Raw genomic sequence first — 72,089 nt, 5'->3', positions numbered from 1 at the left:
ATACTGGAACCTCCCATACTGGAACCTCCCATACTGGAACCTCCCATACTGGAGCCTCCCATACTGGAGCCTCCCATACTGGAACCTCCCATACTGGAACCTCCCATACTCCCATACTGGAGCCCATGAACCTGACAGTTTATGAATATATTTTTCTTGTCTAAAATGTGATCCACTTCGCACTGGTTTATCCTTATATCCAGACTGTACCAGCATATCTATCAAATGTTTGTTTCGCCGATATACTGAAATTACTCAGAATTGTTGGAAAATTTCCTCATCCTCCTTTGTCTGCAGGAAATGATCCTTCACTAGTTCAAATCAAATAAAATCAAATCCAATTTTATTTGTCACATACACATGGTTAGCAGATGTTAGTGCGAGTGTAGCGGAAATGCTTGTGCTTCTAGTTCCGACAATGCAGTAATAACCAACAAGTAATCTAGCTAACAATTCCACAACTACTACCTTATAGACACAAGTGTAAAGGGATAAAGAATATGTACATAAAGATACATGAATGAGTGATGGTACAGAGCGGCATAGGCAAGATACAGTAGATGGTAACGAGTACAGTATATACATATAAGATGAGTATGTAAACAAAGTGGCATAGTTAAAGTGGCTAGTGATACATGTATTACATAAGGATGCAGTCGATGATATAGAGTACAGTATATACGTATGCATATGAGATGGATAATGTAGGGTATGTAAACATTATATTAGGTAGCATTGTTCAAAGTGGCTAGTGACATATTTTACATCATTTCCCATCAATTCCCATTATTAAAGTGGCTGGAGTTGAGTCAGTGTGTTGGCAGCAGCCACTCAATGTTAGTGGTGGCTGTTTAACAGTCTGATGGCCTTGAGATAGAAGCTGTTTTTCAGTCTCTCGGTCCCAGCTTTGATGCACCTGTACTGACCTCGCCTTCTGGATGATAGCGGGGGAAACAGGCAGTGGCTCGGGTGGTTGCTGACCTTGATGATCTTTATGGCCTTCCTGTGACATCGGGTGGTGTAGGTGTCCTGGAGGGCAGGTAGTTTGCCCCTGGTGATGCGTTATGCAGACCTCACTACCCTCTGGAGAGCCTTACGGTTGTGGGCGGAGCAGTTGCTGTACCAGGCGGTGATACAGCCCGACAGGATGCTCTCGATTGTGCATCTGTAGAAGTTTGTGAGTGCTTTTGGTGACAAGCCAAATTTCTTCAGCCTCCTGAAGTTGAAGAGGCGCTGCTGCACCTTCTTCACGATGCTGTCTGTGTGGGTGGACCTAATTAACTTTTCGTCTGTGATGTGTACCCCGAGGAACTTAAAACTTACTACCCTCTCCACTACTGTTCCATCGATGTGGATAGGGGGTGTTCCCTCTGCTGTTTCCTGAAGTTCACAATCATCTCCTTAGTTTTGTTGATGTTGAGTGTGAGGTTATTTTCCTGACACCACACTCCGAGGGCCCTCACCTCCTCCCTGTAGGCCGTCTCGTCGTTGTTGGTAATCAAGCCTACCACTGTTGTGTCGTCCGCAAACTTGATGTTTGAGTTGGAGGCGTGCGTGGCCACGCAGTCGTGGGTGAACAGGGAGTACAGGAGAGGGCTCAGAACGCACCCTTGTGGGGCCCCAGTGCTGAGGATCAGCGGGGTGGAGATGTTGTTGCCTACCCTCACCACCTGGGGGTGGCCCGTCAGGAAGTCCAGTACCCAGTTGCACAGGGCGGGTTCGAGACCCAGGGTCTCGAGCTTGATGACGAGCTTGGAGGGCACTATGGTGTTAAATGCCGAGCTGTAGTCAATGAACAGCATTCTCACATAGGTATTCCTCTTGTCCAGATGGGTTAGGGCAGTGTGCAGTGTGGTTGAGATTGCATCGTCTGTGGACCTATTTGGGCGGTATGCAAATTGGAGTGGGTCTAGGGTGTCAGGTAGGGTGGAGGTGATATGGTCCTTGACTAGTCTCTCAAAGCACTTCATGATGACGGAAGTGAGTGCTACGGGGCGGTAGTCGTTTAGCTCAGTTACCTTAGCATTCTTGGGAACAGTAACAATCGTGGCCCTCTTGAAGCATGTGGGAACAACAGACTGGGATAGGGATTGATTGAATATGTCCGTAAACACACCAGCCAGCTGGTCTGCGCATGCTCTGAGGGCGCGGCTGGGGATGCCGTCTGGGCCTGCAGCCTTGCGAGGGTTGACATGTTTAAATGTTTTCCTCATGTCGGCTGCAGTGAAGGAGAGTCCGCATGTTTTAGTTGCAGGCCGTGTCAGTGGCACTGTATTGTCCTCAAAGCGGGAAAAAAAGTTATTTAGTCTGCCTGGGAGCAAGACATCCTGGTCCGTGACGGTGCTGGTTTTCTTTTTGTAATCCGTGATTGACTGTAGACCCTGCCACATACATCTCGTGTCTGAGCCGTTGAATTGAGATTCTACTTTGTCTCTATACTGACGCTTAGCTTGTTTGATTGCCTTGCGGAGGGAATAGTTACACTGTTTGTATTCCGTCATGTTACCAGTCACCTTGCCCTGATTAAAAAGCAGTGGTTCGTGCTTTCAGTTTCACACGAATGCTGCCATCAATCCACGGTTTCTGGTTAGGGAATGTTTTACTTCAGACTTCATAGTAGTATGTGGTGACAAGAGGGAATAACACTGGTCACTCATATATATATATATATATATTTTTCACCTTTATTTAACCAGGTAGGCTAGTTGAGAACAAGTTCTCATTTACAACTGTGACCTGGCCAAGATAAAGTAAAGCAGTGTGACACAGACAACAACACAGAGTTACACATGGAATAAACAAGCGTACAGTCAATAACACAATAGAAACAAAAAGAAAGTCTATATACGGTGTGTGTAAATGGTGTGAGGAGGTAAGGCAATAAATAGGCCACAGTAGCAAAGTATTTACAATTTAGCAGATTAACACTGGAGTGATAAATGAGCAGATGATGATGTGCAAGTAGAAATACTGGTGTGCAAAGGAGCAGAAAAGTAAATAAATAAAAACAGTATAAAAACAGTATGGGAATGAGGTAGGTGAAAATGGGTGAGCTATTTACCTATAGACTATGTACAAGCGATCGGTTAGCTGCTCGGATAGCTGATGTTTAAAGTTAGTGAGGGAAATATAAGTCTCCAACTTCAGTGATTTTTGCAATTCGTTCTTCGTTGCCTTTTGAGTCGTCATGTGTTTTTTTACATCACTAAGTTTAGCGTAGAAATCAGCCTTACAGTACAGTACAGCATGCCCGTGTATCATCTCCAATAAACGACTTCAACCAGCCTTTGAATTCAGGGTTTGATTCCTTTCTGTATTTTTGAGTGTACAGTTTAGACTGAGACATGATGAGCGAGCCAGCTAGATGTTTAGCTTTATGTCACAGAGAGGCACACACAGTGAACAAGGTGAGTAAGTGACTGAGGCGAGTCAAATGCAGTGATTTATTTTTGTGCAGTGATTTATTTTAGACAAAGAACATTTTAATGTAAGCCAGGGCGGGATCAGCCAGCGACGACTTCCTGCATGCGAGATTCATTTGCAGTCTGGACGAGGAGGGGTGAACATCTCCTGCTCTGACTGCAGCTGGGAGGGACTGCTGTGCGAGGACTGGGCCGCCTGTGAATGCTTTGGGACGGTGGTGGGGCCCACGGCAGCACCCGCTGCTCGTTGAGAAGAGTAAGAACAATACATGCTTTCACGTCGAAGTCGTTAATGACACCAGAAAAAGTCGCTAGATTTGTCGGCAGTCGATTTTTTTTAAATGTGTCGCGAGAGGGGTCTAAATACTCGCTAAATATAAGTCGCTAAGTTGGCAACACTGGCTGAGACTGAGGAGATGCCATTATTTTATATTGGGAAGAGGCGTGGTCTAATAGGTGTCAAGGATTCCTATTGGTTCATGACGCATGCGTGCACTGTGCATGTGAAAGGTATGGTCGATTCGTCCAATCAGATTGCAGCATTCATAGTGGCTAGTTTGTGACATCAATGTCATCGGAATATCAGGTGATTTGGGGGATCCTGGGGTATTTTAGGACGGAGAGCCTGTTCCATTGATTACAATGGTAAAGGTCTGTAACGTTTGTTCAAAATGGGGAATTGCATTGGAGCGGTTGTCTTTACCTTTTGGGATGCTGTTTCCCTTGTGGGTTGGTGATCGGTCCAATAGGTGTTGGAGGCAAGAGTCCCAGTTCTTAGGGTTACAGGAAGCACTTGGTGGGGTTCCTGGGAGGTGGAGATAATTCTCACCATGTCCTCTAAGATGGTAGTCTTGACCTCTGGTATGCCATTGACCTGTGTGTTAGTGTTGGGGAGCGGTGTGCTCATAGTTGGTTCTCCAGTGAAGTGTTTTAGCTGTTACCCGGTTTCATGGGTGTTGGTTGCAGAGGTCGATAATGGTAGGGTTTTAACTGGCCCATCGGGCCAATTTTGTGAATTGTTTTATGGTCTCACTGCGTCTCCTAAATTGGGTGCCTTGACCACCACATTCCTATTGACTAACAAATTCTAATCAATAATGAGGAGAGACAAGGTCAACCACCAATCAGGATATTACTTTATTCATAACTTATTAATTATAAGATTACAAGATAAGAGCCGTTTGCAGACACGAGAGGCAGATGGTTGAGCTCCGATATTTATTAGACCAAAAGGCAGGTCGGGTGCAAGTGAGAGTTCATAAACCAGGTCAGAGTCCAAATAGTACCAGGGGACAGGCAGGCTCGAGGTCAGAACAGGCAGAGTAGTTAGGCAGGGGGATTCGGTCTTAGGACAGGCAAGGGTCAAAACCAGGAGGGCAAAAACAGAGACTGGGAAAAAAAAGAAGCTAGGAGAAACGTTGGTTGACTTGGCAAGAGAAGATGAACTGATACAGAGAGACAGGTAACACAGGGATAAATACACCGGGGACTAATGGGGAAAACAAGAGGAACTGGCACAGAGAGACAGGAAACACAGGGATAAATACACTGGGGACTAATGAGGAAAACAAGACGAACTGGCACAGAGAGACAGGAAACACAGGGATAAATACACTGGGGACTAATGAGGAAAACAAGACGAACTGGCACAGAGAGACAGGAAACACAGGGATAAATACACTGGGACAGAGAGACAGGAAACACAGGGATAAATACACTGGCACAGAGAGACAGGAAACACAGGGATAAATACACCGGGGACTAATGGGGAAAACAAGACGAACTGGCACAGAGAGACAGGAAACACAGGGATAAATACACTGGGGACTAATGGGGAAAACAAGACGAACTGGCACAGAGAGACAGGAAACACAGGGATAAATACACTGGGGACTAATGGGGAAAACAAGACGAACTGGCACAGAGAGACAGGAAACACAGGGATAAATACACTGGGGACTAATGAGGAAAACAAGAGGAACTGGCACAGAGAGACAGGAAACACAGGGATAAATACACTGGGGACTAATGAGGAAAACAAGAGGAACTGGCACAGAGAGACAGGAAACACAGGGATAAATACACTGGGGACTAATGAGGAAAACAAGAGGAACTGGCACAGAGAGACAGGAAACACAGGGATAAATACACCGGGGACTAATGGGGAAAACAAGACGAACTGGCACAGAGAGACAGGAAACACAGGGATAAATACACTGGGGACTAATGGGGAAAACAAGACGAACTGGCACAGAGAGACAGGAAACACAGGGATAAATATACTGGGGACAAAACAGAGGAGAGACAGGAAACAGGGATAAATACACTGGGGACTAATGGGGAAAACAAGAGGAACTGGCACAGAGAGACAGGAAACACAGGGATAAATACACTGGGGACTAATGGGGAAAACAAGACGAACTGGCACAGAGAGACAGGTAACACAGGGATAAATACACTGGGGACTAATGGGAAAACAAGAGGAACTGGCACAGAGAGACAGGTAACACAGGGATAAATACACTGGGACTAATGGGAAAACAAGGATAACTGGCACAGAGAGACAGGTAACACAGGGATAAATACACTGGGGACTAATGGGGAAAACAAGACGAACTGGCACAGAGAGACAGGTAACACAGGGATAAATACACCGGGGAACTAATGGGGAAAACAAGACAACTGGCACAGAGAGACAGGTAACACAGGGATAAATACACCGGGGACTAATGGGGAAAACAAGACGAACTGGCACAGAGAGACAGGAAACACAGGGATAAATACACTGGGGACTAATGGGGAAAACAAGACGAACTGGCACAGAGAGACAGGTAACACAGGGATAAATACACCGGGGAGAAATGGGGAAAACAAGACGAACTGGCACAGAGAGACAGGAAACACAGGGATAAATACACTGGGGACTAATGGGGAAAAACAAGACGAACTGGCACTGAGAGACAGGTAACACAGGGATAAATACACCGGGGACTAATGGGGAAAACAAGACGAACTGGCACAGAGAGACAGGAAACACAGGGATAAATACACTGGGGACTAATGGGGAAAACAAGACGAACTGGCACAGAGAGACAGGAAACACAGGGATAAATACACCGGGGACTAATGGGGAAAACAAGAGGAACTGGCACAGAGAGACAGGAAACACAGGGATAAATACACTGGGGACTAATGGGGAAAACAAGAGGAACTGGCACAGAGAGACAGGAAACACAGGGATAAATACACCGGGGACTAATGGGGAAAACAAGACGAACTGGCACAGAGAGACAGGAAACACAGGGATAAATACACCGGGGACTAATGGGGAAAACAAGAGGAACTGGCACAGAGAGACAGGAAACACAGGGATAAATACACTGGGGACTAATGGGGAAAACAAGAGGAACTGGCACAGAGAGACAGGAAACACAGGGATAAATACACCGGGGACTAATGGGGAAAACAAGACGAACTGGCACAGAGAGACAGGAAACACAGGGATAAATACACTGGGGACTAATGGGGAAAACAAGACGAACTGGCACAGAGAGACAGGAAACACAGGGATAAATACACCGGGGACTAATGGGGAAAACAAGAGGAACTGGCACAGAGAGACAGGAAACACAGGGATAAATACACCGGGGACTAATGGGGAAAACAAGAGGAACTGGCACAGAGAGACAGGAAACACAGGGATAAATACACTGGGGACTAATGGGGAAAACAAGAGGAACTGGCACAGAGAGACAGGAAACACAGGGATAAATACACTGGGGACTAATGGGGAAAACAAGAGGAACTGGCACAGAGAGACAGGAAACACAGGGATAAATACACTGGGGACTAATGGGGAAAACAAGAGGAACTGGCACAGAGAGACAGGAAACACAGGGATAAATACACTGGGGACTAATGGGGAAAACAAGACGAACTGGCACAGAGAGACAGGAAACACAGGGATAAATACACTGGGGACTAATGGGGAAAACAAGAGGAACTGGCACAGAGAGACAGGAAACACAGGGATAAATACACTGGCACAGAGAGACAGGAAACACAGGGATAAATACACTGGGGACTAATGGGGAAAACAAGACGAACTGGCACAGAGAGACAGGAAACACAGGGATAAATACACTGGGGACTAATGGGGAAAAACAAGACGAACTGGCACAGAGAGACAGGTAACACAGGGATAAATACACCGGGAACTAATGGGGAAAACAAGACGAACTGGCACTGAGAGACTGGAAACACAGGGATAAATACACCGGGGAGAAATGGGGAAAACAAGACGAACTGGCACAGAGAGACAGGAAACACAGGGATAAATACACTGGGGACTAATGGGGAAAAACAAGACGAACTGGCACTGAGAGACAGGTAACACAGGGATAAATACACTGGGGACTAATGGGGAAAACAAGAGGAACTGGCACAGAGAGACAGGAAACACAGGGATAAATACACTGGGGAGAAATGGGGAAAACAAGATAAACTGGCACAGAGAGACAGGAAACACAGGGATAAATACACTGGGGACTAATGGGGAAAACAAGAGGAACTGGCACAGAGAGACAGGAAACACAGGGATAAATACACTGGGGACTAATGGGGAAAACAAGACGAACTGGCACAGAGAGACAGGAAACACAGGGATAAATACACTGGGGACTAATGGGGAAAACAAGACGAACTGGCACAGAGAGACAGGAAACACAGGGATAAATACACTGGGGACTAATGGGGAAAACAAGAGGAACTGGCACAGAGAGACAGGAAACACAGGGATAAATACACCGGGGACTAATGGGGAAAACAAGAGGAACTGGCACAGAGAGACAGGTAACACAGGGATAAATACACTGGGGACTAATGGGGAAAACAAGAGGAACTGGCACAGAGAGACAGGAAACACAGGGATAAATACACTGGGGACTAATGGGGAAAACAAGAGGAACTGGCACAGAGAGACAGGAAACACAGGGATAAATACACTGGGGACTAATGGGGAAAACAAGAGGAACTGGCACAGAGAGACAGGAAACACAGGGATAAATACACTGGGGACTAATGGGGAAAACAAGAGGAACTGGCACAGAGAGACAGGAAACACAGGGATAAATACACTGGGGACTAATGAGGAAAACAAGAGGAACTGGCACAGAGAGACAGGAAACACAAGGATAAATACACTGGGGACTAATGGGGAAAAACAAGAGGAACTGGCACAGAGAGACAGGAAACACAGGGATAAATACACTGGCACAGAGAGACAGGAAACACAGGGATAAATACACCGGGGACTAATGGGGAAAACAAGACGAACTGGCACAGAGAGACAGGAAACACAGGGATAAATACACCGGGGACTAATGGGGAAAACAAGAGGAACTGGCACAGAGAGACAGGAAACACAGGGATAAATACACCGGGGACTAATGGGGAAAACAAGAGGAACTGGCACAGAGAGACAGGAAACACAGGGATAAATACACTGGGGACTAATGGGGAAAACAAGAGGAACTGGCACAGAGAGACAGGAAACACAGGGATAAATACACTGGGGACTAATGGGGAAAACAAGAGGCCCTGGCACAGAGAGACAGGTAACACAGGGATAAATACACTGGGGACTAATGGGGAAAACAAGACGAACTGGCACAGAGAGACAGGAAACACAGGGATAAATACACTGGGGACTAATGGGGAAAACAAGAGGAACTGGCACAGAGAGACAGGAAACACAGGGATAAATACACTGGGGACTAATGGGGAAAACAAGATGAACTGGCACAGAGAGACAGGAAACACAGGGATAAATACACCGGGGACTAATGGGGAAAACAAGAGGAACTGGCACAGAGAGACAGGAAACACAGGGATAAATACACTGGGGACTAATGGGGAAAACAAGGGAACTGGCACAGAGAGACAGGGGAAAACAAGGGAAAATGGCACAGAGGACTAATGGGGAAAACAAGGGAAAATACTGGCACAGAGAGACAGGTAACACAGGGATAAATACACCGGGGACTAATGGGGAAAACAAGATGAACTGGCACAGAGAGACAATCAAACACAGGGATAAATACACTGGGGACTAATGGGAAAACAAGACGAACTGGCACAGAGAGACAGGTAACACAGGGATAAATACACTGGGGACTAATGGGAAAACAAGAGGAACTGGCACAGAGAGACAGGAAACACAGGGATAAATACACTGGGGACTAATGGGGAAAACAAGGGGAACTGGCACAGAGAGACAGGAAACACAGGGATAAATACACTGGGACACCTGGAGGAAAACAATCAAAACACAGGAGACAGAAACACAGGGACAAATACACTGGGGACAACACAGGGATAAATACCTGGGACAGAGAGACAGGAAACACAGGGATAAATACACTGGGGACTAATGGGGGGGGTGGAGAGGAACTGGCACAGACAGGAAACAGATCAGGGTGTGACACACTGGAGGGAGACAATCACCAATACACTGGGACAATGGGGAAAACAGAGACAGGAAACACAGGGATAAAACACTGGACAGAGAGACAGGAAACACAGGTGATACAGATACACTGGGGACACCTGGATGGGGAAAACAAGACGAACTGGCACAGAGAGACTGGTAACACAGGGATAAATACACTGGGGACTAATGGGGAAAACAAGACAACTGGCACAGAGAGACAGGAAACACAGGGATAAATACACTGGCACAGAGAGACAGGAAACACAGGGATAAATACACCGGGGAGAAATGGGGAAAACAAGAGGAACTGGCACAGAGAGACAGGAAACACAGGGATAAATACACTGGGACAGAGAGACAGATAACACAGGGATAAATACACCGGGGACTAATGGGGAAAACTGGAGACACCTGGAGGGGGGTGGAGACAATCACCAAGACAGGTGAAACAGATCAGGGTGTGACACCTGGAGGGGGGTGGAGACAATCACCAAGACAGGTGAAACAGATCAGGGTGTGACACCTGGAGGGGGGTGGAGACAATCACCAAGACAGGTGAAACAGATCAGGGTGTGACACCTGGAGGGGGGTGGAGACAATCACCAAGACAGGTGAAACAGATCAGTGTGACATTAATAAGGCAACCGGTGAGCCTGGCCGAGCAGCTCTGACAAAGAAAGAATACAAATATATTTTATAGCAAAGATACACTCTCTTAGTCCACGTGACGAACAGCAGATGTGTGAAATGGGTCACAAGGTGAGACTTGAAATATGAGAAAGGAGTATCCCCCAGCCAGATAGAATTTGCTCTAAAGACTGTTCTTATTGTACATAAACCGGACTTTGGCCCCTATAAGACAGGGTTCCCCTCATCATTATCCATACCCTAAAACAACCCCTCATCATTATCCATACCCTAAAACAACCCCTCATCATTATCCATACGCTAAGACAAGGTTCCCCTCATCATTATCCATACCCTAAAACAACCCCTCATCATTATCCATACCCTAAAACAACCCCTCATCATTATCCATACGCTAAGACAAGGTTCCCCTCATCATTATCCATACCCTAAAACAACCCCTCATCATTATCCATACGCTAAGACAAGGTTCCCCTCATCATTATCCATACCCTAAAACAACCCCTCATCATTATCCATACCCTAAAACAACCCCTCATCATTATCCATACCCTAAAACAACCCCTCATCATTATCCATACCCTAAAACAACCCCTCATCATTATCCATACCCTAAGACAAGGTTACCCTCACCATTATCCATACCCTAACACAACCCCTCATCATTATCCATACGCTAAGACAAGGTTCCCCTCATCATTATCCATACCCTAAAACAACCCCTCATCATTATCCATACCCTAAAACAACCCCTCATCATTATCCATACCCTAAGACAAGGTTCCCCTCATCATTATCCATACCCTAAAACAACCCCTCATCATTATCCATACCCTAAAACAACCCCTCATCATTATCCATACCCTAAGACAACCCCCATCATTAGCCATACCCTAAGACAACCCCTCATCATTATCCATACCCTAAGACAACCCCTCATCATTATCCATACCCTAAGACAAGGTTACCCTCATCATTATCCATACCCTAAGACAACCCCTCATCATTATCCATACCCTAAGACAACCCCTCATCATTATCCATACCCTAAGACAACCCCTCATCATTATCCACACCCTAAGACAACCCCTCATCATTAAGACAAGGTGCTCATTGTGGAAGTGGGCTGTTCATGTTGTTGTGGGGGGAGGTCAGGGGGAGGTGCTAATTGTGGAAGTGGGCTGCTCATTGGACGGCTACAAGGTGCAGGCCTTTCCCGACAAGCTGTACCAGCCCCTCAGGCAGGCTTGGACAGCCTCGGGTAGTGGTTGGCCTGACTAGGGCAAAGCAATTGGCTAGGTACTGCTCTGTTTCAGCTATCGTGGGCAGCCTAGCTGCTTGGAGAAGCAGGTGCTTTCTGTACCCTTGAGTGCCTTGCAGACAGGAACCTTTTATAGCACATTTGATTGGTGGATTCAGATCAAGTATTTAAAGTGTGTGTGTGTGTGTGTGTGTGTGTGTGTGTGTGTGTGTGTGTGTGTGTGTGTGTGTGTGTGTGTGTGTGTGTGAGGTCAATGCCAGTGTATTGTCGTGGCTGAGCTGAGTTCAATGGTCCCCGTGGTGACACAATACACTGCTGATGATAATAGCCAAAAACATCTAGAACACTGGGGACAATAGAAGTCACAAGCCACAGTGGCACAGGGACAGTAGCAGGGAACAGAGGGAGAGGACTGATTTACTAGAATGACTTGTACTGTACTATGCAAACACTAGTGTAGCTTCCCAATAGTATGTCCTTTCTCCTGACGTGTGCAATTCATGGATTTGAAAGGAAATGATTGGTATGTGGAAACACCCTCTATCCCATTTCTACACCAATCCAAAGTTTTTACATTTATGGGGTGTAAAATAAACAAGTACACACTTACGGAGGAAGGAGAGATTATTGGGACGCAGCCTAGGGTTAAACTTTACTAGGCTGTCAACAAGCAGACTTGATGGACTGAACTGCACCAGGCAAGCAGACATTAGGGTACAGTAGTGCTGAGTGATTAGTGCTTTTTCAAGTCTGTTCGCTTCTCGGTCAGATTATTATTATTATATTATTATAATTATTATTATTATTCCCGTTGAATGATGTAACACAGAATAATTAACTTCTCTGGGAGAGGGTCTAGTTTCCTGAATTCCCGCCTGACTGACGTGCCCAAAGTAAACTGCCTGTTACTCAGGTTCCAGCAGCTAGGACATGCATATAATTGGTATATTTGGATAGGAAACACTTCCATGTTTCTAATTCTGTTAAAATAATGTCTGAGAATATAACAGAATTATGGCATAAATCAGAAGAAAATCCAACCGGAAATGTGTTATTTGTTTTAGCTCCCTGGCTCTTATATTAGAACCTATTGTTTCTATGTAAATCTGTCTCCCAGATTGCAATTCCTATGGCTTCCACTAGATGTCAACGGTCTTTAATCAAGGTTTCAGGCTTGTTTTTTGAAGTATTTGGAGTTTTGGTGAGACGTGCACTATCAGTCTTTCGGCGTGCACTAATTTTCCTTTTCTATTGAACATTCTACTTTCCTTATGAAATACTATATTTAATATTTATATTTATATTTAATACTATGTTTATTTACATTTTAGAGTACCTTCCACAGTTGTCACTGTTCTTGTATCATGTTGGTGTGCTGTTTGTGTTTCTTGGTTTGTTCATTTATTTATTGATTAAATGTATTCACTCCCTGAACTTCCCGACTCTCAGCGTACATCGTTGCTATATATTATATATTATAGTCAGTTCAGCCTGGTTATGATTTATCTTTGAGAGAAACTGTGCAATGTTCGCATTGAGCTCACAAAAAAAAATTGGAAATGTACGTACACTTAGGTTGGAGTCATTAAAACTTGTTCATCAACCCCTCTTGTTAACAAACTATAGTTTTTGCAAGTAGTTTAGGACATCTACTTTGTACATAACACAATAATTTTTCCAACAGTTGTACAGATAGATTATTTCACTTTTAATTCACTGTATCGCAATTCCAGTGGGTGAGAAGTTTACATACACTAAGTTAACTGTGCCTTTAAACAGCTTGGAAAATTCCAGAAAATTATGTAATGGCTTTTGAAGCTTCTGATAGGCTAATTTACATAATTTTTGTCAATTGTAGGTGTACCTGTGGATGTATTTCAAGGCCTACCTTCAAACTCAGTGCCTCTTTGCTTGACATCACAGGAAAATCAATAGAAATCAGCCAAGACCTCAGAAATGTTTTTGTAGACTTACACAAGTCTGGTTCATCATTGGGAGCAATTTCTAATCACCTGAAGGTACCACGTTCATCTGTACAAACAATAGTACGCAAGTATAAACACCATGAGACCACGCAGCCATCATACCGCTCAGGAAGGAGACGAGTTCTGTCTCCTAGAGATGAATGTACGTTGGTGTGAAAAGTGCAAATCAATCCCAGAACAACAACAAATGACCTCATGAAGATACTGGAGCAAACCACTACAAAAGTATCTATATCTACAGTAAAATGAGTCCTACACCGACATAACCTGAAAGGCCGCTCAGCAAGGAAGAAGCCCCTGCTCCAAAACCACCATAAAAAAGCCAGACTACGGTTTGCAACTGCACATGGGGACAAAGATCGTACTTTTTTGGAGAATGTCCTCTGTTCTAATGAAACTAAAATAGAGCTGTTTGGCCATAATGACCATCGTTATGTTTGGAGGAAAAAGCGGGAAGCTTGCAAGCTGAAGAACACCCTCCCAACCGTGAAGCACGGGGGTGGCAGTATCATGTTGTGGGGGTGCTTTGCTGCAGGAGGGACTGGTGCTCTTCACAAAATAGATGGCATCATGGGGCAGAAAAATGATGTGGATATATTGAAGCAACATCTCAAGACATCAGTTAGGAATTTAAAGCTTGGTCGTAAAATGGGTCTTCCAAATGGACAAATACCCCAAGCATACTTCCAAAGTTGTGGCAAAATGGCGTAACGGCAACAAAGTCAAGGTATTAGAGTCACAAATCCCTGACCTCAATCCTATAGAAAATTTGTGCGCAGAACTGAAAAAGCATGTGCGAGCAAGGAGGCCAACAAACCTGACTCAGTTACACCAGCTCTGTCAGGAGGAATGGGCCAAAATTCAACCAATTTATTGTGGGACGCTTGTGGAAGGCTACCCGAAACGTTTGACGCAAGTTAAACAATTTAAAAGGCAATGCTACCAAATGATAATTGAGTTTATGTACACTTCTGACCCACTGGGAATGTGATGAAAGAAATAAAAGCTGAAATAAATCATTCTCTCTACTATTATTCTGACATTTCACATTCTTAAAATAAAATGGTGACCCTAACTGACCTAACACAGGAATATTTACTAGGATTAAATTTCAGGAATTGTGAAACTGAGTTTAAATGTATTTGGCTATGGTGTATGTAAACTTCTGACTTCAACTATATATATGGAACTCAAATAATTGAACTGATAATTGGTGAATTATTATTTTTTTTAAATACATTTTGGGTAATCGCTCAGCGCTAGGGTACAGGAACTAAATAAAACCCATATCTCTTTAACAGGAAGAATCCTTGGCAAACATAATCAACCTCTCTTCTCGACCCATCACAACAAAAACATCCGGCATCGTCTCAGACAACCCCACAGATCAACTAAACAGATGTGTTTAATATGAGGCCTTTTAAATCATACTTACTTCATCTGTCTATACGCATTCACAACCAAGAGATTACCTAGTAAACAAACAGGGCTGCAGCGCAACATAATTGCCAGCTAGCTAGTTCGCATGACTCGTTCGTATTTCTTGGCCTCCGGAGTGGAACAGTGGTCTAAGGCACTGGATTGTAGTGCTAGAGGTGTCACTACAGCCCAGGGTTCAATCCCAGGCTGTGTCACAGCTGGCTTTGACCATGAGGCAGCACACAATTGGTCCATTGTTGTCCGGGTTAAGGGAGGGTTTGACGGGCCGGGATTTCCTTGTCCCATCGTGCTCTAGCGACTCCTTGTGGCAGGCCGGGTGCCTGCAAGCTGACTTCAGTAGGCAGCTGTACAGTTTTTCCTCCACACCAGGTTAAGTGAGCAGTGTCAAGAAGCAGTGCGGCTTGGCAGCGTTGTTTCGGAGGACTCAAGGCCTTGGCCTCTCCCAAGTCCGTATGGAAGTTGCAGCTATGGGACAAGACTGCGAATTGGATATCACGACATTGGGGAGGAAAAGGGGTAAAAAGTACCCAAAAAATAATAATACAAAAATCCTATTTCTTGAACCAAAAAGCTGAACAAATGACTTATATAGTGTGTCTCTGCCCAGAGAGGACGCACTTTGATGATGAAATTTCACTTCATTGTATTTTAAAATACATTTTAAAAGACAAATATGATTATGTTATATGTTATATGTTTCTCTAACATATCATTAACATCATATCAAAAAGTTAGATTTCGTAACCTAATACATCCTATAATAAGCATTGAGCTATGTTGACATAGCGATGCAGGTTTCTCATAAAAGCTTTTGATGATTTTACATTTTGTGGTCATCACTTTCAAAGTTGTTTCTGTGGGTGACAAAATTTTAAATTAGCATGACACGAGCTGAATTACATGCAAAAGGCTTTGAAAATAAAAAGCTTGGTATATATATATATAGTTCTCTGTTGACATTTTACCCAAAATATGCTTTGCTTGGAAACCCTAATAACACATTGACTAGTAGATATCCACTAAACAAAATCATCAGACAATGTTTATTGATGTGGCTTGTGACAGCAGCACACTTTAGATATTGTACAAATTATTTCATACTTCTGACTTATTTTTTAACTTCTTATGACTTAGATCCCGCTAACGGGATGATATGACAACAGCCAGTGAAAGTGCAGGGCGCCAAATTCAAAACAACAGAAATCTCATAATTAAAGTTCCTCAAACATAGAAGTATTTAAAACCATTTTAAAGATAAGCTTGTTGTTAATCCCACCACAGTGTCCGATTTCAAATGAAATACGATGAAATACGATGAAAACACACCAAACGATTGTTTGCTTCCTAAACATCAGGTGTAGCTTAATAGTGAAATGCTTGGTAAACAACAGGTGTAGACTGATTGTGAAATGCTTGGTAAACAACAGGTGTAGACTAACAGTGAACTCCTTCCTAAATAACAGGTGTAGACTAACAGTGAACTCCTTCCTAAATAACAGGTGTAGACTAACATTGAACTCCTTCCTAAATAACAGGTGTAGACTAACAGTGAACTCCTTCCTAAATAACAGGTGTAGCTTAATAGTGAAATAGTAAAACCCCAAACCTTCAAGCAATGCAGGTGTAGAAGCACAATGGCTAGGAAAAACTCCCTAGAAAGGCCAAAACCTAGGAAGAAACCTAGAGAGGAACCAGGCTATGAGGGGTGGCCAGTCCTCTTCTGGCTGTGCCGGGTGGAGATTATAACAGAACATGGCCAAGATGTTCAAATATTCATAGATGACAAGCAGGGTCAAATAATAATAATCACAGTAGTTGTCGAGGGTGCAACAAGTCAGCACCTCAGGAGTAAATGTCAGTTGGCTTTTCATAGCCGATCATTCAGAGTATCTCTACCGCTACTGCTGTCTCTAGAGAGTTAAAAACAGCAGGTCTGGGACAGGTAGCACATCCAGTGAAGAGGTCAGGGTTCCATACCCGAGGGAAGAACAGTTGAAACTGGAGCAGCAGCACGGCCAGGTGGACAAGGAGTCATCATGCCAGGTAGTCCTGAGGCATGGTCCTAGGGCTCAGGTCCTCCAAGATAGAGAAAGAAAGAAAGAAAGAGAGAAAGAGAGAATTAGAGAGAGCATACTTAAATTCACACAGGACACAGGATAAGACAAGAGAAATACTCCAGATATAACCGACTGGGGGCTAGGAGGCTGACACAGGACGGGTCAGGAGACACTGTGGTCCCATCTGATGATACCCCGGACAGGGCCAAACAGGCAGGACATAACACCACCCACTTTGCCAAAGCACATACCCCACACCACTAGAGGATATCTTCAACCACCAACTTACCATCCTGAGACAAGGCCGAGTATAGCCCACAAATATCTCCGCCACGCCACAACCCAAGGGGGGTCGCCAACCCAGACAGGAAGACCACGTCAGTGACTCAACCCACTCAAGTGACTCTTAGGGACGGCATGGAAGAGCACCAGTAAGCCAGTGACTCAGCCCCTGTAATAGGGTTAGAGGCAGAGAATCCCAGTGGAAAGAGGGTAACCGGCCAGGCAGAGATAGCAAGGGCGGTTCGTTGCTCCAGAGCCTTTCCGTTCACCTTCACACTCCTGGGCCAGACTACACTCAATCATATGACCCACTGAAGAGATGAGTCTTCAGTAAAGACTTAAAGGTTTAGGCCTTGACATGCTGTATATTATATAGTGTAAAGTTAGGCCTTGATATACTATATATTATATAGTGTAAAGTTAGGCCTTGAAATACTATATATTATATAGTGTAAAGTTAGGCATTGATATACTGTATATTATAGAGTGTAAAGTTAGGCCTTTTAGGCCGCCCCATCCCGCATACGGGATCGTGACTACAGCCTCAAGCTCATTACCATAACGCAACATTAGCGATTTCTGAAAATTGCAAAATAAATGAAATAAATATGCCTGTCCTCAAGCTTATCCTTTTCTTAACAATCCTGTCGTCTCAGATTTTCAAAATATGCTTTAGAACCAGAGAAAATCAATAATTTGTGTAAGAGTGGTGATAGCTAGCTTAGCATTTAGCGTTAGCATTTAGCACGCAACATTCACAAAAACCAGCAAAGGGATCAAATAAAATAATTTACCTTTGAAGAACTTCAGATGTTTCAATGAGGAGACTCTCAGTTACATAGCAGATGTCCAGTTTTTCCTGAAAGATGCTTGTGTAGGACACAACGTTCCGTTTTGTTACTATGCATTTGGCTACCGAAACTAACCGAAAATTCAGTCACCTAAACGTCGAACTTTTTCCGAATTAACTCCATAATATCGACTGAAACATGGAAAACGTTGTTTGAATCAATCCTCAAGGTGTTTTGTCATATATCTCTTCATTGAAATGCCAGTCCTAGAAGCGTGCATTCTTCTCTGATTCGGATGGAAAAATACTGGGACCTGACTTTTGCGCACCAACTTCCACGCAGACACCATGCGGGACACATGGTAATTGTAGGCTCTTATGGCCAATCTTCCAATGATATGCCTACAAATACGTCACAATGCTGCAGACACCTGGGGGAAACGATAGGAAGTGTCCGTTGATTCCTGTGCCATTCACAGCCATATAAGGAGATCTTGGAAAACGTGCCTTCAGAAATCCTGTTGATTTCCTGGTGACTCAAACATCTTGGTTTTGCCTGTAGATATTGTTCTATGGCACTCACAGTGAAAATCTTTGCAGTTCTGGAAACGTCAGAGTGTCTTCTTTCCAAAACTATCAATTCCAAGCATAGTCGAGCATCTTTTCGTGACAAAATATCGCGCTAAAAACGGGCACGTCTTTTTATCCAAAAATGAAATACTGCCCCTAGAGTTCTAACAGGTTAATATACTGTATATTATATAGCAGAGGTGGGACCAAGCCATTGTTTTACAAGTCACAATTAAGTCTCAAGTCTTAGCACTCAAGTTCCAAGTCAAGTCAGGCAAGTCCGAGTCAAGTCTCAAGTCAAGTCTCAAATCCTAAACTTTGAGTTGAGTCCTAAACAGGTCATAATGTTCTCTTCACCAAATGTAACAATTGAACATATTTTTAACAAGAGTAATAGTTAGTATATTACATTTATGCATATCACGAATGCTTTAAAAAATATATATATTTATTACTTTCCAAATAAATTGTATATTTCCATAGAAATACAGTGCCTTGCGAAAGTATTCGGCCCCCTTGAACTTTGCGACCTTTGCCACATTTCAGTCTTCAAACATAAATATATAAAACTGTATTATTTTGTGAAGAATCAACAACAACTGGGACACAATCATGAAGTGGAACGACATTTATTGGATATTTAAAACTTTTTTAACAAATCAAAAACTGAAAAATTGGGCGTGCAAAATTATTCAGCCCCCTTAAGTTAATACTTTGTAGCGCCACCTTTTGCTGCGATTACAGCTGTAAGTCACTTGGGTTATGTCTCTATCAGTTTTGCACATCGAGAGACTGACATTTTTTCCCATTCCTCCTTGCAAAACAGCTCGAGCTCAGTGAGGTTGGATGGAGAGCATTTGTGAACAGCAGTTTTCAGTTCTTTCCACAGATTCTCGATTGGATTCAGGTCTGGACTTTGACTTGGCCATTCTAACACCTGGATATGTTTATTTTTGAACCATTCCATTGTAGATTTTGCTTTATGTTTTGGATCATTGTCTTGTTGGAAGACAAATCTCCGTTCCAGTCTCAGGTCTTTTGCAGACTCCATCAGGTTTTCTTCCACAATGGTCCTGTATTTGGCTCCATCCATCTTCCCATCAATTTTAACCATCTTTCCTGTCCCTGCTGAAGAAAAGCAGGCCCAAACCAAGATGCTGCCACCACCATGTTTGACAGTGGGGATGGTGTGTTCAGGGTGATGAGCTGTGTTGCTTTTACGCCAAACATAACGTTTTGCATTGTTGCCAAAAAGTTCAATTTTGGTTTCATCTGACCAGAGCACCTTCTTCCACATGTTTGGTGTGTCTCCCAGGTGGCTTGTGGCAAACTTTAAACAACACTTTTTATGGATATCTTTAAGAAATGGCTTTCTTCTTGCCACTCTTCCATAAAGGCCAGATTTGTGCAATATATGACTGATTGTTGTCCTATGGACAGAGTCTCCCACCTCAGCTGTAGATCTCTGCAGTTCATCCAGAGTGATCATGGGCCTCTTGACTGCATCTCAGATCAGTCTTCTCCTTGTATGAGCTGAAAGTTTAGAGGGACGGCCAGGTCTTGGTAGATTTGCAGTGGTCTGATACTCCTTCCATTTCAATATTATCGCTTGCACAGTGCTCCTTGGGATGTTTAAAGCTTGGGAAATCTTTTTGTATCCAAATCCGGCTTTAAACTTCTTCACAACAGTATCTCGGACCTGCCTGGTGTGTTCCTTGTTCTTCATGATGCTCTCTGCGCTTTTAACGGACCTCTGAGACTATCACAGTGCAGGTGCATTTATACGGAGACTTGATTACACACAGGTGGATTGTATTTATCATCATTAGTCATTTAGGTCAACACACACACACACACAGACCATCACACTCACACCACAGACAGCCCATCACACTCACACCACAGACAGCCCATCACACTCACACCACAGACAGCCCATCACACTCACACCCCAAACAGCCCATCACACTCACACCACAGACAGACCATCACACTCACACCACAGACAGACAATCACACTCACACCACAGACAGACCATCACACTCACACCACAGACAGACCATCACACTCACACCACAGACAGCCCATCACACTCACACCACAGACAGACCATCACACTCACACCACAGACAGACCATCACACTCACACCACAGACAGACCATCACACTCACACCACAGACAGCCCATCACACTCACACCACAGACAGACCATCACACTCACACCACAGACGTGTGTTGTCTTGTAGCCTATTGTGAAGCTCTGCCGTGTGGTAAGGCGGGGTTAACCTCATTGTGATGTCACTGTAGAATGTTGAGATGGATGGACGGTGGCCATTGTTGTTGGTAGGTTTCTTGATGTAGAATGTTGAGATGGATGGACGGTGGCCATTGTTGTTGGTAGGTTTCTTGATGTAGAATGTTGAGATGGATGGACGGTGGCCATTGTTGTTGGTAGGTTTCTTGATGTAGAATGTTGAGATGGATGGACAGTGGCCATTGTTGTTGGGAGGTTTCTTGATGTAGAATGTTGAGATGGATGGACGGTGGCCATTGTTGTTGGGAGGTTTCTTGATGTAGAATGTTGAGATGGATGGACGGTGGCCATTGTTGTTGGGAGGTTTCTTGATGTAGAATGTTGAGATGGATGGACGGTGGCCATTGTTGTTGGGAGGTTTCTTGATGTAGAATGTTGAGATGGATGGACGGTGGCCATTGTTGGTGGGAGGTTTCTTGATGTAGAATGTTGAGATGGATGGACGGTGGCCATTGTTGTTGGGAGGTTTCTTGATGTAGAATGTTGTGTGAAGTGAGCTCCATTGTGATGCGTATGTGAAATGTTGTGTGAGATCCGTCCACGGTGATGTCATGGTAGAATAGTTGTTTGAGCTGAGTGCTGTGTGTCTCCTCTCATGTCCATCACGTGTCACTGGGCTGGTATCTAGTACGGTAGGTAGCCTTACTACTGGGCTACAGCGATAGCTGCTCTGGAAATATCATCAGGGATGTGATTTGGGAGTCAGTCATTTATTATGTCCTGTCAATATGTGCTTTTCTGTATCAACCTAATCAAAGTGTCGCAGGACAGGTGAATCAGTGAGGAATATAGCTCCTCTATTAATGTGTTTTGTTTTATTGATTGTTCTTGGTTGTTGGTGTGTTTAAACAGCTCTTCCCTTCAGACTGTTTTAGTGTCATCGTTCTGTCTCGTTCTCTTTCAGCCTACACTACCCAGAGACACCTAGAATACGGTCACCTTTCTTCTGGCTCGTTCCCTTCCAGCCTACATTACCCAGAGACACCTAGAATACAGTCACCTTTCTTCTGGCTCGTTCCCTTCCAGCCTACATTACCCAGAGACACCTAGAATACAGTCACCTTTCTTCTGGCTCGTTCCCTTCCAGCCTACACTACCCAGAGACACCTAGAATACAGTCACCTTTCTTCTGGCTCGTTCTCTTCCAGCCTACACTACCCAGAGACACCTAGAATACGGTCACCTTTCTTCTGGCTCGTTCCCTTCCAGCCTACATTACCCAGAGACACCTAGAATACGGTCACCTTTCTTCTGGCTCGTTCCCTTCCAGCCTACATTACCCAGAGACACCTAGAATACGGTCACCTTTCTTCTGGCTCGTTCCCTTCCAGCCTACATTACCCAGAGACACCTAGAATACAGTCACCTTTCTTCTGGCTCGTTCCCTTCCAGCCTACATTACCCAGAGACACCTAGAATACGGTCACCTTTCTTCTGGCCTCGTTCCCTTCCAGCCTACATTACCCAGAGACACCTAGAATACGGTCACCTTACTTCTGGCTCGTTCCCTTCCAGCCTACATTACCCAGAGACACCTAGAATACGGTCACCTTTCTTCTGGCTCGTTCCCTTCCAGCCTACATTACCCAGAGACACCTAGAATACGGTCACCTTTCTTCTGGCTCGTTCCCTTCCAGCCTACATTACCCAGAGACACCTAGAATACAGTCACCTTTCTTCTGGCTCTTTCCCTTCCAGCCTACATTACCCAGAGACACCTAGAATACGGTCACCTTTCTTCTGTCTCGTTCCCTTCCAGCCTACATTACCCAGAGACACCTAGAATACGGTCACCTTTCTTCTGGCTCTTTCCCTTCCAGCCTACATTACCCAGAGACACCTAGAATACGGTCACCTTTCTTCTGGCTCGTTCTCTTTCAGCCTACATTACCCAGAGACACCTAGAATACGGTCACCTTTCTTCTGGCTCGTTCCTTCCAGCCTACATTACCCAGAGACACCTAGAATACGGTCACCTTTCTTCTGGCTCGTTCTCTTCCAGCCTACATTACCCAGAGACACCTAGAATACGGTCACCTTTCTTCTGGTCATTACCATGAAGAAGCTGTGATTTGCTTAGCAAGAGCTTGTAGCCAATCAGACGCACCATAGAATCCTATTCTCAACCAATGATTGCTGTAATATTTGCATACAGGGGGCTCGACCAATCCCGTGGCATATACAGGAGCAAAGTTTGCGTGTCTGGCCTATAGGTCGAGATAACGGTCTACATATGATTAGCATGTGGTTATGGAAGGTGCTTCGTATTGATCCAGTATGTGGTGACAGTTCTCAGTTTGCGCCGTGGACCTGCTGGTTGAACTCTTTGATCCTCTGGAGGGAATCATATTTCTGTAGCACAACATGCCTAAAAGGAAGGTGAGTCTGGCTGTTTTTAAACCGATACTACTTGTCAATGTAGTTTATGTTGTATTCGAGAGAGGATAGCACTGCCTCCCATTGATTCTATTTAGAGACGCCGAGCCGGAACATTTGCTCGTTAGAACGGTTCAGTTGTGAACCGTTTGATCGGGAGGGGAGTCTAGAGGGGATGCGCTGGACGTGTCGGCATTCCTCCGTGTTATTCGGTGTGTTTTATGTCTAAGCCCCTGCTCTCCGTGGCCGGTGTGTTGGCCGCTGTCCCTTTCCTGCCTGTCCACCAGAAAGTCTGTCACCACTCCGTGCACTTCTCGCGCTCCGGAATGTCACCCATCCAGCCGGTAGGGATGAGTGCCACACTGTCGCAGCTTCATTTTAAAGTGACTGCGTGTTAGTGTGTCCGTTTCACCGATGGGCTTAATCTGTGTATGAAAGACAGATGTCTGCCTTTACTTATTTTGTAGTATTATAAAACAATTTTACAGCGACACCCTCTACTTCCTCCCTCCCTCTCTCTGTAGCCTTTCAGACCCATATATAACCACACTGACAGTCAAAACCTACAGAGCGAGAGGAGAACAGAGCGGGGAGGGGGAGAGGGATTGGGGCTGGTTATAGACTGTTGTTGTAGAGAGCAGCAATAGCCTATCAAAACAGCCGTTTGTTTGTGGCTGTGGTGCATTGTATTAGGGAACACACAGGGTCGGGGTATTGTTATAGAAGTGGGCTGTTTTACCTTTCCTCTGAGGACAGAGTGAGAAAGAGAGGGTTGGAGGTCATCAATACATCGTTCTGAGGCATTTGCCTGTTTTACTGAGAGGAAGACCATAGATGGGCTGCTGCCTACCTGTCTCCACACCTGCCGAGCTGCCTACCTACCTGCCGAGCTGCCTGCTGCCTACCTACCTACCTACCCACCTACCGAGCTGCCTGCCTACCTGTCTCCACACCTGCCGAGCTGCCTACCTACCTGCCGAGCTGCCTACCTACCTGCCGAGCTGCCTGCCTACCTGTCTCCACACCTGCCGAGCTGCCTGCCTACCTGCCGAGCTGCCTGCCTACCTGTCTCCACACCTGCCGACCTGCCTACCTGCCTGCCTACCTGCCGAGCTGCCCACCTGCCTGCCGAGCTGCCTGCCGAGCTGCCTGCCTACCTACCTACCTACCTACCTACCTACCTACCTACCTACCTACCCACCTGCCTACCTACCTGTCTTCCTGCCTACACACCAGCCTACCTGCCTACACACCTGCCTGCCAAGCTGTCTGTCTACCTACCTACCTGCCCAGCTGCCCACACACCTGCCTACACACCTGCCTAGCTGTTTATCTACCTGCCTAGCTGTCTTCCTGCCTACAAACCAGACTACCTGCCTACACACCTGCCTGCCTAGCTGTCTTCCTGCCTACACACCAGCCTACCTGCCTACACACCTGCCTAGCTGGCTACACACCTGCCTGCCAAGCTGTCTGTCTACCTACCTACCTACCTACCTACCTACCTGCCTAGCTGTTTACCTACCTACCTGCCTGCCTAGCTGTCTTCCTGCCTACACACCAGCCTACCTGCCTACACACCTACCTGCCTAGCTGCCTACACACCTGCCTAGCTGTCTGCTTAGCTGTCTACCTATTTACCTCAACACCTGCCTAGCGGTCTACTTGCCTACCTGCCTGCCTGCCTGCTGAGCTGCCTGCCTACACACCTGCCTGCCTGCCTACACACCTGCCTAGCTGTCTACACACCTGCCTAGCTGTTTACCTAACTACCTACCTACACACCTACCTGTCTAGCTGCCTACACACATGCCTAGCTGTCTACCTATCTACCTCCACACCTGCCTAGCTGTATCCCTGCCTACACACCGCACGAGCTGTCTACATAGCTACCTGTCTACTCGCCAAGCTGTCTACACACCAGCCTACCTGCCTACACCGCTGCCTACACACCTGCCTGCCGAGCTGCCTACCTGCCTGCCGAGCTGCCTACCTGCCTGCCGAGCTGCCTACCTACCTGCCTGCCGAGCTACCTACCTACCTATCTGCCGAGCTGCCTACCTTCCTACACACCTGCCTACCTTCCTACACACCTGCCTAGCTGGCTACACACCTGCCTACACACCCGCCTACCTGGCAACACACCCGCCTACCTGCTTACACACCAGCATACCTGCTTACACACCAGCCTACCCGTCTGCCTGCCTACCCGTCTGCCTGCCTACCCGTCTGCCTGCCTACCCGTCTGCCTGCCTACCCGTCTGCCTGCCTACCCGTCTGCCTGCCTGCCCGCCTGCCTACCCGTCTGCCTGCCTACCCGTCTGCCTGCCTACCCGTCTGCCTGTCTGCCGAGCTGCCTAGCTGTCTGCCTACCTGCCGAGCTCCCTAGCTGTCTGCCTAGCTGTCTGCCTAGCTGCTTGCCTAGCTGCTTGCCTAGCTGCTTGCCTAGCTGTCTGCCTACCTGCCGAGCTTCCTAGCTGGCTACACACCTGCCTACCTGCCTAGCTGTCTAGCTCTCCACACACTAGCCTACCTGCCTACACACTAGCCTACCTGCCTACACACCAGCCTACCAACCTAGCTGGCTATACACCTGCCTAGCTGGCTGCATAGCTGTCTACACACTAGCCTACCTGCCTACACACTAGCCTACCTGCCTACACACTAGCCTACCTGCCTACACACCAGCCTACCTGCCTACACACCAGCCTACCTGCCTACACACCAGCCTACCTGCCTACACACCAGCCTACCTACCTAGCTGGCTATACACCTGCCTAGCTGGCTGCATAGCTGTCTACACACCTGCCTAGCTGTCTACTAGAGCTGGGTGGTCTACTATATTTTAAAATATACCTGTATTCATGCACGAACCAGTTTGGGTTTTTACTTTACCTTCTAAAATGGCATTTCAATGTTTGGTTTGTTAAATGTGATACGGCATGTATAACTTCCATTTTTATAGTTTACTTTGCTACTTGAGTCATCCCTCTCCATGCTGCTTTCCACACAGCCCCGCCCCCTGTCACTCAAGAAGCTCATTTATTCACATTGAACCGTTTGGTACAGGGTCCACGGTACATTTATTCATATTGAACCGTTTGGTACAGGGTCCACGGTACATTTATTCATATTGAACCGTTTGGTACAGGGTCCACGGTACATTTATTCATATTGAACCGTTTGGTACAGGGTCCACGGTACATTTATTCACATTGAACCGTTTGGTACAGGGTCCACGGTACATTTATTCACATTGAACCGTTTGGTACAGGGTCCACGGTACATTTATTCATATTGAACCGTTTGGTACAGGGTCCACGGTACATTTATTCATATTGAACCGTTTGGTACAGGGTCCACGGTACATTTATTCATATTGAACCGTTTGGTACAGGGTCCACGGTACATTTATTCATATTGAACCGTTCGGTACAGGGTCCACGGTACATTTATTCATATTGAACCGTTCGGTACAGGGTCCACGGTACATTTATTCATATTGAACCGTTTGGTACAGGGTCCACGGTACATTTATTCATATTGAACCGTTTGGTACAGGGTCCACGGTACATTTATTCACATTGAACCGTTTGGTACAGGGTCCACGGTACATTTATTCACATTGAACCGGTTGGTACAGGGTCCACGGTACATTTATTCACATTGAACCGTTTGGTACAGGGTCCACGGTACATTTATTCACATTGAACCGTTTGGTACAGGGTCCACGGTACATTTATTCACATTGAACCGTTTGGTACAGGGTCCACGGTACATTTATTCACATTGAACCGTTTGGTACAGGGTCCACGGTACATTTATTCACATTGAACCGTTTGGTACAGGGTCCACGGTACATTTATTCACATTGAACCGTTTGGTACAGGGTCCACGGTAACAGGGTCCACGTTACATTTATTCACATTGAACCGTTTGGTACAGGGTCCACGGTACATTTATTCATATTGAACCGTTTGGTACAGGGTCCACGGTACATTTATTCACATTGAACCGTTTGGTACAGGGTCCACGGTACATTTATTCACATTGAACCGTTTGGTACAGGGTCCACGGTACATTTATTCACATTGAACCGTTTGGTACAGGGTCCACGGTGAACTGCGAACTGAACAATACATTAATCATATATTATAGCTAGGAAAATATATTTCATTGTATACATTTAAAAAAATATATATATATTATTGCATAAACCAATGGTGTATAAATGAACGTGGGATAAATATCCACGTAATGTTTTATAGTTGTCTGCAGCTCATTAGTTATGAAGGAAAAGAGCGTCGGAGCCTCAATTAACTTAAATAGCGAACTGCTAATTCCTTCATATCTGTTATTTTTATTTCTTGTAAATTGACTGAACACATGTTCTCATTTGCAGCAACAACCTCGGGAATAGTTACAGGGGAGAGGAGGGGGATGAATGAGACAATTGTAAACTGGGGATTATTAGGTGACTGTGATGGTTTGAGGGGGAAATTGGGAATTTAGCCAGGACACCAGGGTTAACACCCCTACTCTTACGATAAGTACCATGGGATCTTCAATGACCTCAGAGAGTCAGGACACCCGTTTAATGTCCCATCCGAAAGACGACACCCAACACAGGGCAATGTCCCCAATCACTGCCCTGGGGAATTGGGATATTTATTTAGACCAGTGGAAAGAGTGCCTCCTACTGGCCCTCCAACACCACTTTCATCAGCATCTGGTCTCCCATCCAGGGACTGGTGGATTAAACGGCAACCAATCAGAAACGACTTCTCTTCACGGCCTTCAGGCAACAACATGAGCGGGTGTTCTCCACTGCTAAGCCCATCTGTGCTCACTGCAGATCATCTTCTTAAAGAAAAACTTGAATCTGGTAAATCTAAGTAACCAGTCTCAAGTGGTCCTATTTTAAGGCACTGCTACGTGACTTAATGTTGATATGCTGCTGGACTGCTGCACCCCTGTTGAAGATCTGTTTTTTAAATGACTGTTTTATTTCATGTTATAAGGCTGATTTTCTTCCCGGGAAGGAGAGGAGGGCTGAAATGCAGCGTGGTTATTTATAAACATCTTTAATGCAAGATGAAAACGTGAACACTATACAAAATAAGAAAACGTGGAAAACCGAAACAGTCCTAACTGGTGCAAAACACAGAGACAGGAACAACCACCCACAAGATACCTAAAGAATATGGCTGCCTAAATATGGTTCCCAATCAGAGACATCGATAAACAGCTGCCAGGCAACCATAGACTTACCTAGAACACTCAACTGAACAACCCCATAGACTTACCTAGAACACTCAACTGAACACAACCCCATAGACTACAAAAACCCTAGATAAGACAAAAACACATGAATCCCCCATGTTACACCCTGGCCTAACCAACATAATAAATACTAAGGCCAGGGCGTGATAAAGGCACTGCTGTGTTTTTTTTTAGTCGTCCCGTTGTTTCCATCTGCTCCAGGGAATTCAAGCTTACTATTATAACACATGGAAAATCTAAATACAAATGACATATTTCTCAGGCATTTATTTTGTCGATGTATTGAAACCGAACTATTTCACCACTACTGTGATGATATTTTGGCCATATCGCCCAGCCCTACTGTCTACACGTGTGTGTGTGACAGGTTCTAAATTGCTCCTTATCAATGACAGACCATAGTAAACACAATTCCTCTCATTTATACAATACTGGCATGACCTGTGATGTCCAGGGTCACTGTAATGACCTCATTTGTGTAACTACTATTTTATTGTAAGGTTCTCATCTCCACTGAGGCTGAGAGATTGTATCTGCTGGGAGTCATGATCTCTAGTCCTCATCTCCACTGAGGCTGAGAGATTGTATCTGCTGGGAGTCATGATCTCTATGCCCTCTCTCTTCTTCACTCCCTCTCCTCTTCAGTAATAATCTTTATCTCTAACACGGAACCCAAACCAGCTGCGAGCGTGCACCATCGTGCATAAATGTATTTTGTCCCCCCACACCAAACGCGATCACAACATGCAAGTTAAAATATCAAAACAAACTCTGAACCAATGACATTAATTTGGGGACAGGTCGAAAAGCGTTAAACATTTATGTCAATTTAGCTAGCTTGCACTTTCTAGCTAATTTGTCCTATTTAGCTCGCTTGCTGTTGCTAACTAATTTGTCCTGGGATATAAACATTGAGTTGTTATTTACCTGAAATGCACAAGGTCCTCTACTCCAACAATTAATCCACACATAAAACAGTCAACTGAATTGTTTCTAGTCATCTCTCCTCCTTCTAGGTTTTTTCTTCTATTGACTTTATATTGCGATTGACAACTTTCATAAATTAGGTGCATTACCACCACTGACCTCGTTCGTCTTTCAGTCACCCACATGGGTATAACCAATGAGGAGATGGCACGTTAGGTACCTGCTTCTATAAACCAATGAGGAGATGGGAGTGGCGGGAGTGGCAGGACCTGCAACGCGATCTGCGTCACATAGAACTGACTTCTATTTTAGCCCTTGACAACACAGATGCTCGTTAGCGTGTGCGAGCAGTGTGGTGCAATAATTGAATAATATAGATTTCTAAATTTATTTTGCAACGCTCGCACACACGACGCGAGCGGTGAAGTCAGCCTGTTAGTCAAGAAGCTATCTGCTCCAGTCTAGAGGCAGGTTTCCCAGACAGGTTCATCCTTGAGAGACTTGGTACTTCCAGCTGTGAAACCGGTGTGTGTGTTCCTGGATGTCGAATGCTGACATATCTGTGATTTGACGTGGAGCCTCACCTGTTACACAGTACACTGGCTATACGGTACACTGGCTATACAGTACACTGGCTATACAGGGAAGTCAGAAACCAATGTAGTCAGTCAGTCAGTCAGTCAGGAAAGTTAAGGCTTTTTCAAACAGAAATTTGCTTCCTGTAACACTAATTCCAAAAAGTTCTGGGACACTAAAGTCCATGGAGAATAAGAGCACCTCCTCCCAGCTGCCCACTGCACTGAGGATAGGAAACACTGTAAAGTCCATGGAGAATAAGAGCACCTCCTCCCAGCTACCCACTGCACTGAGGATAGGAAACACTGTAAAGTCCATGGAGAATAAGAACACCTCCTCCCAGCTGCCCACTGCACTGAGGCTAGGAAACACTGTAAAGTCCATGGAGAATAAGAGCACCTCCTCCCAGCTGCCCACTGCACTGAGGCTAGGAAACACTGTAAAGTCCATGGAGAATAAGAGCACCTCCTCCCAGCTGCCCACTGCACTGAGGCTAGGAAACACTGTAAAGTCCATGGAGAATAAGAGCACCTCCTCCCAGCTACCCAGGATAGGAAACACTGTCACCACCGATGAATCTACGATAATCGAGAATTTCAATAAGCATGAAATTCTTCACGACTGGCCATGCTTTCCACCTGGCTACCCCTACCCCGGCCAACACCTCAGCACCCCCCCGACGCAACCGGACCTCTGGCAGTGTCTATGGGGGCGCCACAGGTTTCAAACCTCGGGCCGACTCTTCTCTGTATATATCAATGATGTCTCTCTTTCTGCTGGTGAGTCTCTGATCCACCTCTACGCAGATGACACCATTCTGTATACTTCTGGCCCCTCTTTGGACACTGTGTTAACTAACCTCCAGACGAGCTTCAATGCCATACAACACTACTTCCGTGGCTTCCAAATGCTTTTAAATGCTAGTAAAACTAAGTGCATGCTCTTCAACTGATTGCTGCCTGCACCTGCCTGCCTGACTAGCATCACTACTCTGGACGGTTTCAAATTACACTATGTGGACAACTACCAATACCTAGGTGTCTGGTTAGACTGTAAACTCTCCTTCCAGACTCACATTAAACATCTCCAATCCAAAATTAAATCTAGAATCGACTTCCTATTTCGCAACAAAGCCTCCTTCGCTCATGCTGCCAAACATACCCTCGTAAAACTGATTATCCTACCGATCCTCGACTTCGGCGATGTAATTTCCAAAATAGCCTCCAACACTCTACTCAGCAAACTGGATGCAGTCTATCACAGTGCCATCTGTTTTGTCAACAAAGCCCCATATACTACCCACCACTGACCTGTATGCTCTCGTTGGCTGGCCCTCACTATATATCCGTCACCAAAACCACTGGCTCCAGGTCATCTATAAGATAAAGCCCTGCCTTATCTCAGCTCACTGGTCACCATAGCAACACCCACCCGTAGCACCTGCTCCAGCAGGTACATTGCACTGGTCATCCCCAAAGCCAACACTTACTTTGGCCACATTTCCTTCCAGTTCTCTGCTGCCAATAACTGGAAGGAATTACAAAAATCACTGAAGCTGGAGTCTTAGCGCTCCTCACTAGCTTTTAGCATCAGCTGTCAGAGCAGCTTACCGATCACTGTACCTGTACACAGCCCATCTCTAAATAGCCCACCCAACTACCTCATCCCCATATTGTTATTTATCCTCTTGCTCTTTTGCTCCCCAGTATCTCTACTTGCACATCATCATCTGCACATCTATTCACTCCAGTGTTAATTCTAAATTGTAATTATTTTTTTTGCCTCTATGGCCTATTTATTGCCTTACCTCCCTACTCTTCTACATTTGCACACACTGTACATATATCTATTTTTATTTTCTATTGTGTTATTGACGATTTATTGTACGTTTGCTTGTGTAACTGTTTGTCTGCTTTGCTTGGTCGCAGTTGTAAATGAGAAGTGGTCTACCTGGTTAAATAAAGGTGAAAAAATAACTTTAGTTAGCTGTCGTTACGCCATGTGGATGAAGTGTGTTGAATAATTTTTAAAAATTGTACCTTTTATTTTACTAGGCAAGTCAGTTAAGAACAAATTGTTATAATCTAACTCTCCTGTCTGCATTTCTTTTAGTCTCCTGAAGGGGCCCATGCCAAGGATGCCTCCAAGGTCACCAAGCAGAAGGTCACCAAGCAGGAGGTAGGAGCTCCGTGTCGTGTTTGTGTGTTTTTAAACAACAGCAAACCACAGTCACCACACACAGTCCATTCAGCAAACACTCACTGATACATGAAGAGGTGTCTTTATACATACACACTCTATCCAATCCCACACACTACCAGCCCCTCAACACATAACTGATATGCCCCCTGTCCCTTTTCCCCCTCTCGTTCCCTGTGTGTGTGTCTCTGTCTCTCTCTCTGTGTTTCTCTGTGTCTCTGTCTCTCTCTCTGTGTTTCTCTGTCTCTCTCTGTCTCTCTCTCTGTGTTTCTCTGTCTCTCTCTCTGTGTTTCTCTGTCTCTCTCTGTGTTTCTCTGTGTCTCTCTCTGTCTCTTTCTCTGTGTTTCTCTGTGTGTCTCTCTCTGTCTCTCTGTCTCTCCTTCTGTAGCCCACCAGGCGGTCAGAGAGGTTGTCATCGGTAAGTTGAATAATTCCCTCTTCCTCCATCCCTCTCTCATTCTTCCTACCTCCCTCCTCTCCTCTCTGCTGTCTCTCAGATTGTTGCTCAACGCTAGGGCCAGGCGTAATCTGTGGGGTCACAGTTTCTCACAGCCACCAGGCGTGATGTTAGGAGCTCAACAATAATCTGTTGGATTCATTTTAATCTAACCTTTATTTTTATATATATATATATACATACATACATACATACATACATACATACATACATACATACATACATACATACATACATACATACATACACATATATATATATATACACTTACCAGAACGAGCTAGTGTTTTATTCAGTCAATGTTCCATTCAGACAGCAGCGTTCTAAAGGAGCGTTCTAATGGAGCGTTGGAAAGGAGCGTTCTAATGGAGCGTTGGAAAGGAGCGTTCTAATGGAGCGTTGGAAAGGAGCGTTGGAAAGGAGCGTTCTAATGGAGCGTTGGAAAGGAGCGTTCTAATGGAGCGTTGGAAAGGAGCGTTCTAATGGAGCGTTGGAAAGGAGCGTTCTAATGGAGCGTTGGAAAGGAGCGTTCTAATGGAGCGTTGGAAAGGAGCGTTCTAATGGAGCGTTGGAAATGAGCGTTCTATTGGAGCGTTGGAAAGGAGCGTTCTAATGGAGCGTTGGAAAGGAGCGTTCTAATGGAGCGTTGGAAAGGAGCGTTCTAATGGAGCGTTGGAAATGAGCGTTCTATTGGAGCGTTGGAAAGGAGCGTTCTAATGGAGCGTTGGAAAGGAGCGTTCTAATGGAGCGTTGGAAAGGAGCGTTCTAATGGAGCGTTGGAAAGGAGCGTTCTATTGGAGCGTTGGAAAGGAGCGTTCTAATGGAGCGTTGGAAAGGAGCGTTCTAATGGAGCGTTGGAAAGGAGCGTTCTAATGGAGCGTTGGAAAGGAGCGTTCTAATGGAGTGTTGGAAAGGAGCGTTCTATTGGAGTGTTGGAAAGGAGCGTTGGAAAGGAGCGTTGGAAAGGAGCGTTCTATTGGAGTGTTGGAAAGGAGCGTTCTATTGGAGCGTTGGAAAGGAGCGTTCTAATGGAGCGTTGGAAAGGAGCGTTCTATTGGAGCGTTGGAAAGGAGCGTTCTATTGGAGTGTTCTAATGGAGTGTTGGAAAGGAGCGTTCTAATGGAGTGTTGGAAAGGAGCGTTCTAATGGAGCGTTGGAAAGGAGCGTTCTATTGGAGCGTTGGAAAGGAGCGTTCTATTGGAGCGTTGGAAAGGAGCGTTCTAATGGAGCGTTGGAAAGGAGCGTTCTAAAGGAGCGTTCTATTGGAGCGTTCTAATGGAGCGTTGGAAAGGAGCGTTCTAAAGGAGCGTTCTATTGGAGCGTTCTAAAGGAGCGTTCTAAAGGAGCGTTCTATTGGAGCGTTCTAAAGGAGCGTTCTATTGGAGCGTTGGAAAGGAGCGTTCTAAAGGAGCGTTCTATTGGAGCGTTCTAAAGGAGCGTTCTATTGGAGCGTTCTAAAGGAGCGTTCTATTGGAGCGTTGTAAAGGAGCGTTCTAATGGAGCGTTCTAAAGGAGCGTTCTATTGGAGCGTTGGAAAGGAGCGTTCTATTGGAGCGTTGGAAAGGAGCGTTCTAATGGAGCGTTGGAAAGGAGCGTTCTAAAGGAGCGTTCTATTGGAGCGTTCTAAAGGAGCGTTCTATTGGAGCGTTCTAAAGGAGCGTTCTAAAGGAGCGTTCTATTGGAGCGTTCTAAAGGAGCGTTCTAAAGGAGCGTTCTAAAGGAGCGTTCTAAAGGAGCGTTCTATTGGAGCGTTGGAAAGGAGCGTTCTAAAGGAGCGTTCTATTGGAGCGTTCTATTGGAGCGTTGGAAAGGAGCGTTCTATTGGAGCGTTGGAAAGGAGCGTTCTATTGGAGCGTTGGAAAGGAGCGTTCTAATGGAGCGTTGGAAAGGAGCGTTCTATTGGAGCGTTGGAAAGGAGCGTTCTATTGGAGCGTTGGAAAGGAGCGTTCTAATGGAGCGTTGGAAAGGAGCGTTCTAATGGAGCGTTGGAAAGGAGCGTTCTAATGGAGTGTTGGAAAGGAGCGTTCTAATGGAGTGTTGGAAAGGAGCGTTCTAATGGAGCGTTGGAAAGGAGCGTTCTAATGGAGCGTTCTAATGGAGCGTTGGAAAGGAGCGTTCTAATGGAGCGTTCTAATGGAGCGTTGGAAAGGAGCGTTCTAATGGAGCGTTTGAAAGGAGCGTTCTAATGGAGTGTTGGAAAGGAGCGTTCTAATGGAGCGTTCTAAAGGAGCGTTCTGTTGGAGCGTTGGAAAGGAGCGTTCTGTTGGAGCGTTGGAAAGGAGCGTTCTAATGGAGCGTTGGAAAGGAGTGTTCTAATGGAGTGTTGGAAAGGAGCGTTCTATTGGAGCGTTGGAAAGGAGCGTTCTATTGGAGGGTTCTAATGGAGTGTTGGAATGGAGCGTTGGAAAGGATCGTTCTATTGGAGCGTTGGAAAGGAGCGTTCTAATGGAGTGTTGGAAAGGAGCGTTCTAATGGAGCGTTGGAAAGGAGCGTTGGAAAGGAGCGTTCTAATGGAGTGTTGGAAAGGAGCGTTCTAATGGAGCGTTGGAAAGGAGCGTTCTAATGGAGCGTTCTAATGGAGCGTTGAAAGGAGCGTTCTAATGGAGCGTTGAAAGGAGCGTTCTAATGGAGCGTTTGAAAGGAGCGTTCTAATGGAGTGTTGGAAAGGAGCGTTCTAATGGAGCGTTCTAAAGGAGCGTTCTGTTGGAGCGTTGGAAAGGAGCGTTCTGTTGGAGCGTTGGAAAGGAGCGTTCTAATGGAGCGTTGGAAAGGAGTGTTCTAATGGAGTGTTGGAAAGGAGCGTTCTATTGGAGCGTTGGAAAGGAGCGTTCTATTGGAGTGTTCTAATGGAGTGTTGGAATGGAGCGTTGGAAAGGAGCATTCTATTGGAGCGTTGGAAAGGAGCGTTCTAATGGAGAGTTGGAAAGGATTGTTCTAATGGAGCGTTGGAAAGGATTGTTCTAATGGAGCGTTGGAAAGGATTGTTCTAATGGAGCGTTGGAAAGGATTGTTCTAATGGAGCGTTGGAAAGGAGCGTTCTATTGGAGTGTTGGAAAGGAGCGTTCTATTGGAGCGTTGGAAAGGAGCGTTCTATTGGAGTGTTCTAATGGAGTGTTGGAATGGAGCGTTGGAATGGATCGTTCTAATGGAGTGTTCTAATGGAGTGTTGGAAAGGAGCGTTCTAATGGAGCGTTGGAAAGGAGCATTCTATTGGAGTGTTGGAAAGGAGCGTTCTATTGGAGTGTTGGAAAGGAGCGTTCTATTGGAGTGTTGGAAAGGAGCGTTCTAATGGAGCGTTGGAAAGGAGCGTTCTAATGGAGCGTTCTAATGGAGCGTTGGAAAGGAGCGTTCTAATGGAGCGTTCTAATGGAGCGTTGGAAAGGAGCGTTCTAATGGAGCGTTTGAAAGGAGCGTTCTAATGGAGTGTTGGAAAGGAGCGTTCTAATGGAGCGTTCTAAAGGAGCGTTCTGTTGGAGCGTTGGAAAGGAGCGTTCTGTTGGAGCGTTGGAAAGGAGCGTTCTAATGGAGCGTTGGAAAGGAGTGTTCTAATGGAGTGTTGGAAAGGAGCGTTCTATTGGAGCGTTGGAAAGGAGCGTTCTATTGGAGTGTTCTAATGGAGTGTTGGAATGGAGCGTTGGAAAGGAGCGTTCTATTGGAGCGTTGGAAAGGAGCGTTCTAATGGAGAGTTGGAAAGGATTGTTCTAATGGAGCGTTGGAAAGGATTGTTCTAATGGAGCGTTGGAAAGGATTGTTCTAATGGAGCGTTGGAAAGGATTGTTCTAATGGAGCGTTGGAAAGGAGCGTTCTATTGGAGTGTTCGAAAGGAGCGTTCTATTGGAGCGTTGGAAAGGAGCGTTCTATTGGAGCGTTGGAAAGGAGCGTTGGAAAGGAGCGTTCTATTGGAGCGTTGGAAAGGAGCGTTGGAAAGGAGCGTTCTATTGGAGCGTTGGAAAGGAGCGTTGGAAAGGAGCGTTCTATTGGAGCGTTGGAAAGAAGCGTTCTAATGGAGCGTTGGAAAGGAGCGTTCTATTGGAGTGTTGGAAAGGAGCGTTCTATTGGAGCGTTGGAAAGGAGCGTTCTATTGGAGTGTTCTAATGGAGTGTTGGAATGGAGCGTTGGAATGGATCGTTCTAATGGAGTGTTCTAATGGAGTGTTGGAAAGGAGCGTTCTAATGGAGCGTTGGAAAGGAGCATTCTATTGGAGTGTTGGAAAGGAGCGTTCTATTGGAGTGTTGGAAAGGAGCGTTCTATTGGAGTGTTGGAAAGGAGCGTTCTATTGGAGTGTTGGAAAGGAGCGTTCTATTGGAGTGTTGGAAAGGAGCGTTCTATTGGAGTGTTGGAAAGGAGCATTCTATTGGAGTGTTGGAAAGGAGCGTTCTATTGGAGTGTTGGAAAGGAGCATTCTATTGGAGTGTTGGAAAGGAGCGTTCTAATGGAGTGTTGGAAAGGAGCGTTCTAATGGAGTGTTGGAATGGAGCGTTCTAATGGAGCGTTGGAAAGGAGCGTTCTAAAGGAGCGTTCTATTGGAGTGTTCTATTGGAGTGTTCTAATGGAGTGTTGGAAAGGAGCATTCTAATGGAGTGTTGGAAAGGAGTGTTCTAATGGAGTGTTGGAATGGAGCGTTCTAATGGAGCGTTGGAAAGGAGCGTTGGAAAGGAGCGTTCTAAAGGAGCGTTCTATTGGAGCGTTGGAAAGGAGCATTCTATTGGAGTGTTCTATTGGAGTGTTCTAATGGAGTGTTGGAAAGGAGCATTCTATTGGAGCGTTGGAAAGGAGCGTTCTATTGGAGCGTTGGAAAGGAGCGTTCTATTGGAGCGTTGAAAGGAGCGTTCTATTGGAGCGTTGAAAGGAGCGTTCTATTGGAGTGTTGGAAAGGAGCGTTCTAATGGAGCGTTGGAAAGGAGCGTTCTAATGGAGCGTTGGAAAGGAGCGTTCTAATGGAGTGTTGGAAAGGAGCGTTCTAATGGAGCGTTGAAAGGAGCGTTCTAATGGAGTGTTGGAAAGGAGCGTTCTAATGCAGCGTTGGAAAGTGGCGTTCTAATGGAGTGTTGGAAAGGAGCGTTCTAATGGAGCGTTGGAAAGGAGCGTTCTAATGGAGTGTTGGAAAGGAGCGTTCTAATGGAGTGTTGGAAAGGAGCGTTCTAATGGAGTGTTGGAAAGGAGCGTTCTAATGGAGTGTTGGAAAGGAGCGTTCTAATGGAGTGTTGGAAAGGAGCGTTCTAATGGAGTGTTGGAAAGGAGAGTTCTAATGGAGTGTTGGAAAGGAGCGTTCTAATGGAGTGTTGGAAAGGAGCGTTCTAATGGAGTGTTGGAAAGGAGCGTTCTATTGGAGCGTTGGAAAGGAGCGTTCTAATGGAGTGTTGGAAAGGAGCGTTCTATTGGAGCGTTGGAAAGGAGCGTTCTAATGGAGCGTTGGAAAGGAGCTTTGGAAAGGAGCGTTGGAAAGGAGCGTTCTAATGGAGCGTTGGAAAGGAGCGTTCTATTGGAGCGTTGGAAAGGAGCGTTCTAATGGAGCGTTGGAAAGGAGCGTTGAAAGGAGCGTTCTAATGGAGCGTTCTAATGGAGCGTTGGAAAGGAGCGTTCTAATGGAGCGTTGGAAAGGAGCGTTCTAATGGAGCGTTGGAAAGGAGCGTTCTAATGGAGTGTTGGAAAGGAGCGTTCTAATGGAGCGTTGGAAAGGAGCGTTCTAATGGAGTGTTCTAATGGAGTGTTGGAATGGAGCGTTCTAATGGAGCGTTGGAAAGGAGCGTTCTAATGGAGCGTTGGAAAGGAGCGTTCTATTGGAGCGTTGGAAAGGAGCGTTCTATTGGAGTGTTGGAAAGGAGCGTTCTAATGGAATGTTGGAAAGGAGCGTTCTATTGGAGCGTTGGAAAGGAGCGTTCTAATGGAGCGTTGGAAAGGAGCGTTCTATTAGAGCGTTGGAAAGGAGCGTTCTAATGGAGCGTTGGAAATGAGCGTTCTATTGGAGCGTTGGAAAGGAGCGTTCTATTGGAGCGTTGGAAAGGAGCGTTCTAATGGAGCGTTGGAAAGGAGCGTTCTATTGGAGCGTTGGAAAGGAGCGTTCTATTGGAGCGTTGGAAAGGAGCGTTCTAATGGAGCGTTGGAAATGAGCGTTCTATTGGAGCGTTGGAAAGGAGCGTTCTAATGGAGCGTTGGAAAGGAGCGTTCTAATGGAGCGTTGGAAAGGAGCGTTCTATTGGAGCGTTGGAAAGGAGCGTTCTATTGGAGCGTTGGAAAGGAGCGTTCTAATGGAGCGTTGGAAAGGAGCGTTCTAATGGAATGTTGGAAAGGAGCGTTCTATTGGAGCGTTGGAAAGGAGCGTTCTAATGGAGCGTTGGAAAGGAGCGTTCTAATGGAGCGTTGGAAAGGAGCGTTCTAATGGAATGTTGGAAAGGAGCGTTCTATTGGAGCGTTGGAAAGGAGCGTTCTAATGGAGCGTTGGAAAGGAGCGTTCTAATGGAGCGTTGGAAAGGAGCGTTCTAATGGAGTGTTCTAATGGAGTGTTGGAATGGAGCGTTGGAAAGGATCGTTCTAATGGAGTGTTCTAATGGAGTGTTGGAAAGGAGCGTTCTAATGGAGCGTTGGAAAGGAGCGTTCTAATGGAGCGTTGGAAAGGAGCGTTCTAATGGAGTGTTGGAAAGGAGCGTTCTAATGGAGCGTTGGAAAGAAGCGTTCTAATGGAGTGTTCTAATGGAGTGTTGGAATGGAGCGTTCTAATGGAGCGTTGGAAAGGAGCGTTCTAATGGAGCGTTGGAAAGGAGCGTTCTAATGGAGTGTTCTAATGGAGTGTTGGAATGGAGCGTTGGAAAGGATCGTTCTAATGGAGTGTTCTAATGGAGTGTTGGAAAGGAGCGTTCTAATGGAGCGTTGGAAAGGAGCGTTCTATTGGAGTGTTGGAAAGGAGTGTTCTATTGGAGTGTTCTAATGGAGTGTTGGAATGGAGCGTTGGAAAGGATCGTTCTAATGGAGTGTTCTAATGGAGTGTTGGAAAGGAGCGTTCTAATGGAGCGTTGGAAAGGAGCGTTCTATTGGAGTGTTGGAAAGGAGTGTTCTAATGGAGTGTTCTAATGGAGTGTTGGAATGGAGCGTTGGAAAGGATCGTTCTAATGGAGTGTTCTAATGGAGTGTTGGAAAGGAGCGTTCTAATGGAGCGTTGAAAGGAGCGTTCTATTGGAGTGTTGGAAAGGAGTGTTCTATTGGAGTGTTCTAATGGAGTGTTGGAATGGAGCGTTCTAATGGAGTGTTGGAATGGAGCGTTCTAATGGAGTGTTCTAATGGAGTGTTGGAATGGAGCGTTGGAAAGGATCGTTCTAATGGAGTGTTCTAATGGAGTGTTGGAAAGGAGCGTTCTAATGGAGCGTTGGAAAGGAGCGTTCTATTGGAGTGTTGGAAAGGAGTGTTCTATTGGAGTGTTCTAATGGAGTGTTGGAATGGAGCGTTCTAAAGGAGCGTTGGAAAGGAGCATTCTATTGGAGTGTTGGAAAGGAGTGTTCTATTGGAGTGTTCTAATGGAGTGTTGGAAAGGAGCGTTGGAAAGGAGCGTTCTATTGGAGCGTTGGAAAGGAGTGTTCTATTGGAGTGTTCTATTGGAGTGTTCTAATGGAGTGTTGGAAAGGAGCGTTCTAATGGAGCGTTGGAAAGGAGCGTTCTAATGGAGCGTTGGAAAGGAGCGTTCTAATGGAGCGTTGGAAAGGAGCGTTCTAATGGAGTGTTCTAATGGAGTGTTGGAATGGAGCGTTGGAAAGGATCGTTCTAATGGAGTGTTCTAATGGAGTGTTGGAAAGGAGCGTTCTAATGGAGCGTTGGAAAGGAGCGTTCTAATGGAGTGTTGGAAAGGAGCGTTCTAATGGAGCGTTGGAAAGAAGCGTTCTAATGGAGTGTTCTAATGGAGTGTTGGAATGGAGCGTTCTAATGGAGCGTTGGAAAGGAGCGTTCTAATGGAGCGTTGGAAAGGAGCGTTCTAATGGAGTGTTCTAATGGAGTGTTGGAATGGAGCGTTGGAAAGGATCGTTCTAATGGAGTGTTCTAATGGAGTGTTGGAAAGGAGCGTTCTAATGGAGCGTTGGAAAGGAGCGTTCTATTGGAGTGTTGGAAAGGAGTGTTCTATTGGAGTGTTCTAATGGAGTGTTGGAATGGAGCGTTGGAAAGGATCGTTCTAATGGAGTGTTCTAATGGAGTGTTGGAAAGGAGCGTTCTAATGGAGCGTTGGAAAGGAGCGTTCTATTGGAGTGTTGGAAAGGAGTGTTCTAATGGAGTGTTCTAATGGAGTGTTGGAATGGAGCGTTGGAAAGGATCGTTCTAATGGAGTGTTCTAATGGAGTGTTGGAAAGGAGCGTTCTAATGGAGCGTTGGAAAGGAGCGTTCTATTGGAGTGTTGGAAAGGAGTGTTCTATTGGAGTGTTCTAATGGAGTGTTGGAATGGAGCGTTCTAATGGAGTGTTGGAATGGAGCGTTCTAATGGAGTGTTCTAATGGAGTGTTGGAATGGAGCGTTGGAAAGGATCGTTCTAATGGAGTGTTCTAATGGAGTGTTGGAAAGGAGCGTTCTAATGGAGCGTTGGAAAGGAGCGTTCTATTGGAGTGTTGGAAAGGAGTGTTCTATTGGAGTGTTCTAATGGAGTGTTGGAAAGGAGCGTTGGAAAGGAGCGTTCTATTGGAGCGTTGGAAAGGAGTGTTCTATTGGAGTGTTCTATTGGAGTGTTCTAATGGAGTGTTGGAAAGGAGCGTTGGAAAGGAGCGTTCTAAATTACTATTTCATTCAGACCGTGAATGTTCTGAACAGTGTTCTAAAGGTGGGGGTGGGAAAACATCCCTGTAGGTTCCGTCTGATCCTGCTCTTGTTTTTGTTCCTTTGCTCTCGTTTGCCAGACCTTATCTCTGTCTGTCATGTGATCTCACTGTCAAATATTATTCCGTGGATAATATAGTGATAATGTTATTACTGTACCTTAGTACTGATTATGTTAGATAATTAACCAACATGTTCTTGTTGCTTATATACTTTATTTAACCAGGTAGGCTTGTTGAGAACAAGTTCTCATTTGCAACTGCGACCTGGCCAAGATAAAGCATAGCAGTGTGAACAGACAACACAGAGTTACACATGGAGTAAACAATATGATAGCCTGCCCTGTTTACTGATATTAAATCAACTATTTAGTAAGTACTGTTTTTAAGTTGTACATAGCGCTTTATCTAAGGTGTTGCCCTCTACTGGTGGGTATTGTATGGCCTTACCTATAGCCTACTATACACTTACTGTTCAGGTTTACATATATTTCAATGATAAGATATTTCAATTGTATTTTCCCATTCAATTTGCTAAGATAATTCTATAGAAATGCCCCATTCTCTAAACTAAGCTAATTATATGGTGTTTCCCAACTCTATGCTAGAATAAGCTAAGCTAATTACATGGCGTTTCCCCAATCTTTGAGTGCTAAAGCTAACGTGTGTCTCTCTCTGACCTGCAGAAACCAGCTCCTCCCAAACCTGTTGAGGTCAAGCCTAAGAAGGCTATATCCAAGGTAAAGCCATCGACCCCCCCCCCCCCACCCACACACACACACACACACACACACACACACACACACACACACACACACACACACACACACACACACACACACACACACTGCAATGGAGTGTGTATCCACAAATGCATGATGTTTGTTTTAAAGTCTCATGTACCTTTAGTCCATTTGAATGTTCTCAAAGGTACTCTCAGTCCTGTGTTTTTATTGGTTGTCTTTGTCCTCTGTTGGGATTAGTCGACTCTGTTTCTGTGTTCGGATTTAGCTGGCTGTTATTGTTCTGATTGGCTGGCTGTCTCTCTTCTGTGTTCTGATTGGCTGGCTGTGTCTGTGCTGTGTTCTGATTGGCTTTCTCTGCCCAAAGGACATGAAGGAAAAGAAAGGTGGCGCTAAGGTGAAGGAGGATGGCCCCTCCCATAACGGACAGGCTATGACTGAGGAGGTACGCTAGGCCACACCTCCAGAGGATAGGAGGGGGCTGGTGGTGGGATTATAATAATCTAACATGTAGAAGGAGAGGAGGAGGAGGGGGGCTGGTGGTGGGATTATAATCATCTAACATGTAGAAGGAGGTGGTGGGAGGAGGAGGGGGCTGGTGGTGGGATTATAATCATCTAACATGTAGAAGGAGGAGGAGGAGGAGGGGGCTGGTGGTGGGATTATAATCATCTAACATGTAGAAGAAGGAGAGGAGGAGGAGGGGGCTGGTGGTGGGATTATAATCATCTAACATGTAGAAGGAGAGGAGGAGGAGGGGGCTGGTGGTGGGATTATAATCATCTAACATGTAGAAGGAGAGGAGGAGGAGGGGGCTGGTGGTGGGATTATAATCATCTAACATGTAGAAGGAGAGGAGGAGGAGGGGGCTGGTGGTGGGATTATAATCATCTAACATGTAGAAGGAGAGGAGGAGGAGGGGGCTGGTGGTGGGATAATAATCATCTAACATGTAGAAGGAGAGGATTATAATCATCTAACATGAGAAGGAGGGGGAGGAGGGGGCTGGTGGTGGGATTATAATCATCTAACATGTAGAAGGAGAGGAGGAGGGGGGGCTGGTGGTGGGATTATAATCATCTAACATGTAGAAGGAGAGGAGGAGGAGGGGGCTGGTGGTGGGATTATAATCATCTAACATGTAGAAGGAGAGGAGGAGGAGGGGGGCTGGTGGTGGGATTATAATCATCTAACATGTAGAAGGAGAGGAGGAGGAGGAGGGCTGGTGGTGGGATTATAATAATCTAACATGTAGAAGGAGAGGAGGAGGAGGGGGCTGGTGGTGGGATTATAATCATCTAACATGTAGAAGGAGAGGAGGAGGAGGAGGGGGGCTGGTGGTGGGATTATAATCATCTAACATGTAGAAGGAGGGGGGCTGGTGGTGGGATTATAATCATCTAACATGTAGAAGGAGAGGAGGAGGAGGGGGGCTGGTGGTGGGATTATAATCATCTAACATGTAGAAGGAGAGGAGGAGGAGGGGGCTGGTGGTGGGATTATAATCATCTAACATGTAGAAGGAGAGGAGGAGGAGGGGGGCTGGTGGTGGGATTATAATCATCTAACATGTAGAAGGAGAGGAGGAGGAGGGGGCTGGTGGTGGGATTATAATCATCTAACATGTAGAAGGAGAGGAGGAGGAGGGGGCTGGTGGTGGGATTATAATCATCTAACATGGAGGAGGAGGGGGGCTGGTGGTGGGATTATAATCATCTAACATGTAGAAGGAGAGGAGGAGGAGGGGGGCTGGTGGTGGGATTATAATCATCTAACATGTAGAAGGAGAGGAGGAGGAGGGGCTGGTGGTGGGATTATAATCATCTAACATGTAGAAGGAGAGGAGGAGGAGGGCTGGTGGTGGGATTATAATCATCTAACATGTAGAAGGAGAGAGGAGGAGGGGGCTGGTGGTGGGATTATAATCATCTAACATGGAAGGAGAGGAGGAGGGGGCTGGTGGTGGGATTATAATCATCTAACATGTAGAAGGAGAGGAGGAGGGGGGGCTGGTGGTGGGATTATAATCATCTAACATGTAGAAGGAGAGGAGGAGGAGGGGGGCTGGTGGTGGGATTATAATCATCTAACATGTAGAAGGAGAGGAGGAGGAGGGGGCTGGTGGTGGGATTATAATCATCTAACATGTAGAAGGAGAGGAGAGGAGGAGGGGGGTGGTGGGATTATAATCATCTAACATGTAGAAGGAGAGGAGGAGGAGGGGGCTGGTGGTGGGATTATAATCATCTAACATGTAGAAGGAGAGGAGGAGGAGGGGGCTGGTGGTGGGATTATAATCATCTAACATGTAGAAGGAGAGGAGGAGGGGGCTGGTGGTGGGATTATAATCATCTAACATGTAGAAGGAGAGGAGGAGGAGGGGGCTGGTGGTGGGATTATAATCATCTAACATGTAGAAGAGGAGAGGAAAGGAGGGGGCTGGTGGTGGGATTATAATCATCTAACATGTAGAAGGAGAGGAGGAGGGGGCTGGTGGTGGGATTATAATAATCTAACATGTAGAAGGAGAGGAGGAGGAGGAAGGGCTGGTGGTGGGATTATAATCATCTAACATGTAGAAGGAGAGGAGGAGGAGGGGGCTGGTGGTGGGATTATAATCATCTAACATGTAGAAGGAGAGGGAGGAGGAGGAGGGGGCTGGTGGTGGGATTATAATCATCTAACATGTAGAATAAATCTAAGGAGAGGAGGAGGAGGGGGCTGGTGGTGGGATTATAATCATCTAACATGTAGAAGGAGAGGAGGAGGAGGGGGCTGGTGGTGGGATTATAATCATCTAACATGTAGAAGGAGAGGAGGAGGAGGGGGCTGGTGGTGGGATTATAATCATCTAACATGTAGAAGGAGAGGAGGAGGGGGCTGGTGGTGGGATTATAATAATCTAACTGTAACATGGAGGAGGAGGGCTGGTGGTGGGGTGTTTATAATCATCTAACATGGAGGAGGAGGGGGGCTGGTGGTGGGGATTATAATCATCTAACATGTAGAAGGAGAGGAGGAGGAGGGGGGCTGGTGGTGGGATTATAATAATCTAACATGTTCTCAGGAGGGGGGGCTGGTGGTGGGGATTATAATCATCTAACATGTAGAAGGGAGGGAGGACCTGGTGGTGGGATTATAATGGTCTAACATGTAGAAGGAGAGGAGGAGGGGGGCTGGTGGTGGGATTATAATCATCTAACATGTAGAAGGAGAGGAGGAGGAGGGGGCTGGTGGTGGGATTATAATAATCTAACATGTAGAAGGAGAGGAGGAGGAGGGGGGCTGGTGGTGGGATTATAATAATCTAACATGGAGGAGGGGGGCTGGTGGTGGGATTATAATCATCTAACATGGAGGAGGGGGGCTGGTGGTGGGATTATAATAATCTAACATGTAGAAGGAGAGGAGGAGGAGGGGGCTGGTGGTGGGATTATAATAATCTAACATGGAGGAGGGGGCTGGTTAAATGGGATTATAATAATCTAACATGTAGAAGGAGAGGAGGAGGAGGGGGCTGGTGGTTAAATAAAGGGATTATAATAATCTAACATGGAGGAGGGGGCTGGTGGTGGGATTATAATCATCTAACATGTAGAAATAGAGGAGGAGGAGGGGGGCTGGTGGTGGGATTATAATCATCTAACATGTAGAAGGAGAGGAGGAGGAGGGGGCTGGTGGTGGGATTATAATCATCTAACATGTATTATAATCCTGGTATGGTGGTGGGAATAATAGAGGAGGAGGAGGGGGCTGGTGGTGGGATTATAATCATCTAACATGTAGAAGGAGAGGAGGAGGAGGGCTGGTGGTGGGATTATAATCATCTAACATGTATAATCATCTAACAGGAGAGGAGGAGGAGGGGGCTGGTGGTGGGATTATAATCATCTAACATGTAGAAGGAGAGGAGGAGGAGGGGGGCTGGTGGTGGGATTATAATCATCTAACATGGAGGAGGAGGGGGGCTGGTGGTGGGATTATAATCATCTAACATGTATTCCTTTGATGTTCTCCCTGTCTGAATATCTGTCTCACACACATACACACAGATATGTGTGTCTCGCTCCAGTGTCAGTGTGACCTACTACAGAAGTCTTGCTCCCTACTCCATGTCTGTCAGAGGCCAGAGTGAGACAGTCAGAGTCAACGGTATGACAGACAGATGGTGTGCTGTGGGATCTTGACAGAGTGTGATTTAAACAGAGTGTTGTCTCCAAATGGAACCCTATTCCCTCAGGAATTCTTGAAAGACGAGACAATCTCCACTTTTTTTAAAATCACAAATAACACCCGCCCGCTTAACCCAGAAGACAGCTGCACTAATGTGTCGGAGGACACACCATTCAACTGACGACCTCAGTCAGCCTGCAGGCACCCGGCCCACCACAAGGAGTCGCTAGAGCACTGCCACATAGAGTTGGCCAGAAGGCTATACTGGAAAACCTAACCTCTATCACGTAGAGGAGGCCAGAAGGCTAAACTGGAAAATACCTACAATGTGATTTTCTGGATTTTTTTTCTCATTTTGTCTGTCATAGTTGAAGTGTACCTACGATGAAAATGACAGGCTTCTCATCTTTTTAAATGGGAGAACTTGCACAATTGGTGGCTGACTAAATACTTTTTTGCTCCACTGTATAACCTATCGGGCGGCAGGTAGCCTAGCAGTTAAGAGTGTTGAGCAAGTAACTGAAAGGTCATTAGTTTGAATCCCCGAGCTGATTATCTGAAAAATATGTTAATGTGCCCTTGAACAAAGGAAAGTGTCTGCTGAATCAGGGGTTCCCAAGCTTCCACTCGGGGCCCCCCTTCCAGCATTGGGGAACATCCCGTGACCCCCTGCAAGCGTGCCACGTTTATTTCTGTAGGCACAAGCATTATTCAAGACTCAAACTGTTCACACCTCTCTTGTTGGTGGAGCTAAAGAAGAACAATCCTGCAGTTCTAGACATTTTGTCATGAGGTGCAAAGAACACGTTGCCGTTTTAAAGCTAATCTTCTTGCAGTTCTAGACATTTTGTCATGTCTGTGTGTTCATGTGATATGAACGACTAAAAATGACTATCTACAGGCTAAAAAAAAAACAAAATAAAAAAGCGTTAGCTGATATGCGAGTTGATCTGGACATTTCAAGTTATAATTATATCTCTCTAAGGTCTGTAATGACAAGAGGAACTGATGATGCACTAACCGATTTAGAAATGGTACCTTGTGCATTCTACTATTACATCGTTCAAAGAGTACGTTTAAAGCCGGACTGAGTTCCTTCAAAAATAACCTCTGTGGGTGACTTTAACCAGTGTGTGTGTGATATCTATCAATAATTGGGGGATTTAACCTCTGTGGGTGACTTTAACCAGTGTGTGTGTGATATCTATCAATAATTGGGGGGATTTAACCTCTGTGGGTGACTTTAACCAGTGTGTGTGATATCTATCAATAATTGGGGGATTTAACCTCTGTGGGTGACTTTAACCAGTGTGTGTGCTGTAAACTAAGTGTTGGAGCACTTTAAACCTTGATGTGGTTGTGTACACTAACATTGTGTGGTTGTGACTGCAGTATGAAATGTGTGTGTGTTTCCCCCATCAGTATGTACAGAACAGGAGGCTGGTGCCACCATAATTGGGGAGGATGGGCTCGTGGTAATGCCTGGAGCGGAATTAGTGGAACGGTATCATTCATAATTGCATTCCATTTACTCCATTCCTGCAATTATTATGAGCTCTCTTCCCCTCGGCAGCCTCTAACAGTGGTGTGGACTGCTGGTGATACTACTAACTCCCAGCTAGCTAGTCATCTTCTCCTTGACCATGGAACCATGGATGGAAACATCGTACCTCCCACGGGTACTTCCTGGTCCCTTTATGACATCACGTATGACATCGTGGTATATTTGTTTCTGTCTGCAGGAGACTGAGGCTGTGGAGGCGGAGTCGGTCAAGGAGAAGGAATGAGGAAATGGGGGGGTCTTTCTCTGACTCCTCCCAAACCAGTACCATGGAAACGGAGGATTCTTTTTTTTCCCAGGATTTTGTAAAATGCTGATTTTTTTGTTTGTCCTGTGATACTAGCAAAGATAACCAGCAGCAAACCACTTCCACACTCCTTACAGTTGTCTCTCCCTCTCCTCTCCTTTTCTTTCCTTTCCTCCCTGGAAGACAGAATGAAGTGACATGTTTTTATAAAATGGCCGCAAGTATTCTTCCTCTGGCAGTGGGAGGAGCCTCATGGGGTCACCATGGTGATGCCTCTCAGTTCCTCTCTAAACAATGTCATGTCCTCTTGACCGTGATGGCTCTTTTGTGATGACATCGCTGTAAATTAAGTGGACCTTCCACCTCTGACATCAGAGACCCAAGGGTCAGACTAGGCTCCTATGATATAACAAGTGACCTTTGACCCTGACCTGAGGTGTTGCCATGGGGAATATTTGCAGCTTTTTAAACAGATTTAGAAGTGTTCAGAATCGCCAGCCACTGCTGTGTTGTAATTTGTGAGTCTGTGGTTGTCTGTCAGAGTAGACTGTTCTAGAACTCTGGCTTCCAGAACCTCTGGGTTCCACCCTGGTTGTCTGTCAGAGCAGGCTGTTCTAGAACTCTGGCTTCCAGAACCTCTGGGTTCCACCCTGGTTGTCTGTCAGAGCAGACTGTTCTAGAACTCTGGCTTCCAGAACCTCTGGGTTCCACCCTGGTTGTCTGTCAGAGCAGACTGTTCTAGAACTCTGGCTTCCAGAACCTCTGGGTTCCACCCTGGTTGTCTGTCAGAGCAGACTGTTCTAGAACTCTGGCTTCCAGAACCTCTGGGTTCCACCCTGGTTGTCTGTCAGAGCAGGCTGTTCTAGAACTCTGGCTTCCAGAACCTCTGGGTTCCACCCTGGTTGTCTGTCAGAGCAGACTGTTCTAGAACTCTGGCTTCCAGAACCTCTGGGTTCCACCCTGGTTGTCTGTCAGAGCAGACTGTTCTAGAACTCTGGCTTCCAGAATCTCTGGGTTCCACCCTGGTTGTCTGTCAGAGCAGCATAGCAATAACAAGTGGCGCTTCTGTTCTAGAACTCTGAGGCTTCTAGAACCTCTCTGGGTTCCACCCTGCCTGTGGGAAAACATTATTTTGAAATAAAACAGAGTTGACATTTTGTGAGTACTGTGTGTTTTACTTTATAGTATATCTAGTCACTATCTGTACCCATACAATACCCTCTTCACCTGTATTTATGCCGTGTGTGTGTGTGTGTGTGTGTGTGTGTGTGTGTGTGTGTGTGTGTGTGTGAGAGAGGTGAATGGAGGGGTGGGGGGGGGCAAGTGGCCATGTTCAATACAACTGCTGTGTCAGGAAATGAAAGATCAGCATTTAAGCTTTAAAACGCACAGTTATAGCAGTTATTATTACAGGTATACCAGTTATTATTATTTATACCAGTTATTATTACGGTTATACACAGTTATAACAGTTATTATTAGTTATAACAGTTATAATTACGTCTATACACAGTTATAACAGTTATTATTACAGGTATACCAGTTATTATTATTTATACCAGTTATTATTACGGTTATACACAGTTATATCAGTTATTATTATTTATACCAGTTATTATTACGGTTATACACAGTTATAACAGTTATTATTATTTATACCAGTTATTATTACGGTTATACACAGTTATAACAGTTATTATTAGTTATAACAGTTATTATTAGTTATACCAGTTATAATTACGTCTATACACAGTTATAACAGTTATTATTATTTATAACAGTTATTAAGGTTATTCACACTAAATGTGATACACCTGTCTCAGTTAACTAACCCATCAGAGTGGAAACCGGGGGGAGGTGGGGTTCTACTGAACTAAATGTGATACACCTGTCTCAGTTAACGTGACTGTCACTAACCCATTAGAGTGGAAACCGGGGGGAGGTGGGGTTCTACTGAACTAAATGTGATACACCTGTCTCAGTTAACGTGACTGTCACTAACCCATTAGAGTGGAAACCGGGGGGAGGTGGGGTTCTACTGAACTAAATGTGATAAACCTGTCTCAGTTAACGTGACTGTCACTAACCCATTAGAGTGGAAACCGGGGGGAGGTGGGGTTCTACTGAACTAAATGTGATAAACCTGTCTCAGTTAACGTGACCGTCACTAACCCATTAGAGTGGAAACCGGGGGGAGGTGGGGTTCTACTGAACTAAATGTGATACACCTGTCTCAGTTAACTAACCCATTAGAGTGGAAACCGGGGGGAGGTGGGGTTCTACTGAACTAAATGTGATACACCTGTCTCAGTTAACTAACCCATTAGAGTGGAAACCGGGGGGAGGTGGGGTTCTACTGAACTAAATGTGATACACCTGTCTCAGTTAACTAACCCATTAGAGTGGAAACCGGGGGGAGGTGGGGTTCTACTGAACTAAATGTGATACACCTGTCTCAGTTAACGTGACCGTCACTAACCCATTAGAGTGGAAACCGGGGGGAGGTGGGGTTCTACTGAACTAAATGTGATACACCTGTCTCCGTTAACGTGACCGTCACTAACCCATCAGAGTGGAAACCGGGGGGAGGTGGGGTTCTACTGAACTAAATGTGATACACCTGTCTCCGTTAACGTGACTGTCACTAACCCATTAGAGTGGAAACCGGGGGGAGGTGGGGTTCTACTGAACTAAATGTGATACACCTGTCTCCGTTAACGTGACTGTCACTAACCCATTAGAGTGGAAACCGGGGGGAGGTGGGGTTCTACTGAACTAAATGTGATAAACCTGTCTCAGTTAACTAACCCATCAGAGTGTAAACCGGGGGGAGGTGGGGTTCTACTGAACTAAATGTGATAAACCTGTCTCAGTTAACGTGACTGTCACTAACCCATTAGAGTGGAAACCGGGGGGAGGTGGGGTTCTACTGAACTATATGGAATTGTTTTTAAAAGGTCAAGGATCATTAAGCTAATTAATTATTAATTAATTATTTGATTTAGAATTTGAAGACCCCTTAAAGTATCCCAAAAATATGTCTAAAAAATATTTGATGGAAAAACAAATGTTCTGACAAAACGCCGCTCTGTCACTTTTCACCAGAGTGCGACATCGATGGATTTGAGACGCCTCCAACAGACATCTCTAGTTTACACTGACGGATGTTAATGGTCCTCATACACATGGTTAGCAGATGTTAATGGTCCTCATACACATGGTTAGCAGATGTTAATGGTCACATGGTTAGCAGATGTTAATGGTCACAGGGTTAGCAGATGTTAATGGTCACATGGTTAGCTGATGTTAATGGTCACAGGGTTAGCTGATGTTAATGGTCACAGGGTTAGCAGATGTTAATGGTCACATGGTTAGCAGATGTTAATGGTCACATGGTTAGCTGATGTTAATGGTCACATGGTTAGCTGATGTTAATGGTCACATGGTTAGCTGATGTTAATGGTCACATGGTTAGCTGATGTTAATGGTCACATGGTTAGCTGATGTTAATGGTCACATGGTTAGCAGATGTTAATGGTCACATGGTTAGCAGATGTTAATGGTCACATGGTTAGCAGATGTTAATGGTCACAGGGTTAGCAGATGTTAATGGTCACATGGTTAGCAGATGTTAATGGTCACATGGTTAGCAGATGTTAATGGTCACAGGGTTAGCAGATGTTAATGGTCACATGGTTAGCAGATGTTAATGGACACATGGTTAGCAGATGTTAATGGTCACATGGTTAGCAGATGTTAATGGTCACATAGTTAGCAGATGTTAATGGACACAGGGTTTGCAGATGTTAATGGTCACATGGTTAGCAGATGTTAATGGTCACAGGGTTAGCAGATGTTAATGGTCACATGGTTAGCAGATGTTAATGGTCACATAGTTAGCAGATGTTAATGGTCACATAGTTAGCAGATGTTAATGGACACATGGTTAGCAGATGTTAATGGTCACATGGTTAGCTGATGTTAATGGTCACATAGTTAGCAGATGTTAATGGTCACATAGTTAGCAGATGTTAATGGACACAGGGTTAGCAGATGTTAATGGTCACAGGGTTAGCAGATGTTAATGGTCACAGGGTTAGGAGATGTTAATGGTCACAGGGTTAGCAGATGTTAATGGTCACAGGGTTTAGCAGATTTAAGACCCAAAGGGTTCCCAGAAAATGTTAATGGTCACAGGAAAAGCAGATGTTAATGGTCACACGGTTGTCAGATGTTAATGGTCACATACACATGGTTAGAGATGTTATTGGTCACATGGTTAGCAGATGTTAATGGTCACATGGTTAGCTGATGTTAATGGTCACAGGGTTAGCAGATGTTAATGGTCACATGGTTAGCAGATGTTAATGGTCACATGGTTAGCAGATGTTAATGGTCACAGGGTTAGCAGATGTTAATGGTCACATGGTTAGCAGATGTTAATGGTCACATGGTTAGCAGATGTTAATGGTCACAGGGTTAGCAGATGTTAATGGTCACACGGTTAGCAGATGTTAATGGTCACACGGTTAGCAGATGTTAATGGTCACACGGTTAGCAGATGTTAATGGTCACATACACATAGTTAGCAGATGTTAATGGTCACAGGGTTAGCAGATGTTAATGGTCACAGGGTTAGCAGATGTTAATGGTCACAGGGTTAGCAGATGTTAATGGTCACAGGGTTAGCAGATGTTAATGGTCACACGGTTAGCAGATGTTAATGGTCACACGGTTAGCAGATGTTAATGGTCACACGGTTAGCAGATGTTAATGGTCACAGGGTTAGCAGATGTTAATGGTCACAGGGTTAGCAGATGTTAATGGTCACAGGGTTAGCAGATGTTAATGGTCACAGGGTTAGCAGATGTTAATGGTCACAGGGTTAGCAGATGTTAATGGTCACACGGTTAGCAGATGTTAATGGTCACATACACATGGTTAGCAGATGTTATTGGTCACATGGTTAGCAGATGTTAATGGTCACATGGTTAGCAGATGTTAATGGTCACAGGGTTAGCAGATGTTAATGGTCACATGGTTAGCAGATGTTAATGGTCACACGGTTAGCAGATGTTAATGGTCACACGGTTAGCAGATGTTATTGGTCACATGGTTAGCAGATGTTAATGGTCACAGGGTTAGCAGATGTTAATGGTCACATGGTTAGCAGATGTTAATGGTCACACGGTTAGCAGATGTTAATGGTCACATACACATGGTTAGCAGATGTTATTGGTCACATGGTTAGCAGATGTTAATGGTCACATGGTTAGCAGATGTTAATGGTCACAGGGTTAGCAGATGTTAATGGTCACATGGTTAGCAGATGTTAATGGTCACACGGTTAGCAGATGTTAATGGTCACACGGTTAGCAGATGTTAATGGTCACACGGTTAGCAGATGTTAATGGTCACAGGGTTAGCAGATGTTAATGGTCACAGGGTTAGCAGATGTTAATGGTCACACGGTTAGCAGATGTTAATGGTCACACGGTTAGCAGATGTTAATGGTCACACGGTTAGCAGATGTTAATGGTCACATACACACGGTTAGCAGATGTTAATGGTCACATACACATAGTTAGCAGATGTTAATGGTCACAGGGTTAGCAGATGTTAATGGTCACAGGGTTAGCAGATGTTAATGGTCACAGGGTTAGCAGATGTTAATGGTCACATACACATAGTTAGCAGATGTTAATGGTCACATACACAGGGTTAGCAGATGTTAATGGTCACATGGTTAGCAAATGTTAATGGTCACACGGTTAGCAGATGTTAATGGTCACACGGTTAGCAGATGTTAATGGTCACACGGTTAGCAGATGTTAATGGTCACAGGGTTAGCAGATGTTAATGGTCACAGGGTTAGCAGATGTTAATGGTCACACGGTTAGCAGATGTTAATGGTTACACGGTTAGCAGATGTTAATGGTCACAGGGTTAGCAGATGTTAATGGTCACACGGTTAGCAGATGTTAATGGTCACACGGTTAGCAGATGTTAATGGTCACACGGTTAGCAGATGTTAATGGTCACAGGGTTAGCAGATGTTAATGGTTACAGGGTTAGCAGATGTTAATGGTCACATGGTTAGCAGATGTTAATGGTCACAGGGTTAGCAGATGTTAATGGTTACAGGGTTAGCAGATGTTAATGGACACAGGGTTAGCAGATGTTAATGGTCACATGGTTAGCAGATGTTAATGGTCACAGGGTTAGCAGATGTTAATGGTCACAGGGTTAGCAGATGTTAATGGTCACAGGGTTAGCAGATGTTAATGGTCACAGGGTTAGCAGATGTTAATGGTCACAGGGTTAGCAGATGTTAATGGTCACAGGGTTAGCAGATGTTAATGGTCACAGGGTTAGCAGATGTTAATGGTCACAGGGTTAGCAGATGTTAATGGTCACACGGTTAGCAGATGTTAATGGTCACACGGTTAGCAGATGTTAATGGTCACACGGTTAGCAGATGTTAATGGACACACGGTTAGCAGATGTTAATGGACACAGGGTTAGCAGATGTTAATGGTCACATGGTTAGCAGATGTTAATGGTCACAGGGTTAGCAGATGTTAATGGTCACAGGGTTAGCAGATGTTAATGGTCACAGGGTTAGCAGATGTTAATGGTCACACGGTTAGCAGATGTTAATGGTCACACGGTTAGCAGATGTTAATGGTCACACGGTTAGCAGATGTTAATGGTCACATGGTTAGCAGATGTTAATGGTCACATACACATGGTTAGCAGATGTTAATGGACACACGGTTAGCAGATGTTAATGGTCACATACACATGGTTAGCAGATGTTAATGGACACACGGTTAGCAGATGTTAATGGTCACATACACATGGTTAGCAGATGTTAATGGACACACGGTTAGCAGATGTTAATGGTCACATACACATGGTTAGCAGATGTTAATGGTCACATACACACGGTTAGCAGATGTTAATGGTCACATACACATGGTTAGCAGATGTTAATGGTCACATACACATGGTTAGCAGATGTTAATGGTCACATACACATGGTTAGCAGATGTTAATGGTCACACGGTTAGCAGATGTTAATGGTCACACGGTTAGCAGATGTTAATGGTCACATACACATGGTTAGCAGATGTTAATGGTCCTCATACACATGGTTAGCAGATGTTAATGGTCCTCATACACACGGTTAGCAGATGTTAATGGTCACATACACACGGTTAGCAGATGTTAATGGTCACATACACACGGTTAGCAGATGTTAATGGTCACATACACATGGTTAGCAGATGTTAATGGTCCTCATACACATGGTTAGCAGATGTTAATGGTCCTCATACACATGGTGAGCAGATGTTAATGGTCCTCATACACATGGTTAGCAGATGTTAATGGTCCTCATACACATGGTGAGCAGATGTTAATGGTCCTCATACACATGGTGAGCAGATGTTAATGGTCCTCATACACATGGTGAGCAGATGTTAATGGTCCTCATACACATGGTTAGCAGATGTTAATGGTCCTCATACACATGGTTAGCAGATGTTAATGGTCCTCATACACATGGTTAGCAGATGTTAATGGTCACATACACATGGTGAGCAGATGTTAATGGTCCTCATACACATGGTTAGCAGATGTTAATGGTCCTCATACACATGGTGAGCAGATGTTAATGGTCCTCATACACATGGTTAGCAGATGTTAATGGTCACATACACATGGTTAGCAGATGTTAATGGTCACATACACATGGTTAGCAGATGTTAATGGTCACATACACATGGTTAGCAGATGTTAATGGTCACATACACATGGTTAGCAGATGTTAATGGTCACATACACATGGTTAGCAGATGTTAATGCGAGTGTAGCAAAATGCTTGTGCTTCTAGTTCCGACAATGCAGTAATAACCAACGAGAAATCTAACCTAACAATTCCACAACTACTACCTTATAGGCACAAATGTAAGGGGATAAAGAACATGTACATAAAGATATATGAGTGATGGTACAGAACGGCATAGGCAAGATACAGTAGATGGTATCGAGTACAGTATATACATATGATGAGTAATGTAGGGTATGTAAACATTATATTAAGTGGCATTGTTTAAAGTGGCTAGTGATATATTTATTACATGTATGGCAGCAGCCATTCAATGTTAGTGGTGGCTGATTAACAGGCCCTGAGATAGGAGCTGATTAACAGGCCCTGAGATAGGAGCTGTTTAACAGGCCCTGAGATAGGAGCTGATTAACAGGCCCTGAGATAGGAGCTGATTAACAGGCCCTGAGATAGGAGCTGATTAACAGGCCTTGAGATAGGAGCTGATTAACAGGCCCTGAGATAGGAGCTGATTAACAGTCTGATGGCCCTGAGATAGGAGCTGATTAACAGGCCTTGAGATAGGAGCTGATTAACAGGCCCTGAGATAGGAGCTGATTAACAGGCCTTGAGATAGGAGCTGATTAACAGGCCCTGAGATAGGAGCTGATTAACAGGCCCTGAGATAGGAGCTGATTAACAGGCCCTGAGATAGGAGCTGATTAACAGGCCTTGAGATAGGAGCTGATTAACAGGCCCTGAGATAGGAGCTGATTAACAGGCCCTGAGATAGGAGCTGATTAACAGGCCCTGAGATAGGAGCTGTTTAACAGTCTGATGGCCCTGAGATAGGAGCTGTTTAACAGTCTGATGGCCTTGAGATAGGAGCTGATTAACAGGCCCTGAGATAGGAGCTGATTAACAGGCCCTGAGATAGGAGCTGATTAACAGGCCCTGAGATAGGAGCTGATTAACAGGCCCTGAGATAGGAGCTGATTAACAGGCCCTGAGATAGGAGCTGATTAACAGGCCCTGAGATAGGAGCTGATTAACAGGCCCTGAGATAGGAGCTGATTAACAGGCCCTGAGATAGGAGCTGATTAACAGGCCCTGAGATAGGAGCTGATTAACAGGCCCTGAGATAGGAGCTGATTAACAGGCCTTGAGATAGGAGCTGATTAACAGGCCCTGAGATAGGAGCTGATTAACAGGCCCTGAGATAGGAGCTGATTAACAGGCCCTGAGATAGGAGCTGATTAACAGGCCTTGAGATAGGAGCTGATTAACAGTCTGATGGCCTTGAGATAGGAGCTGATTAACAGGCCCTGAGATAGGAGCTGATTAACAGGCCTTGAGATAGGAGCTGATTAACAGTCTGATGGCCCTGAGATAGGAGCTGATTAACAGGCCCTGAGATAGGAGCTGATTAACAGGCCTTGAGATAGGAGCTGATTAACAGTCTGATGGCCTTGAGATAGAAGCTGTTTTTCAGTCTCTTGGGTCCCAGCTTTGATGCACCTGTACTGACCTCGCCTTCTGGATGATAGCGGGCTGAACAGGCAGTGGTTCGGGTGGTTGATGTCCTTGATGATCTTTATGGCCTTCCTGTAACATCGGGTGGTGTAGGTGTCCTGGAGGGCAGGGAGTTTGCCCCCGGTGATGCGTTGTGTAGACCTCACTACCCTCTGGAGAGCCTTATGTTTGTGGGCGGAGCAGTTGCCGTACCAGGCGGTGATACATCCCGCCAGGATGCTCTCGATTGTGCATCTGTAGAAGGTTGTGAGTGCTTTTGGTGACAAGCCAAATTTCTTCTCCTGAGGTTGAAGAGGTGCTGTCTGTGTGGGTGGACCAATTCAGTTTGTCCATGATGTGTACGCCGAGTAACTTAAAGCTTACTACCCTCTCCACTACTGTCTCATCGATGTGGATAGGGGGGTGCTCCCTCTGCTGTTTCCTGAAGTCCACAATCATCTCCTTAGTTTTGTTGACGTTGAGTGTGAGGTTATTTTCCTGACACCACATTCCGAGGGACCTCGCCTCCTCCCTGTAGGCCGTCTCGTCGTTGTTGGTAATCAAGCCTACCACTGTAGTGTCGTCTGCAAACTTGATGATTGAGTTGGAGGCGTGCGTGGCCACGCAGTCATGGGTGAACAGGCAGTACAGGAGGGAGCTGAGAACACACCCTTGTGGGGCCCCAGTGTTGAGGATCAGTGGAGTAGAGATGTTGTTACCTACCTTCACCACCTGGGGGCGGACCGTCAGAAAGTCCAGCTTCCAGTTGAACAGGGCGGGGTTCAAACCCAGGGCCTCGAGGATAATGATGAGCTTGGAGGGTACTATGGTGTTGAATGCTGAGCTGAAGTCAATGAACAACATTCTTTCATAGGTATTCCTCTTGTCCAGATGGGTTAGGGCAGTGTGCAGTGTTGTTGATATTGCGTTGTCTGTGGACCTATAGGTCTAGGGTGTCAGGTAGGGTGGAGGTGATAATGTCCTTGACTAGTCTCTCAAACCACTTCATGATGACGGAAGTGAGTGCTACGGGGCGGTAGTCGTTTAGCTCAGATACCTTAGCTTTCTTGGGAACAGGAACAATGGTGGTAACAATGGCCCTCTTGAAGCATGTGGGAACAGCAGACTGGGATAAGGATTGATTGAATACGTCTGTAAACACACCAGCCAGCTGGTCTGCGCATGCTCTGAGGGCGCGGCTGGGGATGCCGTCTGGGCCTGCAGCCTTGCGAGGGTTGACACGTTTAAATAACACGTTGGCTGCAGTGAAGGAGAGTCCACAGGTTTTGGTAGAGGGGCAGTGTCAGTGGCACTGTATTGTCCTCAAAGAGAGCAAAGAAGTTATTTAGTCTGTCTGGGAGCAAGACTTCCTGGTCCGCGACAGGGGTGTTTTTCTTTTTGTAATCCGTGATTGACTGTAGACCCTGCCACCAGTATCTAGTGATGACTTCACTGGTGACATCATTGCCAGTATCTAGTGATGATGTCACTGGTGACATCATTACCAGTATCTAGTGATGACATCATTGGTGACATCATTACCAGTATCCTGTGATGACTTCACTGGTGACATCATTGCCAGTATCTAGTGATGATGTCACTGGTGACATCATTACCAGTATCTAGTGATGACATCATTGGTGACATCATTACCAGTATCTAGTGATGACTTCATTGGTGACATCATTACCAGTATCTAGTGATGACATCATTGGTGACATCATTACCAGTATCTAGTGATGACTTCATTGGTGACATCATTACCAGTATCTAGTGATGACATCATTGGTGACATCATTACCAGTATCTAGTGATGACATCATTGGTGACATCATTACCAGTATCTAGTGATGACATCACTGGTGACATCATTACCAGTAGCTAGTGATGACATCACTGGTGACATCATTACCAGTATCTAGTGATGACATCATTGGTGACATCATTACCAGTATCTAGTGATGACATCACTGGTGACATCATTACCAGTATCTAGTGATGACATCACTGGTGACATCATTACCAGTATCTAGTGATGACATCATTGGTGACATCATTACCAGTATCTAGTGATGACATCATTGGTGACATCATTACCAGTATCTAGTGATGACTTCATTGGTGACATCATTACCAGTGTCTAGTGATGACATCATTGGTGACATCATTACCAGTATCTAGTGATGACATCATTGGTGACATCATTACCAGTATCTAGTGATGACTTCACTGGTGACATCATTCAAATCAAATCTGATTTGATCAGAATACAACCTTACTGTGAAATGTTTACTTTCAAGCCCTTAACCAACAATGCAGTTCAAGATAAAGAGTTAAGAAAATATTTACTAAATAAACTAAAGTAAAAAATGCAATAAAAAGTTACACAATAAAATAACAATTACAAGGCTATATACTGAGGGTACCGGTACTGGGTCAATGTGGAGGCTATATACTGAGGGTACCGGTACAGAGTCAATGCGGAGGCTATATACAGGGTGTTACGGTACAGAGTCAATGTGGAGGCTATATACAGGGGGTACCAGTACTGGGTCAATGTGGAGGCTATAAACAGGGGGTACCTGTACAGAGTCAATGTAGGGGGGTACAGGTTAGTCGAGGTCATTTGTACATGTAGGTAGGGGTGAAGTGACTATGCATAGATAATAAAAAGCGAATAGCAGCACTGTGTGTGTGTGTGTGTGTGTTTGGGGGGGGGGGGGGGTGGGTCAATGTAAGTAGTCTGGGTGGCTATTTGATTAATTGTTCAGCAGTCTTATGGCTTGGGGGTAGAATCTGTTATGGAGCCTTTTGGACCTAGACTTGGCGCTCCAGGTACCGCTTGCCGTGCGTGCGGTGGCAGAGAGAACAGTCTATGATTAGGGAGACTTGAGTCTTTGACAAATTTTTGGGCTTTCCTCTGACATCGCCTAGTATATAAGTCCTCGATGTCAGGAAGCTTGGCAATACCAGGCGGTGATGCAACCGGCCAGGATGCTCTCGATGGTGCAGCTGGAGAACATTTTGAAAATCTGGGGCCCCATGCCAAGTCTTTCTCCCTCTCCTGAGGGAGAAATTACTAGTATCTAGTGATGACTTCACTGGTGATGTTATGACCAGAATCTAGTGATGACATCATTACCAGTATCTAGGGATGACTTCACTGGTGACATCATTGCCATTATCTAGTGATGACATCATTACCAGTATCTAGTGATGACTTCACAGGTGACATCATTGCCATTATCTAGTGATGACATCATTACCAGTATCTAGTGATGACAACATTACCAGTATCTAGTGATGACATCATTACCAGTATCTAGTGATGACATCATTACCAGTATCTAGTGATGATATCATTACCAGTATCTTGTGATGACTTCCCTTGACATCATTACCATTATCTAGTGATGCCATCATTACCAATATCTAGTGATGACATCATTACCAGTATCTAGTGATGACAACATTACCAGTATCTAGTGATGACATCATTACCAATATCTAGTGATGATATCATTACCAGTATCTAGTGATGACTTCACAGGTGACATCATTACCAATATCTAGTGATGATATCATTACCAGTATCTAGTGATGACTTCACAGGTGACATCATTACCAATATCTAGTGATGACTTCACAGGTGATATCATTACCAGTATCTAGTGATGACTTCACAGGTGACATCATTACCAATATCTAGTGATGACATCACGTGACATCATTACCAATACCTAATGATGACTTCACTGGTGACATCATTACCAATATCTAATGATGACATCATTACCAATATCTAGTGATGACTTCACAGGTGACATCATTACCATTATCTAGTGATGACATCATTACCAATATCTAATGATGACTTCACAGGTGACATCATTACCAGTATCTAGTGATGACTTCCCTTGTGACATCATTACCATTATCTAGTGATGACATCATTACCAATATCTAGTGATGACTTCACTGGTGACATCATTACCAATATCTAGTGATGACTTCACTGGTGACATCATTACCAATATCTAATGATGACTTCACAGGTGACATCATTACCAGTATCTAGTGATGACTTCCCTTGTGACATCATTACCATTATCTAGTGATGACATCATTACCAATATCTAGTGATGACTGCACTGGTGACATCATTACCATTATCTAGTGATGACATCATTACCAATATCTAATGATGACTTCACATGTGACACCATTACCACTATCTAGTGATGACACCATTACCACTATCTAGTGATGACACCATTACCACTATCTAGTGATGACACCATTACCACTATCTAGTGATGACACCATTACCACTATCTAGTGATGACACCATTACCACTATCTAGTGATGACACCATTACCACTATCTAGTGATGACACCATTACCACTATCTAGTGATGACACCATTACCACTATCTAGTGATGACACCATTACCACTATCTAGTGATGACACCATTACCACTATCTAGTGATGACACCATTACCACTATCTAGTGATGACACCATTACCACTATCTAGTGATGACACCATTACCACTATCTAGTGATGACTTCACTGATGACATCACCAGTGGTAGATCTATCAGCAGAGAAAATGTCAGTGTTCGAGAGCATCAAAACCGTGATGCATCGTGGGTCAATTGTGACTGACTGATCTACAAATAATATTGAGTATTCTGAGTGATTTCTGATGCAAGGTGATCTGTAAGTCAGTCAGTCTCCACTCGTCTTTAAAGGATTCTACCACCATATATTGGGTGCAGGACTGAAGAATGTTACAAGAATCAACACACACTTCCATCTTCTTGTTGAGCAAGAGGAGAATACTAGAGAGCAGAGATTTGGTGTTGGTGAATTATCTGTAAAAGTACTATTCAACTCTCCCACAGGCTTGGCCCAGTCCCAAAGCCCAGAGATCTGCCCCTGGTGTCTGATTGGTTGATCTGTAACCATTGTGAAGTCTGGTGCTGAGAGGTCAGGGGGACAGAATGAGGCTGCCACCAGGTGGTCGAGACACGTTAACACAGCTCCTGGCAGAGGTTAGAGGTCAGGGTGACGGGTCGAACTGGATGAACCCCAATGAAACACACAGATCTAACTAACTGCATGTTATAGTTAGTAACTTCATGTCAATATGATGGTAGTGAAGTTAACTAACTTGGTAGGTGAGCATCAATTCCTCTCACCAATTATCTCCTTATTTATCCCTATACACTCTATCCATCCCTCTGTCCTCTTACCCCCTCTATCCTCTTACCCCCTCCATCCCTCTATCCTCTTACCCCCTCCATCCCTCTGTCCTCTTACCCCCTCCATCCCTCTGTCCTCTTACCCCCTCCATCCCTCTGTCCTCTTACCCCCTCCATCCCTCTGTCCTCTTACCCCCTCCATCCCTCTGTCCTCTTACCCCCTCCATCCCTCTGTCCTCTTACCCCCTCCATCCCTCTGTCCTCTTACCCCCTCCATCCCACTGTCATCTTACCCCCTCCATCCCTCTGTCCTCTTACCCCCTCCATCCCTCTGTCCTCCATCCCCTTGCCCCCTCTATCTTCTTACCCCCTCCATCCCTCTGTCCTCCATCCTCTTGCCCCCTCTATCCCCTAACCCTCTGCATCCCTCTATCCTCTAACCCCCTCCATTCTCTTAATTTAAAAATAGATTATTCATAATCAATCATTCTACTATACTATATAACAACTCCTGTATAATTATTAGAATGTCTCTCTAAAGACTCAATGATCGAGGTCAGAGAGTGAAAGCCAGCATCAAGCCCTTGTGGTCCTGGAACAGGTATGTGCCCTGTTCAGGTTTTTCTGCTAGAGTTGCACCTACAGGCTAATGTCCTGGGGAACACATTCCAACGCTTTGTTTCAGGTTGTTTATGTAAAATGTAAATACATGTCAGGCTGATTAGCCAATTACGGACCTGTGTTTTTCTCTGAAAAACTATTAGAAAAAAAAGTGAATGTATGCCATGTATAGCTTTGTGGAGTTTCAGATAGCTTGATAGCTTAATTATGTAGCTTGTGTACATCTAGGAGAAGTGGAAAGGCCACCCGTGATGTCGCCAATGACGCAAGCCTGGTTTCTTATTACACACTGGGATTTTTTTTCCCGTATCTGTACGAACTGAAAAAGTTGAATGTCAGACAAACTTGGAATTGTAAAGCACAGCACTTGTTGTTTTAGTTGACTGACTAGGTTTCTGTTTCAGTTCTGTCTAAACACAACCAATTTAATGACACCAACCGCTGCGTTACTAATATGGCTGCTGCTTTGAGTCTGAATAATGTCACTACAAGAGCGCCGCACAACACGAGTGGGGTCAGTTCGGGAATGATAAGAACCCGACAAAACACCCAGTGAGATACAGGCTGTTACTCCACCTCCTTTTATTCCCATCTAAGGGTCTATTTTTTAGACATCTATTTCCTGTGTTTTGAGGGGTGCAAAGTCCTCGTCACTCAGCTCTCGTTGGATTGATTTCCTTCATCTCAGTCCTGAGACTCTTTCATACCCCCCCACAGGTTATACTGCTATTGACACACTTGTTCAATTATGCAACCGAATGTGACAACAGTAATTAATGAGGAAGTCTAGACCGTGCAGGTGAGTGCAGGTAGGCCAAGACAGAGACAGTTTGTGGATGGTTGTAGGTCGATTCCACTCTCTATGTTAATGTATTCATATATGCAAATACAGCCATGGAATTTATGCAAATGAAGCACGTATCATTTTATTTGAATACTATAAAAACAAATCCTGATACCACTAGAAAATGTATGTATATATATATATATATATATGAGTGAATTCCAATAGAAAGGGTGACATTTTACAATAATTTCAATACCTACATTCCCACACAAATCCCTGAACTCATTCAGTATTTGTCCATGCCAGTAAAATGGTTTATACGCAATTATTCAGTAAAAATCTGATGGATTTTAAAAATTCCAAAAGTTTGGAGTATTTTCATGGTGCATTTATTTTAATTGTTTTTAAAACTATTTCGCAATTTTGGCGAACCTCACTACTTTTAAATCGGGCTTAAAGACGACCTAACCAAGAGAACAAGAAAATATGTAAAGCATCGGGCGTAAAGACAACCTAACCTATAGAACAACAACTCATTTAAACCGTGTGTTTCTATAAGTGTATGTGTTGATGATCGACGTGGATTGTTGTAACTCACGAGGTTTTGGTTTCATTCATTAGTGTACATCCCCCTCCTCAACCCCTTCCCCCATTTTAGTGCTGGGAGCGGGTCTGAGTCGACACATGCAGCCGAGACAAATGGAGGAGAAACCCAACGGCTCCGGGAGTGGGTGTGTTGTTTCACACACGTTGTTAGTTACACAATAACGACACGACCAATAACCCACAGCTCTGACGAGACAAATAACTAACTAAAAACGACGTGGAAAATGTTACAGCAGCACCATAATCACAATCATAGTCTCCCCAAATGCACTGTTTGTAACAAACGTCTCGCTAACTTGATCTGACGACAGTTTATTCGATCTGAATCTTCATAAACAGCTGCGCGTAACGGTTACTTTGTAAACAAAAAAAAAGAGCGTAAATGAACAGTGTAAAATAATATCAGTGTATCGAATCAGTGGTCATGTCGTTACAATGTAACAACCATTTTCTGTGCCTCGCTCGTCTCCTGCTACAATGTTTCTGCTGCCTCCCTTCCACGTCCCGTGTCTACAGCAGCCCGCACTACTTGGTATTCCTGCGCAGAGGGCTTGCGCTATTACAGGGAGGAGGAGGAGGGGTGGCGGAGGCACGCCACTATTACAACCACTTTAACGGTGTTTTTATCACCCCCCGTGTCTTATACAAACCTTCTGAGTGACTCTCACAACACTTATTGAGGTATTATCGATGCGATGTGTTGTGGAGGGTTGAGCCCCGTCGGAGGGCCTATTTGACGGAAGCGCGGAGGGGTTTGTATGGTGGCCGGGCCTGGCTGTTTAGCGGTGGTACGGTCCTGAATGGAGGAAGTGTTTTCCTGCGGGGTAAACAGTGACAGCTATAGGGCAGACTCCCTCAGACCCCTAAAAACAAATCGAAAATGGATTCAGACAGTAAACTGGTCGCCCAGCTGAATTCTGGTGAGTAGAGCGAGCTGAATATGTGACATTTAGATGTTATAATTCTATCCAGTCGCTCCGGCGCCCTCCTCTGTAGCTAACCCGCTCCGTCCTCTCTCGCCCCTACAGAACTCTACTTCCTAATCGCCCGCTTTCTACAGTCTGGACCGTGCCAGAACGCAGCAGAGGTGGGTCCGATGGTATTTTAGGATTATTTATTATATTCACAGGTTTGTCTCGGTGTGTGATTTTGAGTTTTTAATCTATTTCCAGACGTTGATCCGGGAGGTGGAGGAGAAGGAGGTGAGTCGTGTATCTATGCTCGCCTCGCATCAAGCTGCTCTCTCTGCACTTTCTCATGTTGATTTTAAGCAGATTTCTCATTTAATGTTTAAAAACACAAATAGACGAGTTGATAGTGTTTGTGATCGGAACTGAACTGTGCATTTCCTGCAGCTACTGCCCACACGACGGGACTGGACGGGGAAGGAGCACCCAGGGAGATACGAAGATTTGGTAAGGCTCCTCTATAACTGAGAAAAAGTTTTTTAGAGAGAGCAAAATAAAAATTGAATTTCCCGCAATTTTTAAATCAGGAAAAAAAAAGTCAAAAAGGATTGTACCGAGAAAAACTGAACCTAACCCGGACCAGAGGAGGCAATGAGTATTGTCCTGGTCCATCGGGGACCCTGGGTTGAGAGTTTGGTGACAGGCATGTCCAAAACATTTAAATAGTAGTGAAAATGTGTGTGAATTGTTGGTACGTCATGAGTGTTGTGGCGTTGGATCGCGCGGGGGAGGGACTCCTGCGCCACAGCTTGCACGAGATGAAGGCGCCCAGCTCCTGCTGTAGAGAGAGCCTTGGTGTGTGTGTGTGTGTGTGTGTGTGTGTGTGTGTGTGGCTAAAACACACAAGCAGCGGGACGAGGTAAAACACTGCTTTTAGGAGAATATAAACAGTCATATCAGAAAGCACTGGGAAATAAAAATGTCCTTTTAAAGAGAGTTTTGTCAGAAGGAGAGTGGCAGGATGGGGACAGAGAGGAGTGTGTGTTATCTCAGGACTGAAGGAGAGGGGGAGAGAGGGGTGACATGGGGTAATATTGAGCTTAAATCTAATTATTATGGCTTTATTAATTAATCGACTAATTAGGTCAATTACATGGTGATTTTACATAATGCTATTGCAGCACTGCATGAATAACACCATGCAATGTCAATATAATACATATTTTAGTGTTTTGAGATCAAGTGTTTAGATATTTTAAAACTTTTATATTTCTGGCAAATGATCATAACCTTAATCTTTTTTAAATCCATTTTTCCATGACATGGTTATTTTAATTTTAGTTTTCTACATCATCAGTAGCCTACAGTAGCCTCATGATCTTTTGCAGACTCGACTAAAACTAAATCTATACATTTATAGAACAACAATATTGACAGTGTGTCTGTCTACTCCCCCCTCCTCCTCCTCTCCTCTCCTTGCTCTGCCATTTCTCCCTCCGCCAGTGGGGGTTGTGATGCGGCTGGCCGGGCCTACTGTCTCAGTCCTTCACTGCTTCATCTTAAGATGCGACATGTTCTTAAAGGTGAACTATGCAGAAATCGCTCCGCCATTTCCTGGTTGCTAAAATTCTAATAGTTTGCCTAATTTCAGTTTATGTGACAAAACAAGCAAGTTTAGTGTCGAGAATCATTGTACCATCTAAACCGCTGTGAAATATATTTTCCATAACCAAGAATATTGTATGTTCAGCTGTTTGAAGCTAGTGTACAATACCTAAAATAATAGACAAATTTTTTTTAACTTAATAACAGGAATCATAGAAATAGAGCACATAGAACAGATCAACCTCTTCATAGACTGTCTTTTAATGATAATGACAGATCTATAACACATAGAACATATCATATATTTATAACAATAACAATTATTTATATATTAATAAAGACAATTATGGTAATTATTATGGTGATATTATTATGATGGTCCGTGTTTTCTCCCTCTAATAGATGTCTTTTGGTGATATTAGTGATGATGATAGTGATATTAGTGATGATGATGATAGTGGTATTAGTGATACTGATAATAGTGATATTAGTGATACTGATGATAGTGATATTAGTGATGATGATAATAGTGATGTTAGTGATACTGATGATAGTGATACTAGTGATACTGATGATAGTGGTATTAGTGATACTGATGATAGTGATATTAGTGATACTGATGATAGTGGTGTTTCTGATAATAATAATGATTATGCTTATATTAGTGATGATGTTAGTGATAATAGTGATATAAGTCCTTCTGTAGCTCAGTTGTAGCTCAGTTGGTAGAGCATGGCGCTTGTAACGCCAGGGTAGTGGGTTCGATCCACTACTAGCTTTGGATAAAAGCGTCTGCTAAATGGCATATATTATTATATTATTATATTATAATAACAATAATGATGATGATAGTGATGATGATAGTGATATTAGTGATAATGATGATGATAGTGATATTAGTGATAATGATGATGATAGTGATGATGATAGTGATGATGATAGTGATATTAGTGATAATGATGATGATAGTGATATTTGTGATAATGATGATGATAGTGCTGTTAGTGATAATGATGGTAATAGTGATATTAGTGATACTAATGATGATAGTGATATTAGTGATAATGATGATGTTAGTGATAATGATGATGATAGTGATATTAGTGATCATATGAATGATGATAGTGCTATTACTGATGTTAGTGCTATTAGTGACAATAATGATGTTAGTAATAATGATGATATAGTGATAATAGTAATGATGATAGTGAGATTAGTGATAATGATGCTTTTAGTGATAATGATGATGTTAGCGGTAATGATAAAATGGTTTTAGCGATAATGTTGATGTTAGCGATAATGATAATGACGATGATAATTATGCATACATTGGTATTAGTGATAATGATGATGTTAGTGATAATGATGATGATATTGATGATAGTGATATTAGTGATAATAATGATGATAGTGATATTAGTGATAATGATGATGTTAGTGATAATGATGATGATAGTGATATTATTGATCATATTGATGATGATAGTGCTATTACTGATGTTAGTGATATTAGTGACAATAATGATGTTAGTAATAATGATGATATAGTGGTAATAGTAATGATGATGATATCGCTGTTAGTGATAATGATGATGAGAGTGATATTAGTGATAGTGATGATGATAGTGTAATTAGTGATAATAGTAATGATGATGTTAGTGATGTCAGTGATAATGATGATGATGTTAGTGATGTCAGTGATAATGATGATGATGTTAGTGATGTCAGTGATAATGATGATGATGGTAGTGATACTATTGATGATGTTAGTGATAATGATGAATGATGATGATAGTGATGTTAGTGATAATGATGATGATTGTGATGTTAGTGATTGATGATAGTGATGTTAGTGATAATGATGATGATGTTAGTGATAACGATATTATTGATGTTAGTGTTAACACCGATGATAATGACGTTATTGATAATGGCGACGATAATGATGTCAGTGATAATGATTATAGTGATGTTAGCGATAACGATGATGATAATGATGTTAGTGATACCAATGATGATAGTGATGTTAGTGATAATGACGATGTTAGTGATAATGACAACGATAGTGATGTTAGTGATAATAATGATAATAGTGCTATTAGTGCTAATAATGATAATAGTGCTATTAGTGATAATAATAATGGTAATGATATTACTGGTGATGTTAGTGCTATTAGTGATAATGATGATAGTGATATTAAATCAAATCAAAATTTATTTGTCACATAACATGCTTACTTACAAGCCCTTAACCAACAGTGCAGTTCAAGAAGAGTTAAGAAAATATTTACCAAGTAGACTAAAATAAAAAGCAATAATAAAAAGTAACACAATAAGAATAACGAGTCTATATACAGGGGACACCGGTACCAAGTCAGTGCAGGTGTACAGGCTAGTTGAGGTCATCTGTACATGGAGGTAGGGGTGAAGTGACTATGCATAGGTAATAAACAACAGTGAGTAGCAGTAGTGTACAGGCTAGTTGAGGTCATCTGTACATGGAGGTAGGGGTGAAGTGACTATGCATAGGTAATAAACAACAGCGAGTAGCAGCAGTGTACAGGCTAGTTGAGGTCACCTGTACATGGAGGTAGGGGTGAAGTGACTATGCATAGGTAATAAACAACAGCGAGTAGCAGTAGTGTACAGGCTAGTTGAGGTCATCTGTACATGGAGGTAGGGGTGAAGTGACTATATATAGGTAATAAACAACAGCGAGTAGCAGCAGTGTACAGGCTAGTTGAGGTCATCTGTACATGGAGGTAGGGGTGAAGTGACTATGCATAGGTAATAAACAACAGCGAGTAGCAGTAGTGTACAGGCTAGTTGAGGTCATCTGTACATGTAGGTAGGGGTGAAGTGACTATATATAGGTAATAAACAACAGCGAGTAGCAGCAGTGTACAGGCTAGTTGAGGTCATCTGTACATGGAGGTAGGGGTGAAGTGACTATGCATAGGTAATAAACAACAGCGAGTAGCAGTAGTGTTCAAAGGGCGGTCAATGTAAATGTTCTGGTGGTGATTTTATGAATTGTTCAGAAGTCTTATGGCTTGAGGGTAGAAGCTGATATTAGTGATCATATTAATGATGATAGTGCTATTACTGATGTTAGTGATAATGAGGAGCCTTTTGGTTCGAGACTTGGCGCTGCAGTAGTGCTTGCTGTGCGGTAGCAGAGAAAACAGTCTATATCTTGGGTGACTGGAGTCTCTGACAATTTGATGGGCTTTCCTCTGACGCCGCCCATTATATTGGTCCTGGATGCCAGGAAGCTTGGTCCCAGTGATGTACTGAGCCTTTCGCACTACTCTCTGTAGCGCCTTACGGTCAGATGCCGAGCAGTTGCCATACCAGGCGGTGATGTAACCGTTTAGGAGGCTCTCGATGGTGCTCCACTACAGCCCTGTCAATGTTAATGGGGCCCTGTTCAGCCCGCCTTTTCCTGTAGTCCACGATCAGCTCCTTAGTCTTGCTCACATTGAGGGAGAGGTTGTTGTCCTGGCAGCACATTGCCAGTTCTCTGACCTCCTCCCTATTGGCCGTCTCATCGTTGTCGGTGATCAGGCCTTCCACTGTTGTGTCTTCAGCAAACTTAGTCATGATGTTGGAGTTGTGTTTGGCCACGCAGTCGTGGGTGAGCAGGGAATACAGGAGGGGACAAAGTACACACAACTGAGGGGCGCAAGTTTTAAGGATCAGCGAGGCAGAAGTGTTGTTGCCTACTCTTACCACCTAGTGGCGCCCGTCAGGAAGTCCAGGATCCAGTTCCATGGCTACCGACGTGAGTGCCACAGGCGGTAATCATTTAGGCAGGTTACCTTCGCTTTCTTGGGCATATGGACTATGGTGGTCTGCTTGAAACATGTAGGTATTACAGACTCGATCAGGTAGAAGTTGAAAATATCAGCGAAGACACTTGACAGTTGGTTCACACATGCTTTGAGTACATGTCCTGGTAATCCATCTGGCCCAGCGACTTTGTAAATGTTGACCTGTTTAAAGGTTTTGTTCACATTGGCTACATTGGCTACAGCTGGTGCTCTCATGCATGCTTCAGTGTTGCTTGCCTCGAAGCGAGCATAAATGGCATTTAACTCGTCTGGTCGGCTCGCGTCACTGGGCAGCTCGTGTCTGGGTTTCCCTTTGTAGTCCATAATAGTTTTCAAGCCCTGCCACATCCGACAAGTGTCAGAGCCGGTGTAGTAGGATTCAATCTTAATCCTGTATTGATGCTTTTCTTGTTTGATGGTTTGTCTGAGGGCATAGCTGGTTTTCTTATAAGCGTCCGGATTAGTGTCCCGCTCCTTGAAAGCTGCAGCTCTAGCCTTTAGCTCGATGTGGATGTTGCCTGTAATTCATGGCTTCTGGTTGGGATATGTACGTACAGTCACTGTGGGGACGACGTCATCGATGCACCT

At 44.6% G+C, this 72,089-nt stretch overlaps 2 protein-coding genes across 6 annotated transcripts in view; both read left to right on the top strand.

Moving 5' to 3' along the window:
• Positions 1 to 23,468: 23,468 nt before the first annotated feature.
• hmgn3 (high mobility group nucleosomal binding domain 3) lies at positions 23,469 to 49,746 on the top strand. Of its 4 annotated transcripts, none has more exons than XM_052514663.1 (7): positions 23,469 to 23,640; positions 32,536 to 32,601; positions 33,011 to 33,040; positions 42,552 to 42,605; positions 42,976 to 43,053; positions 46,661 to 46,760; positions 47,767 to 47,835. In XM_052514663.1, exons 1-7 carry the CDS (start codon positions 23,626 to 23,628, stop codon positions 47,772 to 47,774), a joined length of 351 nt encoding a protein of 116 aa, XP_052370623.1. In that variant the 5' UTR covers positions 23,469 to 23,625; the 3' UTR covers positions 47,775 to 47,835. The 4 variants fall into 4 exon arrangements, with proteins under 4 accessions (XP_052370623.1, XP_052370625.1, XP_052370622.1 ...); XM_052514662.1 differs by lacking the exon at positions 47,767 to 47,835 and adding an exon at positions 48,524 to 49,746 and having other exon boundaries at positions 23,472 to 23,640; XM_052514665.1 differs by lacking the exons at positions 46,661 to 46,760; positions 47,767 to 47,835 and adding an exon at positions 48,524 to 49,746 and having other exon boundaries at positions 23,471 to 23,640.
• Positions 49,747 to 65,783: 16,037 nt separating this feature from the next.
• phip (pleckstrin homology domain interacting protein) overlaps positions 65,784 to 72,089 on the top strand; it is a 129,321-nt gene continuing 123,015 nt past the window's right edge. For both annotated transcript variants that reach the window (XM_052514659.1, XM_052514658.1), the window contains exons 1-4: positions 65,784 to 66,075; positions 66,184 to 66,242; positions 66,328 to 66,357; positions 66,511 to 66,570. In XM_052514659.1, coding sequence (XP_052370619.1) covers positions 66,036 to 66,075; positions 66,184 to 66,242; positions 66,328 to 66,357; positions 66,511 to 66,570 — 189 coding nt within the window. In that variant the 5' untranslated portion in view covers positions 65,784 to 66,035. The remainder of the gene's footprint in view (positions 66,076 to 66,183; positions 66,243 to 66,327; positions 66,358 to 66,510; positions 66,571 to 72,089) is intronic.

This window comes from Oncorhynchus keta, unplaced genomic scaffold (assembly GCF_023373465.1).
Source record: "Oncorhynchus keta strain PuntledgeMale-10-30-2019 unplaced genomic scaffold, Oket_V2 Un_scaffold_187_pilon_pilon, whole genome shotgun sequence".
Lineage (NCBI taxonomy): Eukaryota > Metazoa > Chordata > Actinopteri > Salmoniformes > Salmonidae > Oncorhynchus > Oncorhynchus keta.
Note: the sequence above shows the minus strand (reverse complement) of the source record. Positions and strands in the feature narration are given on the sequence as shown.

Excerpts from the sequence above, each read along its gene's own strand:
- hmgn3 (XM_052514662.1), top strand. Across the intron at positions 33,041-42,551 it reads GGTCAGAGAGGTTGTCATCG|AAACCAGCTCCTCCCAAACC; the intron begins GTAAGTTGAATA and ends TCTGACCTGCAG. Across the intron at positions 42,606-42,975 it reads CTAAGAAGGCTATATCCAAG|GACATGAAGGAAAAGAAAGG; the intron begins GTAAAGCCATCG and ends CTCTGCCCAAAG.